The sequence below is a fragment of the Mytilus edulis genome, chromosome 1, assembly GCF_963676685.1.
Source record: "Mytilus edulis chromosome 1, xbMytEdul2.2, whole genome shotgun sequence".
NCBI lineage: Eukaryota > Metazoa > Mollusca > Bivalvia > Mytilida > Mytilidae > Mytilus > Mytilus edulis.
The window spans coordinates 86,935,610-86,988,827 of NC_092344.1; the positions used below are offsets into that span (position 1 = coordinate 86,935,610).

The window sequence follows — 53,218 nt, forward strand, 5'->3', positions numbered from 1 at the left end:
TTAAAGGCGTTAAGAAGCCTTTGGTGACCCCACAGTTTAAATGTCCATCGAGGTACGTCGTGAACAGTGGTCATTACAGACAAACGTTCACGTAAATTGTCCCAGTCAATGGAGGAATTTAATGTGTCAATCAATGGCCACAGCCACACTGTTTTGAATTTCATTCTACATTAATTGCCGAAATCTGGATATGGTGTATAAATTTTTGCACTTCATGTTTGCGGTATACCATCTTTTTCTTAAGATATTGTAAAACTCAAATAATTCAAATCAACGCTTTAATAAATAAATAAAAAAAGCTTGACCAAATAGCCATTCCACGTTGTTTGTTAGACAGCTTTATAAAAAGCAATGATTCAAGGTCAATTCATTTCTGTTTATCAAAACATCAACAAATTCCGTGAAAACGTGCATTGAGACATACTGTAAAGATAATAACGCAGAAACAATTGCGAGGTTAAAAATGTGACGTCAGATTATCTTCATTAAATATACTTATAAAGAACATATTAAGCACTGTAGACTAATATAACAATACAGGTTTGATTAAAGAACAATGTGTATTGAAATTGTATCATAATAGTATCAGACATTCAACATCTGACCCTGGCATAACGAATATCATATGTCATGCATTGAACTATATCAACGTCAATATATTTTTGTATACGTATAGGTCATCCATTTGTTTTTAAAATCAGAATAAGTATCATGAAGAAGGCATATTTGAAGAAAGTCTGTAAGGAAGAATTTCAGTTTCAGTCATTTGGATTTGACCATGATTCTCCTCGACTGTTCGTGGTTACTGAAGTAAGTGGGTTGTCTTTTCTATCAAATTCTATATTTTAAGATATAAGTTATTATTAGTGTGGGTGCGTAACAATGTATTTATATATATATATAAAAGGTCAAAGCATTTTGTACATTTCAGTATTTTAATCGTCAGTTACTTCTACTTCTTTTCAATTTTAATCGTGCAGAGTTTAATGACAAAATCTGACTAGGCTAACTTTACTCTTACGGAAACTGGGATAAATTTATAATATACTAGTCGATGGAAGCATTTTATACCATTTCAACAAACCGTTTCTTCAACATGAAAACATGACATTACTCAGACAACACCGTTTTAATTCAATTAAGCAGAGAATAAATTACACTTTATGTAGGCGAATTCAATTTTTTTTAAATGACATCTTATAAGTGATATGTTTTTCTCCCATTATCCCATTAAACGCAAAACAAATCTTTTCAGGTGACTATTTAATCGTTAAGCAGTTCCATAGTTCGCATCTTTTAGATTGCGATTGTAAATTTTTAATAATACATGTAATCGGATCTTTAAAAGTTAAATTGCATGACTATTGCACGAATAACTTGTATATTAAATTAGGTAACATTATTTGAAAGGTTTCAAGTTTATTTCTTTATACATACCTGTCAACTTTTGAAAGTGCCCATGGGGGTTTTAGTGCGCGACAACAATTTCAAAGGTTACAATTCTTTGCGACGACTATTAAAGCGTGTGCTGTTTTGTGGTCTAGAAAAAGTGTCATATTTGTAAGACGAGCTTACATGCCTTTTACTTAAGTTTATTTGCATGATTCTAGTTATTATATATCAGTAGAAAAGATGAACATGTAGCTACAAGACCAGGAATTAATTTCATGTGTAAGGATATTAAATAATTTTTGACTTTTCCAATTTAAAATTATGCACAAAGAAAGACCTTTATCAGGTTGGGAACAACACCTAGGGGTATCCCCTCAATGTAAGGACATTAAAACCCACTTTTTAAGTAAAAATGAGCACAATATATTCATATTATTTGAAGAAACTTTCCCCAAAGAATTGTACATCTTATGATCTACCTGGTATAATATGGTCAACACATGTCAAAGAATTTTGGTATGTTCTCGGCCTAAGCCTCGGTCACACCTTAACGGATAACTCGAACGGACGCCTAACGGATAACTTTTTTTTTCAATCCGTTCATGTCCGTTAGACGTCCGTTCTTATCCGTTAGACGTCCGTCCATATCCGTTGCATGTCCGTTAAGCATACGTTTATCCGTCGGCGTCCGTTCTGTCCGGTGGAAAATTTTAAGCATGTTAAAAACTTTGAACGGACGTCCAACGGATAAATTTCCCTTGAACGTCCGTTAGGCGTCCGTTTTGTACGGTACTCGTCCGTTTCGTTTCCGTTTTGTATTCGTTACGTGTCCGTTATACATCCGTTGGAGGTCTGGAAGATAAATTCACCAACGGACTTCTATCGGACGTTTAACGGATAGAACGGATGAGAAACGGACTTCTACCGGACGTATAACGGATAAAACGGATGATGAACGGATTTGAAACGGATAAATGCAAATTGAAAATTTCGCGTCAGAAATGCAAATTATTGGTATGTCAGATTTCTTAAGGTTCATGAATTCTTATTATTCATAATCGATCTTAGAGTATAGGCACGTCTTCACAATCAAACAGTTCTTATTCAGGCCAGACACTGCCATTTGGCGGAATTTTGAAGATTAAACCAAAACCAGTTACACAGAAACATTTTGAATATATATGCGATTTACATGTATTATTATTGTCGCCTTTGATTTTTCCGTCTAACTTGTTCATCCGTTTTATCCCGTACCCGTCCGTTAGGTGTCCGTTTTATGCGGTACTCGTCCGTTGGGTGCACGTTCGACATCCGTTCTGTCCGGTACGTGTCCGTTTCTCGTACGTTGCATATCCGGTGTGTGTCCGTTATCATGCATCCGTTACACGTCCGTTTTATTCGGTCAGTACATCAACGGACTCCCAACGGATAACAATTTTGTCAACGGACAACTTTTATTTTCATCCGTTAGGCGTCCGTTAGGCGTCCGTTCGTGCTATCCGGTAAGGTGTGACCGAGGCTTTATTTATCATGTATATCTTCTTTATTTTTCAAAATAATTGGATCCTACATTTAGAAAAGTAGTTCTAAATATAATGTCAGAATTTCCCATTTTTAAGTTAAAATAAAAATCTACATTTTTCATTTTTATTTTTCACAGAAGTAAAATGACCCCTTGACTAAGGTAAGTCCCTCATTTAAGGGATTCCTCGTGTGGGTTTTTTTGTTTTGTCCATGTTATTCTTCATCTGAACTTATTAAAAATTTACTAAACCTTGCTGATTTTTTTTTTTGTGGGATAGATAAATTGAAAACAAAAGAAATTGAAATGCTTGAAATACTAAATATACAAATGCATAGCAATCAATGACAGAATAGAGGGAACGCTGACATTCTGTGAAGTTTTGATGATGAAAAAAAATCCATTTCTTGTTGACTTTATAAAAGTTCCGTAAAAACATTTCGAAGTTAAATACTTATAGTAGCAACACGTGTTGTGATGTATGCTATATCAACATAAAAGGGGTTTTGTGGGTCGATTTCTAATCGGGAAGTGCAAGCTTTACAGAACAACATTTTCAATGTATTGTCTTGAACGGTATTGGAGGATTTTGAAGAGGTTATGCGATTCATTTTGCAAAATGGTTTTTACTAATTTTAGACTTTTATTATATATATTGCCACAAGTTAATTGTTTTCTGTTTAGTATTAAATTATATTAAGATCCATTTTGTTACATCTTGTGATCAATTTTATTTGGCAATCGCCAATGGCAGTCAGCAGGGTTAAAGAATATCAGTTGTTCGACCTGTTAGTCAAATGCGTTTTGTTTAAATATACTTCTTCACTTTTTTGGTCTTTTGGAAAATGTTGTTTGTGCTGTATTTAGACCCTTCTACAACGAAATTTGTTTTACATGCACACGTATAAAAATTGCGGTTTTTATCCAACGCAATCATAGGTTTGAACGTAATTTTCAATTTAGACTCGTTTATATTTTTTTTGTTTGGGCTTGTATCATATTTTCCCTCCGGTTTATATAATCCGTTCATCCTATATTGACTCTTAAAATTCAAGAGTCTATCTAAAAATGAGGGTACATTTTATATGGCCTTCAAAATACCGTTTCGATCCCTAACATCACTGAAGAGACATTTATTGTCGAAATCTGGATCTGGTGTACAAAAAATATTAACACCTTATGTTTGTGGCATAACATCGTGGCCACAAGTTAATTGGTTTCTGTTAAGTATTAAATTTAAGTTAAGATCCATTTTATTACATCTTGTGATCAATTTTATTTGTCAATCACCAATGGCAGTCAACAGGGTTAAAGAACATCAGTTGTTCGACCTGTTAGTTAAATGCGTTTTGTTTAAATATACTTTGGGCCCTTCTACAACGAAATTTGTTTTACATGCACACGTATACAAATTTCGGTTTTTATCCAACGCAATCATAGGTTTGAACTTAGTTTTCAATTTAGACTCGTATGTATATATACATATAAATATATAAGTATGTCTGAGTCAGTGACAACTCTACAACAGATGTATCCATCGGATCGCCATCAATGATGGTGATACATGGCTGTGTACATTATGTATATACAACTCGTCTAAGCATCAACCCAACAATGTTAGATCTGTAAATTTGCTTTCGCAAATTTTTTGTTCTTCCCTCGCCGGGAATCGAACCCTTGCTACTGTGATATCGTGACACCAAATCGCCTGCACTGCAGTCGTCCCGCTAGACCACACGACCGTGGCCGTGTGTTACCTTTCCTCGTCAGTTTTAATCTAGCGGCGTACTACATAAAATTGAGAATGGAAATGGGGAATGTGCCAAAGAGACAACAACCCGACCATTGGAAAAAACAACAGCAGAAGGTCACCAACAGGTCTTCAATGTAGCGAGAAATTCCCGCACCCAGAGGCGTCCTTCAGCTGGCCCCTAAACAAATATATACTAGTTCAGTGATAATGAACGCCATACTAATTTCCAAATTGTACACAAGAAACTAAAATTAAAATAATACAAGACTAACAAAGGCCAGAGGCTCCTGACTTGGGACAGGCGCAGAAATGCGGCGGGGTTAAACATGTTTGTGAGATCTCAACCCTCCCCCTATACCTCTAGCCAATGTAGAAAAGTAAACGCATAACAATACGCACATTAAAATTCAGTCCGAGAGAAGTCCGAGTCTGATGTCAGAAGATGTAACCAAAGAAAATAAACAAAATGACAATAATACATAAATAACAACAGACTATACTAGTATTTAACTGACATGCCAGCTCCAGACTTCAATTAAACTGACTGAAAGATTATGATTTCATCATATGAACATCAGGCACAATCCTTCCCGTCAGGGGTTTAGTATCATACCATCATAACATATATGAGAAGAACATAACCCGTGTCATGCCAACAACTGGTTTTTGAATAAATGTATTTAGTTTCGATGCAAAGACCCTATAAGTGAATCAATATTAACGCCAAAATATGCAATCTTTAATGACCTGATAACAGTATCGTAACTATATCCCTTCTTAATAAGTCTATTCAAAGGTTTTGTTAGTTTTTGAGGTGAATACTGACACCTTTGTGCTTTATAAAGAATATTTCCATAAAAAATTGGATGTGAAATACCTGAACGTATAAGAAATATGCATGTTGAGCTATATTTACGAATGATGTCCTTATACCGATGATAAATTTTAGTAAATGTTTTGACTACAGTACATATATAGTTTTACTGTGCGTATTGTTGTATGTTTTTTTTCTTCTACATTTGCTAGCGGTATAGGGGGAGGGTTGAGATCTCATAAACATATTTAACCCCGCCACATTTTTGCGCCTGTCCCAACTCAGGAGCATTTGACCTTTGTTAGTCTTGTATGATTTTTAGTTTCTTGTGTATATTTCGGAGTTTAGTATGACGTCCATTATCACTGAACTAGTATACATTTTTGTAAAGGGGCCAGCTGAAGCATGCGGGAGCTTCTCTCTACAATGAAGACCATTTGGTGGCCTTCGGCTGTTGGCTGCTCTTTTGTCGGGTTGTTGTCTCTTTGATACATTCCTCATTTCCATTCCTCGTTTCCTTTATAAATGTCGTGCGTCATCAGCTCTTTCCGGAATTTTCCTTATCAGAAACGCTCAAACCTAGACATTTGAAAGCCAGAGATGTATACATAATTAGACGCTCATGGAGAGATATGATCAAATCCTATACATCTAAAATTTATATTTTTTATGAATAAAATCGGTAGCAAGTGATTACGTTTTGCATGAATTTGATAACGTTGTTTTCATTTTATACAGCACTGGGTGGATACCTCTGCTGGTGAACTATAAGTTCCCGAGAGTATCATCAGCTCAGTAGCCAGTACTTAGGTATTGACATGTTTCATAACAAACTATCTAAAATTGCCCGTTCATAAATTTTGAAAATATACAGAAACTAAGGTTTAAACTCCCTTTTTAGGTCCTTTTTGGTTTATAGCTTTTTCATGTGTTCGGTACTTAAACATTCTTGCCTGTCAAATAGTCAGAATTTGAGCGTACATGTACCTGATGAAGGTAAATCCTCCAGAAAGCATGAAATTGATAACGTGTTGTTTTCATTTTTTTTTATATTGATTTTGTCATTATATATTAAGGAAAGACAAAATTTAATTTCATGTAAATGAAATATTGGAAAGAAATAGCATCAAATTTGAATGCAAATTTCAAAAGATATAAAATATAAGAGTAAAGAGATGTTGTTTGTTTGCAATAAGACAACTATCCATGCACTAAAGTTCTAATGAGGTTAATGTTTAAAAATCAATTTATAAATAATAAATTATATTTTTTCAGTAGCTTCTCGGCCTAATAAGTGCTCAGACTGTCTAAATTATTCTGTTCAGATTCTTGTAAATTTCCTCTTCGGAAGTTTCAACGTTGATCGCATGTTAATAATGTATATCTAATATTTTTTTAGAGAACATAAAACTCTTTTTATTAAATAAATGTTGATATCTTTGTATTTGAAATCTATACTGGTTATATAATAGAAGTGTGTCATTTAATTTTATTGTGTTTTAGTGTGGTCCAAGACTGCTGTATCCAATATGGACACTAATTTGGTTATTCTACCACTTGTTGTGGTTTATTCTGGAACCTTATTTTATTTATGGAGTTGATGGGTCATCAGAAACTTCTAAGTATTTGCTATACTTTACTAACTGGGGATACATAATCCTCGGGTTTTCTAATTTGATGGACGCCATATCAACTGTTTATGTTCATTATAAAAGACCAGAGCTTATAAACAAAGAATGTAGATTTAAAGGTAAGTGTAAAAAAATCACATAACAACTGAACTCAAACCAGGCTTATAGTTATGACATTAAACAAATGTTGCCTCTACAGAAACTTGTCACTGAAAACGAAAAAGTTTGAAGGACAAATTAATAAAAAAAAAAAAAAGGACTGAAAAAAGTAACTCCAAATCCTGGTGTAAAATTGGTTATGGAACTCGGAAGCCCTAATATATATTCACATTTCAATACTTTTTTTAGAATTATAGCATAAAAGAAATACAGTTCGACGTATGCCCAATGTAAGGCGAAACAAGAATGTGTCCCCAGTACACGGATTATCATTGTCTATGTTCAGTGGACCGTGCATTGGGGTCAAAACTTTAATTTGGAATTTAAATTAGAAAGATCATATCATAGGGAACATGAAAAGTCGGGAAATTGTATCATCCAATATTATGTAATGAACTATATAGAAATTTTCACATATATTTAGTGGTTTACTTATAGAAAAATGACGCCAGTGAGTAAATAAATAAATTTTAATGGACGATTATACAAGATCGTTATTTTCAAATATAATATGTCATCTTCGCATTTTGTTTTAAGATATACCTAGTACGTCAAACGATTGTTCCGCTGTGACAAATTGCGAACCGTGAGTCGATATTTGGGAGTTTCAGTTATAGGTCTCTCATTAAATACAAAACAGTTATCGCCCCCAGTTTTCGATGGGGTTCGTTTTGCTTAGTCTTTATTATATGTTGTGTTTTGTGTTCTATTGTCAGACTGTGTCTTTTTCTTGTGTAGTTGCCATGGCGTTGTCAGTATATTTTTGATTTATGAGTTTGAATGTCCCTCTACAACTGATATTTTTGCCCTTATTTTATCTCAATTATAACACGAAAACATAACCATTCCCTTTGTAGCAGATATTTCGATGGAATAATGTAATAGATAGAAAATTCCGCGTAACATCATCCAAGACTTTAGCACATCAACAGTTTGGCGTCATAGGTACGCTTCCGGCGTCAAACGTAAAACACCATAATGGAATAAGATTTGACAAGCAGAAAAGGTGAAAATGCTACTATTGCGTTTCTTACAGAAATGAGATCTTAAACCAATATTTTAATCATTCACATGGCGTTTTAACTTAGTTACAGACAGGTAAACCGTTGATTTAAACCCATAGAAATATAAGGATGGGTCCCTTTGTAAATATTTAGTGGGCCTAAGAATAGGAATGAAGTTTGTCAAATCCGAACAAAAACATGACTATGTTAACACTTCTCCGGGTTTTGTAAATATTAGAAATGTTATCACCTTACGTTATTAAGTAATAATTTATTTTGATTTCTTCTATCCAGTGTATCATCAACTCCATTTCCACCTAATGTTATTATAATTTTGGATGTAACACGTCTTCTGATTGGCTGACGTTATTTTGTTATGAGCCCATAGACATAATTTAGTCATGTGACCGTGACGTCATCAACGTTTTTTCATGGTTTTCTACGGTTTAAAATGGAACTTAGAATTAAATTATAAGAAATGACTGTAATATTTTTTCTGTCTATGAAGAAATAACATAAAAAATGTGGTGCACACTGTTAAATAACTCGCTACTCGCGTTATTCAGTGTGCACCAAATTTTTTATGTTATTTCTTCATAGACAGAAAAAAATATTACAGTCATTCCTTAAATAATAAAAAATATATAAAAAAGAAGATGTGGAACGATTACCAATGAGACAACACTCCACAAGAGACCAGATGACACAGAAATTAATAACTATAATAGGTCAACGTACGGCCTTCAAAAATGAGCAACGCCCATACCGCATAGTCAGCTATAAAAGGCTCCGAAATTACATATGTAAAACAAATCAAACGAGAAAACTAACGGCCTTATTTATGTATTAAAAAATAACGAAAAACAAATATGTAACACAAAAAAAGACAACCACAGAATGACAGGCTCCTGACTTGTGACAGGCACATACATAAATAATGTGGCGGGGTTAAACATGTTAGCGGGATCCCAACCCTCCCCCTAACCTGGACAGTTGTATAACAGTTCAAAGAACGAACTATAAACATCAGTTGAAAAATCAAGTCATTTTTAACTATGCTTCATTTAATGTTATAAGCGATTACTGGAAAGAAAAAAATAGTGTTTTGGTTATTATTAAAATTCATTACTGTAATAACTGATAAATGTTCCCCTTGACTATTTCAATATCAGAATAGACCAGGAAAACGATATTTAAAGAAATCATGGTTATGTTTAATTTGTTTATTTTAGATGATAGGCTGCCTTGGTATATACGGTTTAGCTGGTTTCTTTTCGAGACTAGTAACACAATCGCTATAACAGTTACTATAGGACTTTACAGCATTCAAATACCAAGTAAGCCTTATAATTAACTTACTTTTGTTTTGAAAAATATATAGAATCAGTTGTTTAGTTAACGCCACAAAGACAGAAAATTTACACCACAAAAAGACGTCTACCGTAGTGGTCTTTATAAGAGAAAGTTGAGGTGCTCAAGTTATCCTTGATGTTTTTCCTACCGGCAAACTTGGATGAGCATTATATTAAATTTGTATTATAGAACAAAACAAAGATATCATGGATGACACAAAATCAGTACATCAACAGCAAGAAACACACAAAAAGCAATTGGAACAAAATTTTTGTTGCTGTAATTGTGTTTTGTGTGTATGTGTGCTGTCAAGCAATATCATTTTTCAAAATATTAAAAAAAAAAAAAAAACAAACCGGTGCGATATCATTAAATACATTAAAATACATGTATATATCACTGCAATCTATAAAAGGTGCGGTATCATTTACAATACATTTCCAGTATACATAAATTGGTACTTTGTGTCTATGGTTTTTTTCAAGTTATTTTGTGGCCTTTTGTCAATCTGATTGATCAAGCTTTCCTCAACCCTATCATACTGTACTTATTTTTTGTATACTTGATAATTGGATGTTTGTAGATAGTTTGAATAGTTTTAATGGATTATTTATTAAGATTGGTTGGTTAAAAATGGTGTCAGTACATTGCGATGGTTGATTATATATACTTTCTTAAACAACATGTAATGCTGGTATATGAAGCCAAGGTATATGAAGTCAAGCTAACATTTCGTTAATGTATAGAATTATATAAAGTTGTATTGTTTTGTAGCTAACGATGCTCCAAGTATTGAGTTCCATGCAATTAATACTGTTTATGTAGTACTCAACCTATTTGTAAGTGCCAAACCAGTGCGAGTACTTCATTTAATATATCCTATGTCTTTTGCTGGAATTTACATATTATTTACAGTCGTGTATCAGCCAATGGCAAACAATGCTGCAATATATTCAGAATTAGACTGGAACGGAGAAAGTCAAACTATTGCAGCACTATTTGTTACTGCAGCAATTATAGTACCTCTGATACATATATTACTGTATGTATTTTATGTTACGAAAACTATAATTCATATGAAGATCTGCAGAAAAAGAAAAGTAAAAAACTTGTACCACCTGGACATTGGGAGTGAAATCTCAGACAAACCTACTGATTCAGATGACGATGAAAGTATCGGTAATGAAACCAACATATCAACAGTTTCTGATGGTGTCGCTGAAACAAATACCGAAGTTAATAGTGAAGGCCGCAGTAACAGTGTACTAAAATCTGAAATTGGTGGAGAGAAAGAAATCTCAGAACTAAATTCTCAGCAAGTTGATCAAGAGTTTAATAAGGGCGAAGAAAAAAACAAATTTTTCATTTGTGATATAGACTACGAGAAGGTGCATCCATGGACGATAAATTGGAAATTAGGAATAGTAGCTAAACGATAAATATCACAAATTCAAAATATCAGGGGTATTCGTTTATAGTTGCAAACATAGTAGTATCACAATGACGATCTAATATTTTAGTAATATTTACTTGTATGTTTGTCATTTTGTGTTTTTGTATTTTGTGTTTTGTGGGTTTTTTTGTGTTTTTTTGTGTTTTTTTTTTTTTTTTGCTGGTGTAGCTTTTTGTATTTGAAGTTGTCTATATTGTTTCACACTTTTTTTACCATCCAATAACCACGTACATGTAATCATTAACTATAAGTCATATAGTGAGAAAACTGACCATAGCAAGAGAATTATAGTACAATATGTGTATGTCTAGCTAATAACGTGGTACTTTTTTGCATGTAAGAAAACTCATCATAGATACCAGGATTAAATTTTTATATCTACGCCAGACGCGCGTTTCGTCTACAAAAAACTCATCAGTGACGCTCGAATCAAAAAATGTTTAAAAGATTTAACATGTATAGCAATATAATACAAAAATATTGTTATGAGCATGCATGTATAGAATGGTATATCTGTATAATTTAATATATAAAGATATATATAAATATGGATTTATGTCAAAAGACGGAAAATTGGAGAGAGAAAGAAATCAATAATACAGAGAAAATTAAAAGTAAATAAATGAATATTTAGAAAACAAAAACACAAAAAATAAAATACAAATTAAAAAAAAACGTAAAAAAGGACAAAAAAAGGGGGAAGAATTTTACTTTTACTTAGATGATGATGTGTGTGCGATCATGGTTTGTTATCTAGACAATTTGAAATCTTTCCGAATTTTGAATAAACTCGAAGACATTTTTGAAAATGGTTTGGTTTTGCTCTAGAGAAAGAAGACAACTACCCGAGGTTAGTAGTTCTATGTTAGTTTTACAATAATTTGGAAGCCAGCACAGACTTCCAAACATTTTATTTCGTATGTCTGAATACAATATACATTTAAAAAAGAAATGATAGGTATCTTCACGATTAACACCACAGCGGCAAGAAGAATCAGAAATAATATTGACCCTATATAGATCATAGTGTAAGGATGATGCAAACCAACGAAGTTGGGTCAGTTTTCGAATTCCGAATCCATATTGCTTCGGTACAAACCTGTTACTCTGATGATAACGGTTTTTATACGACCGCAAAAATTTTAATTTTTCGTCGTATATTGCTATCACGTTGGCGTCGTCGTCGTCGTCGTCCGAATACTTTTAGTTTTCGCACTCTAACTTTAGTAAAAGTGAATAGAAATCTATGAAATTTTAACACAAGGTTTGTGAACACAAAAGGAAGGTTGGGATTGATTTTGGGAGTTTTGGTCCCAATATTTTAGGAATTAGGGGCCAAAAAGGGCCTAAATCAGCATTTTCTTGGTTTTCGCACTGTAACTTTAGTTTAAGTAAATTGAAATCTATGAAATTTTGACACAAGGTTTATGAACACAAAAGAAAGGTTGGGATTGATTTTGGGAGTTTTGGTCCCAACAGTTTAGGAATAAGGGGCAAAAACGGGGCCCAAATAAGCATTTACTTCTAAAAAAACAGTTGTTGGCATGACACGGGTTATGTTCTTCTCATATATTTTATGATAGTATGATACTAAACCCCTAACGGGAGGGATTGTACCTGATATTCATATGATGAAGACATAATCTTTCAATCAGTTTAATTGAGGTCTGGAGCTGGCATGTCAGTTAACTGCTAGTAGTCTGTTGTTATTTATGTATTATTGTCATTTTATTTATTTTCTTTTGTTACATCTTTTGACATCAGACTCGGACTTCTCTTGAACTGAATTTTAATGTGCGTATTGTTATTCTTTTACTTTTCTACATTGGCTAGAGGTATAGGGGGAGGGTTGAGATCTCATAAACATGTTTAACCCCGCCGCAATTTTGCGCCTGTCCCAAGTCAGGAGCCTCTGGCCTTTGTTAGTCTTGTATGATTTTAAATTTTAGTTTCTTGTGTATAATTCGGAGTTTAGTATGACGTCCATTATCACTGTACTATTATGCATATTTTAGGGGCCAGCTGAAGGACACCTACGGGTGCGGGAATTCTCGCTACATTGAAGACCCATTGGTTGCCTTCGGCTGTTGTTTGCTCTATGGTCGGGTGGTTGTCGCTTTGACATATTCACCATTTCCTTTCTCAATTTTATTTTTTACAGAGTTTGTCTTTAGTGCCGTGTGGAGACAGTAGAGTGCCTCCCCGTGCTTAAGGTTTATGCTCTTATATTATACCAGATTATGGAGTGTGTGTCCGAGCGAGAACTTCTCTATGTTCATTACTTTAGGAATATCTATCAAAAAGTAGTATTTTAATATTCAGCCCCATTCATCTATTTAGTCAGACGTCAGTCGCTACCTTGATATACCCTTTCTTTTTTTAAATTTGTCGGGTAACTTATGACAATAAGCATTTGACGTCTTGAGCCGAACAGTTTTATCATTTTTACACAATTTAATCTACTGTGTGATGGTTCATATTCTGGACGCCAGTCTTTGCTCCTTTGTAATAAATCTACATACCAAAAAACAAATATGAAGCTTAGAAATGGAAAAATATTAAATACTAAACTCGTTCAAAGGGTATCTACACGTCTCAATCTTCAGAATCGCTTATCTAAAAATACTACTATAGCTAACGTTTTTAACAATAAAAATCGTGGTTACCCTTCTATCGATAAGTGTCATGCCAAAAAATGACTTACGTGTCCCCGTCTTTCCACCAACAATACAGTAAGGTCCACATTTAATGGTCGCACATTTTCTCTAAATTTTGAAACTGATATTACTTGAAAAACAAACAGTATTATTTATTTACTCACATGAAACAAACCGGGATGCGGTATTCAGTACGTAGGTGAAACTGGGCGATATTTATCTAAACGCACGCAAGAACACCTGTATCGTTTTAAAAGACCCAATAAATTCAAAAGTATCATTTATCAACATCTTAAGAAGCACAGTCATCCTATTAAATATTTAACAGTTCAACCTTTAGAAGAAGTAAATAAGCAGCCTGGTGAATCTCATTCCAAGTTTGTACGATCACGAAAAATAAATGAATTAAATTGGATTAAAAAATTACAGACAGTCTACCCTCTCGGTCTTAATGATAATATCATGGGAATTGGCAATATATCAAGAACCGATTCTGTTAACATTTTGGATATAGTTTCTAAAACTGTTCGTAAAAATCGTTCTCATGGACGCAGAAAAAATCTCAATCAAAGAAAATTTCGGACCAACCATACAAATATTTCGGACCTAATTTCCATTTCAAAAAACAACGGCAGACATTATCTGTTAACCAAGCTTTGTTCTTTACCTATAAATAAATTAAATAAAATTTTAGAGGATTGCAACACAATTTCATATTACAGTCCTAAGTATGAAATTGTCCAAATTATAATGGCATATTGTTATTCTAAACTGTTTCCAAAAATTGATCGACCTGAAGATCATAAAAAACATTTTATTAAAATAAAGTATGTCAATAAAGGTTTTGATTTTGTAAATATTGCCGGTATTTTTAACGACCATTCTGTTAAAGACCAAATTCCTGGATATTTTGATAATACTGAACTCCCTCTCATTTGTTATATTTACAAGAAATCTACCCGAAAATATGTGTTTAATTATAGCCAATTGTGTAAAGATGTAAATATCACTGAAAATACACCTATGTCGTGTAATTGCAGTAATTCAGAATACACCTATGGACCAATTTCCCATGTTATAACAGGAGACCTTAACATCGTTCGCGACCGAGAGTTAAAATCATTCCTCAGTAAAGGACCTAAATAACGTCCCCCGTCAACTATTAACTGGAATGAGTCTCGTAATATCATCAACGACTCACTCCGCGCCTACTGTTTGAAATGGGTAAAACGGGAAAAAGCTGACAAAAAATCTTTGGACTCTTTTATTAATTCAGTAATGAAGATAGTTGATATTCGAATACAACATTTTAAAGAACATTTTACCCTCAACAAAAACTATAAAAACCCTATTTCGCGTATCAAAAATAAACTAACAGAACTAGCCAAGGAATTTGTTTTTGTCCCGGCTGATAAAGCTGCTAATAATATCATTATTGTTTGACGTAAATTTTATATAGAGGTTCTGCAAAAGGAAATCACGAATTCACCAACATTCCAACTGACTTCATTTTCAGAAAACGACATCTGTAACAAACATAAACTTTTAGCTACTTCTTTACAAGCAGAACCAAACACAATGAAAGTCCCAACTATGTACTGGCTTCCGAAGCTGCACAAAAAACCTTACAAATATAGATTTATTTCATCTTCCAGCCATTGTTCAACTACTAAATTGTCTGTTTTACTTACTAGTACACTTGGTACAATAAAAAACCTGATAATAAATTGTTCAAATAAGGCCTTTGAAAATAGTGGAATTAATTACTTTTGGAGTGTCAAAAACTCGTTGGAAGTACTTGATAAATTGCATGCATATATTGGTGATTTTGAATCTGTTCAAAGTTTTGATTTTTCTACCCTATATACCACTTTGCCTCATATTCTTATTAAGAAAAAATTCACATCCCTAATTAACTGGGCATTTAAAAAGTCGGAATGCGAGTACATATGTTCAAACTCTTTTAGATCATTTTTTAGTAGCAATAAACAAAAGAACTATGTCAATTGGACATGCTTTGATACTATTTATGCACTTGAATTTTTACTTGATAACATTTTTGTTCGCTTTGGAGATTCCGTATATCGTCAAGTTATTGGAATTCCAATGGGGACTAACTGTGCACCACTTATTGCGGACCTGTTTTTGTATTGTTATGAGTTACAATTTATGACTAAAATTAGCAAAGACCCATCAAAACAACATTTGATACAAAAATTTAACAATACTTTTAGATATTTGGATGATATATTGGCTCTAAATAATGACGACTTCAGTATGTATACTAAAGAAATTTATCCTGTAGAACTTACTTTAAATAAAGCTAATGATAACAATGACCACTGCCCTTTCCTCGATCTTGATATCTATATCATAAACGGGAAGCTTAATACAAAAATTTATGATAAAAGAGATGATTTTTCATTTCCTATTGTTAATTATCCTTTTTTAGATGGTGACGTTCCCTTGTCACCATCTTATGGTGTTTATATATCTCAACTTGTACGATTCGCTCGTGTATGTAACAATGTATTAGATTTTAGCGAGAGAAATTTATGTATTACTGAAAAATTATTACACCAGGGTTTTCGATATCACAAACTGGTCAAAACATTTACTAAATTGTATCACCGGTATAAGGAAATAATTCGTAAATATAACTCAACATGCAGACATCTTATACGTTCAGGTATTTCACATCCAAAATTTTATGGAAATATTCTTTATAAAGCACAAAAATGTCAGTATTCTCCTCAGAAACTAACAAAACCTTTAAATAGACTTATTAAAAGGGGATATAGTTACGATACTGTTGTCAGGTCATTAAAGATTGCATATTTTGGCTTTAACATTGATTCACTGATAGGGTCTTTGCATCGGAACTAACACATTTACTTCTAAAAAAAACAGTTGTTGGCATGACACGGGTTATGTTCTTCTCATATATTTTATGATAGTATGATACTAAACCCCTAACGGGAGGGATTGTACCTGATATTCATATGATGAAGACATAATCTTTCAATCAGTTTAATTGAGGTCTGGAGCTGGCATGTCAGTTAACTGCTAGTAGTCTGTTGTTATTTATGTATTATTGTCATTTTATTTATTTTCTTTTGTTACATCTTTTGACATCAGACTCGGACTTCTCTTGAACTGAATTTTAATGTGCGTATTGTTATTCTTTTACTTTTCTACATTGGCTAGAGGTATAGGGGGAGGGTTGAGATCTCATAAACATGTTTAACCCCGCCGCAATTTTGCGCCTGTCCCAAGTCAGGAGCCTCTGGCCTTTGTTAGTCTTGTATGATTTTAAATTTTAGTTTCTTGTGTATAATTCGGAGTTTAGTATGTCGTCCATTATCACTGTACTATTATGCATATTTTAGGGGCCAGCTGAAGGACACCTACGGGTGCGGGAATTCTCGCTACATTGAAGACCCATTGGTTGCCTTCGGCTGTTGTTTGCTCTATGGTCGGGTGGTTGTCGCTTTGACATATTCACCATTTCCTTTCTCAATTTTATTATTCTTGGTTTTCGCACCATAACTTTAGTAATAGTAAATAGAAATCTATGAAATTTAAACACAAGGTTTATGACCATAAAAGGAAGGTTGGGTTTGATTTTAGAAGGTTTGGTCCAAACAGTTTAGGAATAAGGGGCCCAAAGGGTCCAAAATTGAACTTTGTTTGATTTCATCAAAATTTGAATAATTTGGGTTTTTTTATATGCCGAATCTAACTGTGTATGAAGATTCTTAATTTTTGGTCCCGTTTTCAAATTGGTCTACATTAAAGTCCAAAGGGTCCAAAATTAAACTAAGTTTGATTTAAACTAAAATTGAATTCTTGGGCTTTTTTGATCTGCTAAATCTAAACACATACTTAGATTTTTGATTATGGGCCCAGTTTTCAAGTTGCTTCAAATCAGGATCCAAAATTATTATATTAAGTATTGTGCAATAGCAAGAAATTTTCAATTGCACAGTATTCAGCAATAACAAGAAATCTTCAATTGCACAGTATTGTGCAATAGCAAGCAATTTTCAATTGCACAGTATTGCGCAATAGCAAGAAATCTTCAATTGCACAGTATTGTGATATAGCAAATATTTTCAATTGCACAGTATTGCGCAATAGCAAGAAATATCTAATTGCACAATATTGTGCAATAGCAGGAAATTTTCAATTGGAGTTATCTTTCTTTGTCCAGAATAGTAGTTGAATCAACTTAAATCATTGTTTTATACAATACACAATATATATTCACTATTACTACCAACTGATAAATTAAAACCATCTTTACCATTCAGTGATAACAAGCACTTTATTTTACATTTTAATATTTTATGATGTATTTAAATGAGTAGTTATTGTTGCAAACTCCATTAAGAATTTGAATTGAGATCAGTTTTGGAAAAAGGGAAAGGGGGATGTGAAAAAAATGGGGGGGTTAAATTTTTATCATTTCAGATTTCACAAATAAAAAGAAAATTTCTTCAAACATTTTTTTGAGAGGATTCATATTCAACAGCATAGTGAATTGCTCAAAGGCGAACAAAATATTTTTTAGTTCGTTAGACCACATTCATTCTGTGTCAGAAACCTATGCTGTGTCAACTATTTAATCACAATCCAAATTTAGAGCTGAATCCAGCTTAAATGTTGTGTCCATACTTGCCCCAACTGTTCAGGGTTCAACCTCTGCGGTTGTATATAGCTGCGCCCTGCGGAGCATCTGGTTAAGTTCAGTTTTAAATTTATTAATTGATTCAACAACACGAGTTGAATCATCAAGATTATTCCAAAGATGTATGGTTGATGGAATAAATGAATCATTAGTTATTAATGTATCCTGTTTCCATACTTAGAGGTCTTGATACGTGAAATTTGATGCCAAAATCGGCCCTTACCGGACCTACTCCTTTCGGGTTCTCTTATAGCTGACAATGCGGTATGGGCTTTGCTCACTTTTGAAGGCCGTACAATGATCTTTATAGTTTTAAATATCTGTATCATTTTTGGTCTCTTGTGAATAGTTGTCTTATTGCCAATCATACCACATCTTTTTTGTATTGTCATAGTAAAATTGTGAATTGCTAATAAAACTTAAGACAAAAATGATTTTGTTAAAATTATTTTAGAAGTATTTTTTTTTAAACATTGGCTTTAAAAATTTCTTCATTATATTTTAAATTATGTTTAAATATTGATTTCCTTCGAACAAAAAGAAATTGTAAAAAGCAGGTCATGTGATTTTATTATTTATAATCAAATAATTAAGCTAAAGTAATTAGAACATAGTGTCATGTAAGCGCATAATTATTGAATTTGGATTATCTTTACTGCAAGTTAATTAGGCCGGCATTGTTCTATCCTATGAGGTCACTAAAACATGTATGTGAACTTTTAAGAAAACTGTCATTTTCAATTTGACTATTGATCTTACCAGTAAAATCAGGCACCAAACAGGAGAAAGCAGGGTTTAATCACTCTATGGTAATAATTTTAATATTTATTTTTGATTTTGTATTGAATGAGATAAGATAAGAACATTTAATTTTGATTCAGCATTCATAAAAATTTACAACACAATCGTGGAACAACTTTTGACCGAAATTAAAATGCATAAAGACAACACAAAAAAATTATGTCAACATGACTTGCACACATACAAGTTGGCATTTCTATGTGAAAGACTGGGTTTTAAATTTCTTCGGAAATTTGGAGTAAAATAAACGTGTTTGTACTTGATTGAGCGTTGGATTCTCGTAAACAAAAGTACAATGGTACAGAGTGATATACAAATAAATTAACATAGTATAAATTTTAACTACAAATGTAGACAGACAGACAATTTTATTCTTTAAAACCACTGTATACACATTGGTACAAAGAATGAAATAATAATACATAGTATACAAAATAAATTGTGCACATGACAAGAAAGGAATGTTGCAATTACTTTGCATATAATTAAATATATATATATATATATATATATATACAAGAAGTTATCATAATAGAAAAACAAATAGACAAAGGCTAACCAGGAAGACCTGCTACTGAATTTATAACCTTAATAAATTTGCATATATTTTTTAACTTATTTCTGTGTGTTGTTTGTAATAATTTACAAAATTTAATTATATTTACTCTGCTACAATAACAGTTATCTAAAAACAGTTTTCTTGGGTCGTCTAGGGATTTACAATTCAAAAGAAAGTGAAATTCATCACCTAATTCTTGACATTGACATAAATTACAATATCTCATTTCTCTATCTAAACCTATCCATCTTCCAGTTTCAATTGGTAATCTATGATTCCCAGTCCTAAATCTACAAAATGTAACTCTATCTCTATCTGGTAATATATCTAAATATTTTTCGAATTCAAACTTATCCTTATATAATCTATATGATAAACCTTTTGACGAATTACATATATTTGAACGCCAGTTCTGTTGAAATTGATCAAATAGCTTCTGTTTTAAACTATTACTCAGCCATTTTGTGCTAAAGCCAGTTTGTGCTAACCATATATTACTGTAACCACATGTATCAAGAATATTTTTGATAAACATAACCCATTCAGACTTACAATTATTCTGTGAATATTTTAAAAACATAAAGTTATACAAAATATGTGACAACTTATTTTCTTTGCCGTGGACAATTCTACACCAATAATTTACCATACGTAGTTTAACATAGACTACCATGGGATACACACCAAGTTCACCATATACCATAAAGTTTGGAGTTGACTTTTTCAAGTTCAGTAGTAGCTTGCAAAATTTCAAATGTACTCTCTCTATAATATCTATATTACTGAACCCCCAGATTTCACACCCATAAAGTAAAATCGGCTTCACTATCTTATCGAACAAATCATACTGACATCTCACCGAAAGGTTATGAACTCTCCCCTTCTTAAGTACATCGTACATGGCACGGTATGCCTTAGTAACTAATATCTTTTTAGTATTTGCAAAGCTACCTGTCCTTGAAAAAGTCAATCCCAAGTATGGTATTTCTTTGACAACATCTAACTCAATATTATCAAAATAAAAATGAGGATTGTGAGATAAACGTCCTCCAGAAAAAATAATAATTTTCGTTTTACTAGAATTTACACTTAGTTTCCAAAGTTTACAATATTCACTAAATGTAAGTTGAGATTGAAGAGATTCAGCTGATTCAGCAAATAGAACTGTATCATCTGCATATAATAAAGCAAACAGTTTAATATAAATATTCATCTCATTCTCAATTTCTTCAGATATACTACTAAGTCCCAAAACATCATGTATTTGTAAAAAAGATTCCAAATCATTCAAATATAAGGAGAATAAAAAAGGCGAAAGATTTTCTCCTTGTCTTACACCAATATCACAAGGGAAATAGTCTGATGATTGTCCATTATATACAATTCTTGATTTAATACTACTATACATATTGAATATAACATTATAAATTTTACCGTTAATTTCGTTTCCAAGCAATTTCTGAAACAATCCATTTCTCCATACACTATCAAATGCTTTAGCAAAGTCTATAAAGGCACAATACATTTTTTTCTTTTTACTTTTCATTAAACTAAATAACATGTAAATAACAAATAAATTATCTGTAGTACTGTATCCATTCCTAAACCCTGACTGATTTTCACAAATAATCTGATAATCATCAGAAAATTTGTTTAATCTTTTGTTCAAAACAGAGGTAAATAATTTGCCAAAGCAGCTAATAATAGTGATAGGCCGAAAGTTTTTGGGATCCAATTTGTCACCCTTGTTTTTATAAACTGGTATAATATTTCCCAATAACCAAATCTCGGGAATAATGCCACTGTCAAATATAATATTAAACAGCTTTACTAATATACTAGATAAAATATGGAACGAATGCTTTAAATACTCATTTATAATGATATCGTCACCAGAGGCTTTATTATTTTTCAGATTTATTACTGCTTTTTCAATTTCATCTACACTTATGGGTACATTTAATGACATGTTTAATCTATCCATATCATTTTTGTTGTTTACATTTTCACCATCTTCATTTGCGCTACCAGCATTTAATGTTTTAAAATAATCTAACAATATGTTCATAGGTATATCAGGGCTTTTCTGTTTTTTTCCACTATTCAAAATTTTCCAATATTCTTTTGGGTTAGTGGATTTCAAATTATTTATTTTATTTCTAATTTTTTTTCTATGTTTTCTCATACTTTTATCCATAGTCCTCTTATATTTTTTCTCTAACGATTTAGTTTCGGCCTCCTGAAGTTGAGATCGATTTCTTCTCAACTTTCTTTTTGATGATTTATATGTTTTCCTGGCTTCTTTACAATCATCGTCAAACCACGGTTTGGATGCCTTCTTATATTTTTGTAAATTTGGATTAAGTTTTTGCTGGGTATATGTGCCAAAGGTACTTTTAGCTGCATCGGTTAGTAAATTACTTATACTCTCAACTGCGGTATTTATGGTTGTTTCATTTATTGTTGCATCGTCAACCATATTTACTAGTTGAGTCAGTATTTCGTTTACTTTTTCTCCGTCTATATTATCAATAAAGTCTGCAGTTTTAGTACTCTCCCAGTCTTTAATCTTTTCATGCGATGGTTCATCTACAACCACTTTATTTTCAACTACTTCGGCTTTAACAGTTAATGATAACGGATTATGTATATCCGAAAATAAAGTATTCGTTTCTAATACAGAGAAATTTTCTATAAGTTTGAGAAAACATGGGGAACATATATTATAATCAACAACACTAGCATTTTTACAAGTAAAGTGTCCACTGTTGTCACCAATTCTACCATTAACAATAAGCATATTGTTGTATTTACAAAAATCTAATAAATAGTTACCGAAATTGTTCTTTTTAACATCCATACTTTAAGAGACATTAAGTGTTTACCCAGGAGATTCTAGGCATTTAATAATTATGATTCTTTAAACTTACACAGATTGCTTAGTTCAGACGGGTTGCTACTATTCATTAAACCTTGCAATTTTAAAATATTTGGTCTGTTTATAAAATGATGCTTTAGTAGCAGTTGTCTACTATCTTCTATTGCCGAGCATTCTAATATAATGGAACTCGTCGCCAATATCACTGGAATTGCATAAAGTACAAATACGATTTTCTCTCTGAATGTTTTGCCATATACCTATTTCGATAGAAATTTTTGTGTTCAAAGTTCGAAATCTACAAAAAGAAGCAATATTTTTATCATCTAAAATATCAAAGTAGGTTTCGAAATTTATACTATTTTTGAATAATTTATAATTTAGAGCTTTTGAAGAATTCTGTACAGTGGCATACCATGTCTATAAGTTCCCCATATATCATATAATCAGGCGTGGATTTTTTAAGATTAAGCAGTAATTTACAAAATTTTAGATGAATACATTCTATAACAGAGGTGTTACCAATTCCCCAGACTTTACGGGGCGCCGAATGGGACTCTTGTGGTTTTGTACTCAAAATTCAATTTTGGACGGACAAAAGTGACTTTTGTTCAACAAAAATAAGTTCAGTTTAACAAAATTTGTATCATACTACAAATTTAAAATTTTGTCATACAAAATTATCTATCAGCGGACAAAAGTCACTTTTGTCATGACAAAATTCATTTTTGTTACACAGACTTGAATTTTGTTACCTAATTTGAAAAGTGGGCGACAAAAGTCAATTTTGTATTCAAATTAGTTTAGTTTGGTTTCTGTGAACTAATTTGCATACAAAATCGACTTTTGTTACACAAAATTGACAAAAATGAATTTTGTCTCAACAAAATTGACAAAATTGACTTTTGTGAGACAAAATTGACTTTTGTCTCAACAAAATTGACTTTTGTCTCAACAAAATTGACAAAATTGACTTTTGTGAGACAAAATTGACTTTTGTCTCAACAAAATTGACAAAATTGACTTTTGTCTCAACAAAATTGACAAAATTGACTTTTGTCTCAACAAAATTGACAAAATTGACTTTTGTCTCAACAAAATTGACAAAATTGAATTTTGTCTCAACAAAATTGATTTTTGTCTCAACAAAATTGATTTTTGTCTCAACAAAATTGATTTTTGTCTCACGAAAGTCAATTTTGTCTCACGAAAGTGAATTTTGTCTCACAAAAGTCAATTTTGTTGTTACAAAATTGAATTTTGTCGTCACAAAAATGAATTTTGTCGTCACAAAATTGACTTTTGTCTCAACAAAATTGACAAAATTGACTTTTGTCTCAACAAAATTATCAAAATTGACTTTTGTCTCAACAAAATAAACAAAATTGACTTTTGTCTCAACAAAATTAACAAAATTGACTTTTGTCTCAACAAAATTGATTTTTGTCTCAACAAAATTGATTTTTGTCTCAACAAAATTGACAGAATTGACTCTGGAATTGACTTTTGTCTCAACAAAATTAACAAAATTGACTTTCGTCTCAACAAAATTGACAAAATTGAATTTTGTCTCACAAAAGTCAATTTTGTCTCACAAAAGTCAATTTTGTCTCACAAAAGTCAATTTTGTCTCACAAAAGTTAATTTTGTCTCACAAAAGTCAATTTTGTCTCACAAAATTGAATCTTACCTCACACAATTGACTTTTGTGATTTAATTTCCATATCAGGTAACAAAAGTCAATTTTGTATGCAAATATGTTTATATAAATATGTTTATATTTGCATACCTTTTATGCAAATATGTTTATATTTGCATACCTTTTAGACAAAATTGACTTTTGTCATGACAAATATGAATTTTGTCTACAAAAATGAATTTTGTCATGACAAAAATGAATTTTGTCTACACAAATGAATTTTATCATCACAAAATTGAAGTTCTCACAAAACAAGTCTGTAGCACATAGTTTTGTAAGACAAAAATGATTTTGTTATGACAGAATTGAATTTTGTACAAAACCACAAGAGTCCCATAAAAGAGGGACGAAAGATACCAAAGGGACAGTCAAACTCATAAATCTAAAACAAACTGACAACTCCATGGCTAAAAATGAAAAAGACAAACAGAAAAACAATAGTACACACGACACAACATAGAAAACTAAAGAATAAACAACACGAACCCCACCAAAAACTAGGGGTGATCTCAGGTGCTCCGGAAGGGTAAGCAGATCCTGCTCCACATGTGGCACCCGTCGTGTTGCTTATGTGATTACAAATCCGGTAAATAGTCTAATTCGGTAGGTCATATTCATGAAAGGGAAGGGGATTGTAGTTACGACGTAAGGAACATATCCGATATCATTTGTGAAACGGTTATTCCATAACGGTCAACCAACTCGTGATGGCGTCCGTAAAATTTACGAAGGGATGATTTCAACTTCACTATTTGGAACTCTTGGTTTAATAGCTTCCTTGTGAGCAGCAAACCTCTATCAAGAAAATCATGATAGGAAATGCAAGCACGGGAATATCGTATCAATTGGGAGATATATACCCCGTATGCAGGTGCTGCTGGAATGTTGCTACTTAGAAATGGAAAGTTCACAATTGGAAAGCTGAAATCATCTCTTTTGTCGTAAAGTTTTGTTTTCAACCGACCCTCATTGTCAATTTCTAGATGTAAGATATGAAGCCGACTTAATTGTATCTGTAGTATCCTTTATCTCTAGTTCGATTGGATAGATGCGTTCCACATAGTCACCAAATTTTGAATTGTTTAGTGAAAGAACATCATCTATATATAGCGGAAAGTAGAGTTAAAGGATATTGCTAACTTCTTGTCTTTCTTCCTAAGAAGTTCCTGCATGAAGTCAGCCTCATAAGGCGCCCCGTAGACTTCACACCCCTATAATAACATAGGCTTAACTACTTTGTCAAATAATTCTAGTTGACATTTAATATTTAGGTTGGGTAATCTCCCCTTTTTTAGAATATCGTACATAGCCCTTGTTGCTTTATCAACTTGTGCGCCTTTTTTGCTTTTGTGAACTTCCTGTTCTAGAAAATAATACACCAATATGTGTAAATTCTTCAATAATATCTAACTCAATGCCAGCATATCTAACTAACATTTTGTAGTGGTCTACCTTTTGAAAAAAAATACTATTTTGCTTTTAGGAACATTGACTTTTAATTTCCATGTATCAATCATACTATTCCTTTAAAGCGGCTAATTGTTTTTGTAGATCTGCTTGTGTTTCTGACTTAAGTATACTGTCGTCTGCGTATAATACAACAAACAGTTTTAAATACATATTTAGCTCGTTCTCTATTTGATCTGATAAAGATTTCAAACCATTTATATTTTTGTTCTGAAAAAAGCTTTCTAAATCATTTAAATCAATAGAAAAAAATATGGGAGATAAATCTTCTCCCTGTCTTACACCTACATTACATGGAAAGTAGTATGATTATTCCCCATCACTAAAAATTCGTGATTTCACATTTGTATTCATGATATTAAATATAGTGTTATTTATCCTGCAATTGGGTGCAGCCCTACAGATATGCTGTATCTGTATACTGGGGGGTCTATACTATACACAGATATCGTTTTAAAGCTCCGCTTACTGCCGGACTACGTTTGAGTATTGCTGTTGACGAGTACATGAACAGCAGTATTTTCTACGACGACAATCATCGATTTCAAAACTTGAATGTGTATGAATGTGTAACAAAATCAACCATGTCAATTTCAGCATGCATGTTAATTAAGTTAATGTAAAGTTCAGTTCAAAATGCGGAAGCGTAGGACAACTCGAACACTTCTGTTTCAAATTGGACAATGGTTTACTGTTGAAATAAGTTGTGATGTTAAAATAGATAATTATTCACCTTGAGCGATGTATTATTGTTGACCATTAGAAATTCTTTTTTTTTTGCTGAATGTGTGATATTAATATTACTACGCGGGCTTCAAGCGATTTCAAATCGAAAATAAATGCAAAAAATGTGAGATTTTGTGGCATTCAAATTACACAAAAAAATACAGAAATAATTGCAGGATAAAGACAATAACTGTTTAGTGTCTTTAAATATCGGCTGTATCTGTACTCGGCTCGAAACAGGGGTAATAGATCGCTCAACAGTTGTTGTCTATACATATTCCAATTCACTGTATGTATACTGAGTTTTGACCAAAGACCAGATCTTCAAACTGTATCGAAAGCTTTAGCAAAATCAATAAAAGCACAAACAAGTTTTTTTCTTTTTTGTCTCAGTAATTCAAATTAAATATGCAGAGTAAATATTCTGTCTATAGATGAATAGCCCTTTTTGAAACCAAACTGGTTTTCATTTAACATCAAATATTTTTGATACTTGATACAGTAAACTTGTTTCTATTTTTTACACCTGAGATAAAAGTTATCAGACAGGGCAAAAGGCTTGACGACAAAGTCATCTTTGAACACTTAGTCATTCACCATTTTTTAGGCTTTATAAAATGCAGGTTTAATCGTTTATGTTTTTTATGGGACATTTTAACTACATATAAATCGATAAATTAAAAAGTTTTCCCAGGTGACAGTGGTTATCAGTAAGATTATAAACTCTATATGATTATGAAGTTATATGATTATAACGAGGATATGTATAAAAGCTGATTAAAATCTATTATCATCATTTTGAAATTTTATAAACATAGTGATATTTTGTACTTGTAATTTAGAATACTTTGAATAACCTTAGTATACGATAGCTGCAAACTACTCTAGCTAGAATAAGGAATATCCGATATTAATGAAACTCATGTAAGTACATACTACATTTTCCCTGGTATCGATGATATTTATGTTATTTAAAAACAAAAATAGGGGCTTCTGATAGGTGGACAGACGTGTCGGAAATATTATACAACAAAATAAAGAAATACGTACCTTTTAGATTTATTTTCTTTATAAAAATAAGGATAGTGATGTTCTTTACTAATATTTGTCTTTTTTATATTCATTTACATTGAAAGGGTTAATAATTGAGATACAATGAACATTGTGGTAAGATAACAATAGAATTAAACAGAAATATCTATACTGGTCTTTAGCTTTGGTTTATTTAGCCCATTGTTTGTAATATCATTAAAGCGTGGCTCGGTTTGTATACACTCCCGCTATTGTGTTTTTGTGCTATGGTCATTTTTTGTATTCTTGTCTTTCATTTTTCTTATGTGTCTTGTCTATAGAGTGTCTATATTATGCCATTTTATTTTATTTTGTTGACACAGTTATTAGTTCATATTGTGTTTAAGATAATAACACAATGTTGGCTGCATGCTATACCCCTATTTTTGACATTTTTTGCCTATCATGTCTGTTTGTTTTGCTCACACATTGTTGTCAATATGAAGGATTTATATGCGACTGTCATACAAGTGAGCGGTTTAGCAAGCTATAAAACCAGGTTTTATCTACCATTTTCTAGCTTTTGATTTTGCCATTTGAAAAGGGACATTCCATTTTAAATTTTCATTGGAGTTCGGTATTTTCGCGGTTATTTTACTTTTTGATATGCTTCTGGGTAAATATTTTGATGAATTAACTATCGACAAACACTTTGACATTGTTGTGCTGTCTGGTAAACCAAACAGAGAAACAAAGAACGATAAAAGATATCTGTCATAGACTCGTACTATTTCCAATGTTATAAATATCCCCAACTAAAAATCAGTCGTTTAGAACAGGTACATGTATCATAGCACTAAATAGAGCAATATAGATCTGTTTCTTTTTATTTTAATGTTTGGTATCTTATAGTTGTCTATGTGTCTTTGTACTTTTGAGTATTTTTATCCTCGTTTTTGTTGGTTAGAAATTATATGCGTAATTGATGTGCGACAAGGTTAGATATAAAAACTTGCGTTGAAAGGGGGGATTAATATTCATCTGAACTATCTTTACAAATTCTAGAAGTGCTCAAATGAATGGTTGCTGAAACATGCATACTAGAAACATATTTCAACCACTTTGAATATGCATTCTTTTCTATCATTACTCAATAGGTGCTATATAAAAAACGTAAAATGGAAAAGGATGCAAATTCTATAGTAAAAATACTTTGCAAGAATGAATAATTAAACTAAGTTATGATAAGAACTTGGTGCTAGTTTTGTCTCACATTGACGGATTCAAGAAACGTTGGCGTGCTGTTTCTAGTGTTGGCGGCATCAACAATTTGTGGTCGTATAATGGTATGATGTTGTCGTCGTGCTAAAACATTTGTTTTTCAGACAATAACTTCATTAAGAGGATATGGATCTCAATTAGATTGTACCATAAATTTCTATACTACTATAAAGGAGTTTGGGATTGAGGTTATTGTCTTGACCGTTTAAGAAAAGGGATCAAGAACAAGGACAATAATTTGTGTTTAAGTGTATGTACATCTGTGAATTTGTATCACATGGTTCCATGCCCAAAAAGGAAGGTCGTGATTGAGTTTTGGGTTATGGTTTGGAGTTGTATAAGTATTGGGACAAATAATTTCCATCGAGATTATGTGACCCACTTCATTATTGATTGTCTGTCTACTATAAAGCTGAAATTGCTAAGTAAAGTATTAAAATTTGTTATTAAGTCAGTTTAAGAAGAGACACCAATGAAAAGTAAACGGTATTATTTGTGCAGTTGTAAAAGCTTAAACGCATCTCATTTACATTGAGATAAGTTGGTCTTGTCCCCCACAGTCATGTTTTATTGACTTTAAAACTTTTGCGAATACATGTTAAAGTTTGTGAAAAGCTCAGTTTAAAGGAAACCATTTTATAGTTGGTATGAAGTTGTATTACAACGACATAACATGATTACCTAGAAAATTACTTGGCCCTGTACCTTCAGTCATGATTTATTTTTCCTTGATTTTGTATATTTTCCATGTTAAAGAACTGCTATTTTTCGACTTTTGCATTTCATAACATACAGGTGAGACCTTTCTGTTTGTCAATAGTTTATTTTTATTATAAAATAATAAATTCCGAAGTAATATGCATAATTTATATAACGTACAAAATACTCTGTGCACATATAGAGTAAACGATTCGCATAATTTTTAAATTTCTTATTGTTAAATACCAATTTTTACACCGTTGACACTAATAGCTGTTCTCAAATTCTCCGTTGAAATAGATTGCAGACAATTAAACTTTCATTTATAAAAAATATTATGTATAAGTATAGCATTTTTAAACGACTATATTGAACTTTAGGTATGTGAACATAATACTTAAGTTAATACTATTTTTTCCATTATGCATAACACTAATATTGAATACTTCGCATGCCACGTTTGTGCAGCTGCGTTATTTTTAGGGGCATGTTTCAATTATTGATGTTATCCATTGTTTTGGGTTGAGGTTTTTTGGAAGGGGAAGGAGGGGGGGGGGGGAGTTTCACTCTACAAGTTGATTGAAATAGACACAAACGTTATGTTTCCTTTTATTTCAACATTTTCACTTACATACACTGGCTGGGTATCACAAAGAGAAAGGGCATCGTAGAAAATGGAGCCTTGAAAGTGTATACTAAATGAAGAAAGCTGTAATAAGGAAGAAAGAGTGTGAAATTTGACGTACATTGCGTGTCTTTTGGTAAAGTTATATGAAAAGTGTGTTATACAGACACCTTCATTTTAACTGTTTTTATATATTGGTACTGTATTGTTTTTTTCCATTGTAGATGTTTTGTATAGTTGAGATTTAATTATTTAGTCATTTTGATTTTATTGTCCATTGTTAAGGCTCCTCAGGTGAATAAAACGCTCGATTGATCGATTGCTGTTTCTTGATGCTCAGTGGAGTATATCTTCTGTATGTTTAGAACAAACTAACAGTACATTCAGATATCGGATATATATGCGTCAAAGATACAGCAATCAAAATGTACGTCCTGTATTAAATAAGATTTTTTTTATTATTGCATACCAAAGCGATTTTTTTAAGATGAAACGTCATTTGCCGTTCGAGTGTTTTACCTTGTTTTTAAACAAAAACAAGTGTTTTAACGTCCTTCACAGGCCGGAACTTAAGGACGGATGGAAAAATATGTATTTGTGTCGAATAATAACGTATCGATTAATCAAATTTTGAAAGCTTATATAAATGAAGACATAAATGCAACGGAAAACTCAATACAGGCTACATCAGTTGTAAGTACGCTTTTTCGCAAAAATGAAATTTCTGTCACCGAGTTTGGATTTTTTAATCTCCATGGCAAAACTAAGTCAGAGAGAACACATTTCTTTTTAAATGAGTTTTTGTCTTAAGGAAAATCAAAATTAATTTATTGTCCATCTTGTAAACAATTATTGATCAGTATATCGGTATTAAATAGTTCATTACTTTATTTAGATTGATTAAAATTGGATAAGATCGACTTATTCATTGTGTAGAAGCCTTCTTTGACCATTTAAATTCCTGACCTATATTAAAAAGTCGTTTTATAACCCTTGCAAGTACATAAGTACATGTATTTTACAGGTTTAGTTATTCAGTAAGATGACAAGATGTGACGATCTGAAGAAGGAATTTCAATGTAGCAATTTTGTATTTTATCATGATACCCCTAAACTGTTTGTTCTAGCAGAGGTATGTAGTTACTTATCTATTTTATGTAGATATAGGAAGATTTGGTATGAGTGCCAATGAGACAACTCTCCATCCATATGTATTTATCTATCATGTTCTTCAATGCAAAAGCTAATTTTAGTTTATCATCGTGTCATTATAAAATTATAAATAGTGTATTATAGATGGTGCAAAAATAGTTTAATATCTAAACCAGAAAATTGACCTGAAAATCCTCAAATACACATTCGTTTTTCCGGTCACATAACCATTGAGGCCAAAAGTGAGCATTTTCGTTTAATTTTGTTTATGATATATAGTCTTACCAATTTTATTGTACAATACCTATTCAAAGTTTGACATTTCAATTAAGACACAATTTTGAAAGCGTTGAATTTGTTTCTATTATTCCATTTCAGGGGCCAAGTAAAAAAAAAGTATATTAAAGGTTATTAAAAAATAAATACTAGTGTTGTAAAAATTGATAATTTATGCAATGTGTGTATCTTTTTCTTTTTATTGATAGTGCGGTCCTCGAATCTTATATCCTATATGGAATGGATTTTGGTTAGTATGGCATATTGTATGGTTTTCTTTTGATCCATACATTGCATACAGAAATGGTGGAGACGGTGATCCATATTACTTCATATATTTGACAAACTGGGGCTATATGCTGGTGGGATTTTATAATCTAGTGGATTTTATTGTTACTTTATATGTCCATGTGAGGAGATCTGATATTGTACATTTATCTCCTAAGTCAGGTAGGTTTTTATTGCTGTTATAATTATTAAAACAATCATATAAAACCAAATAAAATATGTAGGTAAATAGTTTGACACCATTTTATACGAATTAAAATAGTCACAGACAGGAAAGCAGGATTCTGACAATTGTTTGAATTTTCTTGACTAAACAGGCTCGATTTATTACAGTTATATTGATGAATACATGCGAAAACGTTACAAATGTGAATGGAGAAATATTTAAAAAAAAAAATACATTCGCCTAAACCCCCCTGTGCCATATTTTGCCATTGGAAACCAAAAAAATGGCTGATTTATAAATACTAAATCATTGAATGTTCAATGACCGGACGTGGTAGATATTTCAGTGGTTTAAACAAGCACACGTTCCTCTGTTCACACTTAATACCTTGAATTCATCTTAAACAAGTTATTTGATTCCAAAAAAAACAAGTATAAACCGTATGGCGTTGTACACCTCTTATATCATTTTTTGTTCAAAATTATATTAGAGATTCCTTGATATAAAAACAAGGACTATGCTACTCTAGATAAGAGAATAGGCACCAAAAACAACTAGCAGGATTCTAAATAGTCTTCCGGTGGATATTTGTTAGATAATGACATCGTGTACCTTATAGTTTTAAATATTTCAATTTGCTGTTTCAGAACAGGTCATCAAAGCAGCCTCCTGGTCCTTCGATAGTTATTCCTAAGTATTTTATTGAAATCAATTCAATTCGTCAATTTATCTCACATTTCTTCTTCTTACATGATTCTACAGGTCGATATAAAATACAAGTCTGTAACTCCTATGTTCAAAATATTTTTTTCCAGATAATAAAGATCAAATGCCATGGTATATAAAACTACTGTGGATATTATTTGAGATTAATAACAGTATAAGTGTCTTGATAACTATAGCATTCTATGGCTTACTGACACCAAGTAAGTAAAGATATGAAATCTCATTTATATGTCATGAAATATATAGAATCATTTTTATAACAGCGTTGACAAGACTATTTCTTGGCCGGCTCAGGTTATCAATTGACTGGATCAGATTAGGTGAACGTTTGTCTGTAACGCTCACTTGTCATATCGTTCGTGTTGTGAACATTTTAACGAGTGGGACGCCATAGGTTCTAAATGCCTAAATAAAATATAACGAATTATTAATAAAGGACTAAATCTTGTGTGATGGTTAAAATGTTGAAAACTTAAACTTTCTTTTTTTTTCGTCTCGTGAACCTCCATGTACTTTACTCTTTCTTATAATATAATCAAATCCGTACTGGAACGCCTCTGACAGACTGAGTGAGTGTTAAATCACTGTTATTGATAGCCGATGACTTACCCGTGAAAGGTAAACGATTCAATATAATTACAAACATAATTATTCTGGTTGTCCATGCTGTTATGAAAATGATTCTATATACAATGTATAAAAAAAACTTTAACAATATATCAGTAAAATGGAACTACTAGCTGCTTTTGTTAAAGAAGGTACAGGTTTACTATCAATGACTCAACAACCAAACAACACAATTAAACCAATATAGGTATATAGCAGTCAACAAACCGTTTTCAACTACAATATACTATAAAGACAAGCTTTTATAGCAATTGGTAATCTCTGAATCGAGAAAAATAGTAAAACAAACAAAAAATGAATTCAATTACAAATTTACACATGTGAAGTTGAAAATATCAGAGAAACATGAAATTAAAATTAGTTACCCGACGACACTGCATAATCTTTAGATATTTATAGGACAATTCTGGCATCTGACTAGCTAAGGCTCATCTAAAATTATAACTACCATATAAACATCCAATAGAACACCCGAGAAGGAAACTGACAAAACAACAATAAATACCCAAAGATAGCCACTGTTGTAAAGGAACTGTTCTCGGACACACATTAAAGTAGTCGACTATATATAACAGAAAGAGAATAATCAGAGTACTAAAGTACTGACTATCGGATGACCGCAAGTTCTTGTGGATTGTCCGACAGGCTCTTGTCTCAGAAAAAAAATATCACACCTGAAAGTGAGGTTAATGTTCGTGCGTGGATGATAAATCAATGACAGGGAATTCATACTCACATTAATGACTTTATATTGTAGTGATACAAATCAGTACATTACATGCTTTTGTATATCATCCTATTCTACTATATTAATAATAATGCAGTGCAACTGCATGGTGGACACGTCACTCTTCTGTAATAAATCGATTTTTCTAAACGAATGGATTTGAGTAGGCATTCGTATTTTCCCGCAAAAATGTTTAATCATCCATGCTATGATATCGTTTCTTCAGATTGCAAACGTTCTTGAGATATTCTTCTGCATGCGTGTGCATCGATGTTAATGATTTTTTACTCATATGTATATACACATAACAAACCATTTTAATATCAATAAGGAATGTCAGTTTGCACTTGATGCTGTCTACGTATTCATCATGTTTATCTGTTTATAGATCGGTTAAAAAACCCAAAACGAATATTTTAAAAGTAATGGAAATCTAGGCGATAACAATACACTAGGATTCCCTCATGGTCATCCTCTGTTAAAAGGAACCAATTATAACCAATAGTTCACGACATTATAGTATAATAAAAAAAATAAGATATTAAACATCATTCAAAAGATCTTCTAATTAGATATGTAAGAAAAATCAGTCGGATCTACGGGTTACATGGACACAAAAAGATAAACAAATGCTGTTACGTAACAAACAGGATATCTATGAAGTGTAAATAATCGGGTGAGACCGAGAAACTATCTATTTTTAATTGTGAATCATTAAAAAAACATTTGATCAATAGATTCCATAAATAGATTTAAAGAAAGGCTTTAGTTTTATGACTTATTTTTAAAATTAAATATGAGTCTTGATTTGAAAAAGAAAGTATAAAAATGAGATGAATTAATATTGAATTATTTTTTTTTCAGGTGGTGACCCAACTAGTATAGAAAAACACGCTTTAAACTCAGTATATGTGCTGTTGAATTTTTTTATCTGTGCCAAACCTGTTCGATTATTACATGTTATATATCCGTTAATAATTGGTGCTATTTATGTAATATTTTCCGTGATTTATCAAGTTGGAGGAGATGGAGCAGCAATATATCCGGTTTTAGACTGGGACCAAGCTGGAACGACAATTATATATGTCGTAGTTCTCACATGCATTGGTGTTCCTGTCGTTCACATGGCTTTCTTTGCTATGTATCAGCTACGCATATTTATCCACGACAAATGTTGTGCTAAAAGTGGAGTGCAGTGTTATACTGAACAAACCGCAATCAGAACTGGAGAAAGTGGTGTAACGTCTTACATGTGATGAAAGTATCAGCATTTCAACTCATCTATGCTTGTGAATTCTTTTATTCTTTTAACATTTTTATTTCATATCTTATGAGAGCGCAGATTCATTCATATTCATGTCACATTGTATTGTATTTATTTTTTATATTCTTTTTATTCAAATTTCTGAACCAGCATATTGTGCATTCGCAAGCATTTAACCTGTGAACAATATATCATCATTATTCAATTCTGCAGACTAGCATTGACAATACTTTTTTAAATGTTCATTATATTCAGTCATACGAAATAAAATCTTCGAAAGTCTGCGCTGGCTTTCAGAGTATTGTTAAACTAGCATCATAGAATTACTAACCTCAGGTAGTTGTCTTCGTTCTCTAGAGCAAAACCAAACCGTTTTCTTAAATGTCTTCCAGACTGAGTATATTAAAAGTTCGGAAAGATTTCTAATTGTCTAGATAGCAAACCATGATCGCACACACACCATCATTCAAGTAAAAGTTTTTCCTTTTTTTTCTTTTTCTTTTTCGTTTGTTTAATTTGTATTTTCTTTTTTGTGTTTTTGTTTTCTAAATATTCATTTATTCATTTATTTATTTTTATATATTTTTTTTCTTTATTTTTTTTTCTTTCTTTCTTCACTTCTCTGTCTTTTGACATAAATCTATATAGATATATAGATATACCATTCTATACATGCATGTTCATACATATATTTTGTATTATTTTGCCATACTTCTAACTTTTAAAATAGCGTATATTGAAGAGCGTATTGTATCCTCTTTCCAAACTTAGAAGTTACTGAATCGAAAATTTAAGAATGAAGAATTGTTAACGATATAAAAGGTATAATTTAACTGTGGTTTACATATGGTTTACATATAAAATAGATCTTGGAACAGTATGTCTTACAAAACATATGTTCCTGAATAGATGCGCACAAATGTAACCAAATTCTTTATTACTTTGAACTTTACAATAGAAAAACAAAAGACGTAGGGTGTCTATTTGATGACGCATAATCAGTACATGCACAACAAATAAAAACACACAAAAAGCAAAAGAACGGCGCTTGTATTGCTGTTCTTTATCTCAAAGTCACAGTGAGACTTCAACACGGCGCAAAAAAGCTCTCACCTCACTGAAAGTTTACTACGGCCCCTAGCACCGGCTTGAGCGAAATTCTTTGAATAAAACTTTGAGGTAGCACTCCACAGTTAGGTGTGTAGTTTCGCATTTTGGCCCCTGTGGATTTTTTAAATATGAGAGCTAGTGTGCAATAAAATTCATTTTTAGATAGCTGAGTATTAAAATAGCCTTTGTATTGGGTTTATATGAACAACAAGGTTATGTTATGTATGTAATATAGGCTGTTTTCTGTATGACAGTCCGTATTTGCATGTCCATACCATACATTGGTCCGGCAATTATTGTAATGTTATTTTCCAACTTTTTATCGCACGAACTTTGTGATTGGATTTTACGAAAAAATGAGGCGACAGACACCCATTTTTTATTTGATCATTAGGAAGATTTATGAAAACAGTTTCTAAAAAGGTATCACTCAAAGGCATTGAAATTCTAGTTTGATCCAAATTTTGGGGGGATATGTGACATGTTCCCCCCCCCCTCTTTTTGCAATATTTTATGGTAAATAAATGCAGAATGTTGCCATGGATACACATAAAAGGAATTAATTTTCACCCTTTTAACTTTTGAAAATAAAATCTATGGAAGATACTGATTACATACATATGCACATGTACAACACAAATAGTTAGGTTAATGTATTAGAAATCCAGGAATAGGAGATGATAAAACATTTTGGGGCTCATTTTTAATTTTATTTTCTAACTGTGGAGTGCTACCTGAAATAGGATTCACCACCTAATCAGGCCCGGTCAATAGAGAACATACGGGAAAGTAGAACATATTCAAAACAAAATAGTTCATACGCACCGGTGTATATCTTAAATTCTAACATGACGTCCTTCAAACGCTTTGAGTACACACCCGTGGTAAAATATGAATATATTGCCAGTGCTGTTCCGATTGTGCTCCCACGTCATATGCTTTTTTATGAATGAGATACCCGACGTCATAGAACAATGACGTTAGAATGTAAGCATTTTACGGGAAAATACACGCTTGTGAATCCGAAAATCATCACAAGGAAACATACACAAATGATGCTAAAATGTGGCAAAAGCCCTTTATTGTACATCATATAAGACATATAAATAAATTATCATTCAAATTCATCCAAAACTGTCTAAATACATTATTTTAAATAGTTTAAGCATGTCACTAATGCAGTTTGCTCCGTTCTTTTACGCTAGTTTATTAGTGCGTTTATTTATGGGAACGGCAAATATTTGCCTACACCTAGAGCGCTTCGATCCAAAAGAATTGCCGTATGTGTCCTATCAGAATCGAAATAATTCATGGGGGCTTGAATATATCTAGATTTTACCACGGGTTGTCACTTTATGCCGATATTTTACCCCTCGCTATCGCTCAGGGGTAAAATATTTGTCATAAAGGGCCAACCCGTGGTAAAATCACGATATATTCAAGCCCCCATGAATTATTTCTTAAGTATATGTAGCATACATTTTGATAATTGAGGTCTCAAATAAAAGGTGAAGGACAAGTGATCCTTGTAGAACACCCAATGTACTGATTATTTTGTATAATAAAAAGAATCTATCAATGAATTCTAAAATTGAGGGCATATATAGCCTGTTTCTCGGATATGAAGTGCCTGGTTTGGTGTTACAGTTCATCGCTGTCAATATAAACCCAAAAGCTGTGCGCAAATGTAGCCAAACGCGCTAGCAAACGTAAGGATTTTTAGGCGCAAATGGGCTGCACCGATCTATGCAACCCTCATAAGAATAGGCAACAAAATCTTAACATTTATAAATTTATATTAATATTTTATTTAATGTATACAGGTTATGTATCGAATCGAAACTTAGTGTATATGGAAAGAATTTTTTTATTAGTTGTTATTGGCTTTGAACTAGCGATAAGTAACTCCGAGTACTTTCAGATATTCTCTTACGGCCTTGTTGTTGTTTTGATGTACAAGTACCCGCCCACGTCCACTCTGTGTTTTGTTTATTGTATTTCTATTTGTATTTATCTGATGAGTTCAGCCTGTTTCAACGGATTTTTATTCTTATGTTTTATTGTTAAACCATTGTCCAATTTTGTGGGGAGGGTTGGGCTCCCGCTTATATCTTTAACAGTGCCACATGCTGTACCGGTCCCAAGTTAGGAGCCTGTAATTTAGTTGTTGCCGTTTGTTGCTGTGTTTAATATTTTATGTTTTTTCTCGTTTGAATTTCGGGTTCTCTTATAGCTGACTATTATTATTATCATTATTAGGTCTTTCCACTTTTGTGTGGAAAGACCTATTGTTTTTCTTCTGATTTCATTTCTATCATGTAAACCATAAGTGATAGAGACCTGGGATGTTTTGATTTGAGCTCCTTGGTCCAAAAAAATGAAAATTAGGTCAAGGTCAAAGGTCAAGGTCATATTCTAATTTTTGAATTTGGCTTATTTTCACTTATTCCCAAAAACCGTATAAGATATCAACAAATTATTTTTACTAAATTGTAAGATGCGACATGTCGCAACACGTAAATTTTGCTTGCAAGGGTAGTTGAACGTAAAAGGGAGTTTTCTCCCCTCCTGTATTTGGAAATACGCGTATGGTGATATAACTCATTAACCAAATATAATTAAGACCTGTGGTCTTTTGATTTGAGGTCCTTGGTTCATGACCTTGAAATTGAGCGCAAGGTCATAGATTAATTTGACGTTCTCGATTTTGACCTTTGCTTTTACCTCATATGTATACATGATAAAGCCATGAGACTTTTGGCAAAATGTATCAAACCATTTAACCTTGAAAAAAACAACTGGAAGTGACCTTGTATAAACCGTAAATAGCTATCTTTTGTATTTTATTAATATAAAAGTATATAGAACCAGATATTTTTGGAATCAGTGTTAAGTAAATATTCAAATATTATCGGAAGTAACATTTTTCAAACCGGAAGTAACAAATTATCTCCCTTATTTAAAAAATATTGTAAAGAAACCATATATTTTTGGAATCAGTGTACAATCAGCTATCATTTGACGATTGAAATGACATTTTAAACTTAATTTTACAACTTTCATATTAAAATACATTGTTTTTGGTGCAAAGACCTTCAATTGTTCTCTGAACAATTGGTTTTTGATTACTATTATTATTATTTATAGTGCTTATATAGCGCTTATCTAAATAAACATTATCTCTAAGCGCTTTACAATGCATAAAAAACAATGATACAAGTGCATATAAACAAATTTAAAAATAGAATAAAAAAAAGAAACCGTAAAAAAAATACCAGTCAATATATGAAAATTAAAAATTACTAATAGAAAATAATTTAAAATATAAACAAATTTTTGAAAAAATATTAAAAGAAAATCAACAGAAGTACTTCAATTTAAAAATTGGACTAATAGCTTTATGTCTAAAAATAAAAAGAGTAAAGGAAATAAAATTCGATAAAAAAAAGTAAGTATGAGGAATGTCTACAAAAATAAAAAGTGTAAAGGAAATAAAGACTATGCGGTATGGATTTTGCTCATTGTTGAAGGCCGTACAATGATCTTAATAGTTTTAAATTTCTGTGTCAATTGGTCTCTTGTGAAGAGTTGTTTCATTGGCAATCATACCACATTTTTATATTCTTATTGTCAAATTGTGAAGTGCTAAAGACAAAAATAATTTTGTTAAAATGATTTTGGAAGTGTTTTTTTTATAAATATTGGTTTTAAAACTTTCTTCATTATAACATTTAAAATTATGTGTAAATATTGATTTCCTTGGAACAAAAAGAAATTGTAAAAATTAGGTCATGCGATTTGATTATTTGTAATTAAGCTAAAAGTAATTAGAACAGAGTGTCATGTAAGCGCCTAATTATTGAATTTGGATTCTCTTTACTGTAAGTTAATTAAGCCGGCATTGTTATATATCCTATGAGGTCACTAAAACATGTATGTGAATTTATGAGAAAACCTGTCACTTTCAATTTGACTATTGACCTTACCAGTAAAATCGAATCAAGGCACCAAACAGGAGAATCTTGAATGGTCACTCTATGGTAATAATTTTAATATTCATTTTCGATTATGTATTGAATGAGATAAGATAAGAACATTTAATTTTGATTCAGCATTCATAAAAATATACAACACAATCACGGAAGAGCCTTTGACCGAAATTGAAATGCATAAAGACAACGCAAAAAAAAAATTATTACAACATGCAGTGCATACATACAATTTGAAATTTCTATGTGAAGACTTTGTTTAAAATTTCTTAGGAAATAAAGAGTAAAGTAACTTAAAACGTTTTTCTATTTGAGTAAGCGTTAGACATAAGCACTCATAAATTTCGAATATGGATAAAAATCGTAAATAACTGTGATATTTTCTAAGCAAAGAAATTCATTAATTTGCGAGTATAAGCCACAAAATGTAAAATATAAATTTGAAGATCTGCTTGATAATTAAAGACACTTAATAAACTAAACTTTTCTCTCTGTTTTACACCTGCGATAAAAATTGTCAGACATGGCGAAAAGGCTTGACGACAAAGTCATCTATAAACACTTAGTTTTTCACCCTTTTTAGTCTTTAAAAAGTGCAGGTTTAATGATCTTTAATCGTTTATGTTTCTTATGGGACATTTTAACTGTATAAACCAATAAATTAAAAAGATTTTCCAGGTGACAGTGGTTATCAGTAAGATTATAAACTCTATATGATTATAAAGTTATATGATTATAACGAGGATATGTATAAAAGCTGATTAAAATCTATGTTATCATAATTTTGAAATTTTATAATAAACATAGTGATACTTGTGATTTAAAATACGAAATATGTTAAGCTTATGATAGCTGCAAAATACTCTAGCTAGAATAAGGAATATCCGATATTAATGAAACTCATGTAAGTACATACTACATTTTTCCTGGTACCGATGATATTTATGTTATTAAAAAAAATAGGGGTTTCTGATAGGTACATGGGTGCGACAGACTTGTCGGAAATATAATTCAACAAAATAAGGAAACACATCCTTTTTAGATTTATTTTCTTTATAAAAAATTAAGGATAGTGAGTGTTCTTTACTTATATTTTTTTCTATATTCATTTACATTGAAGGGTTAATAATTGGGATACAATGAACATTGTTGTAAGCCTATAGATAACAATAGAAATAAACAGAAATATCTGTACTGGTCTTTAGCTTAGGCTTATTTAGCCCATTGTTTGTAATATCCTTACAGCGTGGCTCGGTTTGTATACACTCCCGCTATTGTGTTATTGTGCTATGGTCATTTTTTGTATTCTTGTCTTTCATTTTTCTTATGTGTCTCGTCTATAGAGTGTCGATATTATGCCATTTTATTTTATTTTGTTGACTGAGTTATTAGTTCATATTGTGTTTAAGATAATAACACAATCGAGGCTGTATGCTATACCCCTATTTTTGACATTTTTTGCCTATCATGTCTGTTTGTTTTGCTCACACATTGTTGTCAATATGAAGGATTTATTTGCGACTGTTATACAAGTGAGAGGTTTAGTAAAACCAGGTGTATTTTCCATTTTCTAGCTTTTGATTTTGCCATTTGATAAGGGACATTCCGTTTTTAATTTTCATTGGTGTTCGGTATTTTCGCGGTTATTTTACTTTTTAATATGTTTCTGGGTAGATATTTTGATGATTTAATCATCAAAAAACACTTTGACATTATTTTGCAGTCTGGTAAACCAAACAGAGAAACAAAGAACGATAAAAGACATCTGTCATAGACTCGTTCTATTTCCTATGCTATAAATATCCCCAACTAGAAATCAGTCGTTCGAATAGGTACATGTATCATAATACTAAATAGGGCAATATAGATCTGTTTCTTTTTATTTGATTGTTTGGTATCTTATAGTTGTCTATGTGTCTTTGTACTTTTGAGTATTTTTAATGTACCAGCCTCATTTTTGTTGGTACGAAATTATAGGTGTAATTGATGTGCGACAAGGTTAGGTATAAAAACTTGCGTTGAGAGGGGGATTACTATTCATCTGAACTATCTTTACAAATTAATCTGCTCAAATGAATGGTTGCTGAAACATGAATACTAGAAACATATTTCAACCACCTTGAATATGCATTTTCTATCATTACTCAATAGGTGTTATTTAAAAGACGTAAAATGGAAAAGGATGCAAATTCTATAGTAACAATACATTGCAAGAATGAATTATAATAAAACTAAGTTATGATAAGAACTTGGTAAAACTAGTTTTGTCTCACCTTGACGAATTCAAAAACCGAAACTTTGGCGTGCTGTTTCTAGTGTTGGCGGCATCAACAATTTGTGGTCGTATCATGGTATGACGTTGTCGTCGTCCTAAGACATTTGTTTTTCAGACAACTTCATTAAGAGGATATGGATCTCAATTAGATTGTACCATCTATACTACTAAAGCAGGTTGGGAGTGAGGTTATTGTCCTGACCGTTTAGGAAAAGGGATCAAGAACAAGGACAATAATTTGTGTTTCAGTGTATGGACATCTGTGAATTTGTATCACAAGGTTCCATGCCCAAAAAGGAAGGTCGTGATTGAGTTTTGGGTTATGGTTTGGAGTTGTATAAGTATTGGGACATATAATTTCCATGGAGATTATGTGACCCCACCTCATTATTGATTGTCTGTTTACCTTAAAGCTGCAATTGCTAAGTAAAGTATTAAAATTTGTGATTAAGTCAGTTTAAGAAGAGCCACCAATGAAAAGTAAACGGTATTATTTGTGCAGTTGTAAAAGCTTAAACGCATCTCATTTACATTGCGATAAGTTGGTCTTGTCCCCCACAGTCCTGTTTTATTGACTTTAAAACTTTTGCGAATACATGTTAAAGTTTGTGAAAAGCTCAGTTTAATGGAAACCATTTTATGTTTAATATGAAGTTGTATTACAACGACATAACATGATTACCTAGAAAAATTACTTGGACCTGTACCTTCAGTCATGGTTTATTTTTCCTTGATTTTGTATATTTTCCATGTTAAAGTACTGCTATTTTTTCTACTTTTGCATTTTATAACATACAGGTGAGACCTTTCTGTTTGTCAATAGTTTATTTTTTATTATAAAATAATAAATTCCGAAGTAATATGCATATTTATATAACGCACAAAATACTCTGTAATCATATATCGCTGCACATTTGAGGAAACAATTCGAATAATTTTTAAATTTCTTATTGTTTTAAAAATACCAATTTTTACACCGTTGACACTAATAGCTGTTCTCAAATTCTCCCCGAAATAGATTGCAAACAATTTAACTTTCATTTATAAAAAAATATTATGTATAAGTATAGCATTTTTAAACGACTATATTGAACTTTAGGTATGTGAACATAATACTTAAGTTAATACTATTTTTTCCATTATGCATAACACTAATATTGAATACTCCGCATGCCACGTTTGTGCAGCTGCGTTATTTTTAGGGGCATGTTTCAATTGTTGATGTTATCCATTGTTTTGGGGTTGGCGTTTTTTGGAAGGGGAGGGGTGGGGAGTTTCACTCTACAAGTTGATTGAAATAGACACAAACGTTATGTTTCCTTTTATTTGAACATTTTCACTTACATACAATGGCTGGGTATCACAAAGAGAAAGGGCAAAATGGAGCCTTGAAAGTGTATACTAAATGAAGAAAGCTGTAATAGGAGAGAAAGAGTGTAAAATTTGACGTACATTGCGTGTCTTTTGGTAAAGTTATATGAAAAAGTGTGTTATACAAATACCTTCATTTTAACTGTTTTAGGTATTGGTACTGTATAGCTTTCTTCCATTGTAGATGTTTTGTATAGTTGAGATTTAATTATTTAGTCATTTTGATTTTATTGTCCATTGTTAAGGCTCCTCAGGTGAATAAAACGCTCGATTGATCGATTGCTGTTTCTTGATGCCTAGTGGAGTATTTCTTCTGTCTATTTAGAACTCACTAATAGTTCATTCAGATATTGGATATAGAAGCGTCAAAGATACAGCAATGATAATGTACGTTCTGTATTAGATAATTATTTTTGTCTTACGAGTTTATACACTAAAGTTAGGTATCACAATATATAATGTATACTGGAATACAAGAGTCAACATGATTGCCGTGGAAACGATGACACAGTTGAATTTCCAGTACTTTTTTTTATTATTGTATACCAAAGCACTTTTTTTAAGATGAGACGCCATTTGTCGTTCGAGTGTTTTATATAAAAAAGAAGATGTGGTTTGATTGCCAATGAGACAACTATCCACAAAAGACTAAAATGACACTGACATTAACAACTATACCTTGCTTTAAACAAAAAAAAGTATTTTAAAGTCCTTCACAGGCCGGAACTTCATCGGAAAGGACGGATGGATGGAAAAATATGTATTTGTGTCATATGATAACGTATCGATTAATCAAATTTTAAAAGCTTATATAAAGGAAGACATAATTCCAACGGACAACTAAATACAGGCTACACAAGTTGTAAGTACGCATTTTGCAAAAATGAAATTTCTGTCTTTTTATCTCCATGGCAAAACTAAGTCAGAGAGAACACCATTTTTTTTAAATAAGTTTTTGTCTTAAGGAAGATCAAAATTAATTTATTGTCTATCTTGTTAAAAAGTTATTGATTAGTATATCGGTATTAAATAGTGCATTACCTTATTTAGACTGTTGAAATTGGATTAAGTTCGACTTATTCACTGTGTAGAAGCCTTCTTTGACCATTTAAATTCCTGACCTAAATTAAAAAGTCGTTTTATAAACATTGTAAGTACATAAGTACATGTATTTTACAGGTTTGGTTATTCCGTAAGATGACAAGATATGATGATTTAAAGAAGGAATTCCAATGTAGCAGCTTTGTATTTAATCATGATTCTCCTAAACTCTCCATCCATATGTATTTATATATCATTTCTGTAATGCAAAAGCTTCTTTTATTTCATCATCGTGTCATTATAAAATTATAAAATTCAAAAATAGTTTTATATTCAAAGTTGACCTGATTTTTGTAATTTTTTTTTAATTTTCAAAAAGACATTCGTTTTTTCAGTCACATAACCATTGAGGTCAAACATCTACTGCTTCTGTGTTATCCGTCTCTATTACATCGGTCTTACACATGCTATGTGTTCAACGGGACTTCGCACTTCGTAATAAAGATTCCATACAAAATAAAAGTCATCGTTTTTCTTCTTGTCAAGGCATTCTTTATAAATTGATTGAATAGACACATACTTTATGTTTCCTTTTTTCAAAATTTTGATTTGCATACACTGGTTGTGTATCATAAGGAGAAAGGGCATCGCAAAAAAAAATGAGGAAGCGGTAATAGGAAAGAAAGCGGAGGGAATTTGAAGTACATTTCGCGTCTCTGTTAAAGTTTCACTGTAACTGTATTTAGTCATTTTGATTTTACTACTTATGGTTAAGACTGCGAAATGACCTTCTCAGCTGAATAAAAGGCTCGATTGATTGGTTGTTATTTCTTGATGCTCAGTTGCGTATATCCTTTGTATAACTAGAACCAACTATTAAGATGATGCCTTATGACATTTAACGACACTTTTTTCAAAGCTAGGTATCACAATACATAATATATCCTGGAATAGGAGAGTCAACATGATTGCCGTGGAAATGCAAGGTATTGTTTTGCAGTCTACCACGCGGGACAGACCTTTGTTCTTATAGATCATTATTTCGAGAAAATGCATCAATAAGACATCTCTTAATGTAAAAACCCAAAATCCTCATGTAAGTCTGTTTTCTACTTGCCAATTACGATCACAAAGATACAAGTTTTCCTTTTATAAATCGAACAAAGTGCCTTTAAAGACATCACAGATACTAACATAAAATCATTGTACTGTCTTCCAATATGATAAGATATAAACATTATTCTTATACTTTCAAATGTATTCTCCCACACAATGAAATATACAGATGTAAATATGTGAGCATTTTCGTTTTATTTTGTTGATGATATATAGTCTTATCAATCTTTTTTGTACAATATAAAAAAGAAGATGTGGTATGATTGCCAATGAGACAACTGTCCACAAGAGACCAAAATGACACAGACATTAACAACTATAGGTCACCGTACGGCCTTCAACAATGAGCAAAGCCCCTACCGCATAGTCAGCTATAAAAGGCCCCGATAAGACAATGTAAAACAATTCAAACGAGAAAACTAACGGCCTTATTTATATAAAAAAAAATGACCGAAAAACAAATATGCAACACATAAACAAACGACAACCACTGAACTACAGGCTCCTGACTTGGGACAGGCACATACCTAAATAATGTGGCGGGGTTAAACATGTTATACCGCTTCAAAATACCGCTTCAGAGTTTAACACTTCAATTAGGACACAATTTTGAAAGCGTTGAATTTGTTTCTATTATTCCATTTCAGGGGCTAAGTTAAAATAAAAGTATATTAAAGATTATTGAAAAATAAATACCAGTGTTGTAAAAATTAATCATTTATGCAATGTGTGTATCTTTTTCTTTTTATTGATAGTGTGGCCCTAGAATCTTATATCCTATATGGAGTGGATTTTGGTTAGTATGGCATATTGTATGGTTTTCTCTGGATCCGTACAATGCATACAAAAATGGTGGAGACGGTGATCCATATTACTTCATATATTTGACAAACTGGGGCTATATGCTGGTCGGATTTTATAATCTTGTGGATTTTATTGTTACTTTATATGTCCATGTGAGGAGATCTGATATTGTACATTTATCTCCTAAGTCAGGTAGGTTTTTATTGCTGTTATAATTATTATAAAATTAATGTTATAATCATATAAAACCCGATAAAATATGTAGGGAAATAGTGGTACACCATTTTATACGAGTTAGAAAAGTCACAGACAAGAAACCAGGATTCTGCATTTGAGATGCATTATTGCAAAATAGAATTTCAATTGTTTGAATTTTCTTGATTAAACCGGCTTGATTACAGTTATATTGATGAATACATGCGTAACAAATGTGATTGAAGCAATTTTTTAAAAGAACATTCGCCTAACTCCCCTATGCCATATTTTGCCATGGGAAAAACAAAAAATGGCCTAATGACCGGAAGTGGTAGACATTTCAGTGGTTTAAACGAACGCCCGTTCCTCTGTCCGCACTTTTTATCTTGAATTCATCTTAAACAAGTTATTTGATTCCAATGAAACTTCCAATATAACCCGTTATTCCTAAGTATATTATCGAAATAAATTCAATCGTCAATTTATTTCACTATTTATTTCTTACTTGATTCTATAGATCGATATAAAATACAATTTTTTAACTCCTATGTTAAAAATATTTTTTTCCAGACAATAAAGATCAAATGCCATGGTATTTAAAACTGCTTTGGATATTGTTTGAGATTAGTAACAGTATAAGTGTCTTGATAACTATAGCATTCTATGGCTTACTGACACCAAGTAAGTAAAGATATGAAATCTCATTTATATGTCATGAAATATAGAATCATTTTTCGTAACAGCGTTGACAAGCCCATTCCTTGACCGGCTCAGGTTCTCAATTGACTGGGTCAGATTAGGTGAACGTTCGTCTGTAACACTCACTTGTCATATCGCTCGTGTTATGAAAATTTTAACTGTTTGGTCGCCATAGGTTCTAAACGCCTAAATCAAATACAACTTATTATTAGCAAAGGACTAAACCATGTGTGATGATTTAAAGGTTGAATACTTAATTTTTGTTTTCGTGCACCTGCATGTAATTTACTCTTTTATTAGACATGTTACGAAAAGGTATATTCACGACGCTGAGGTTGACAAATACCACTTTAAATGTGGGGACTGTGTCGAAATTCAAAAGAGATTACCTGTGTATACATTGAATATTCTTTAAAAACTGCATTGATACTTTTGGAGGCAATTCCGCCGTATGGAACGAATATTCAGAAACATTTTTACCATAAGAAATAAAAGATAGATATTAATAAATTCCATGATATTTTTAAGAAACTCTAATGCAAAAGATTAGAGGGGGAGGGGGCGGTCATGCAAATGCAACGGAGACACGGGGTACATGCGTGTGTAAATATTTCGGGCGAGCCCTTGCAAAATTTATAGAAGTTGCAAATAATCTTAAGTATTATAAACTGCTTTACAAATACCTGCTCGTGAATATATGTAACTGTCATTTTTATATAGGTATGAAAAGCACACAAAGAAGTTTATGTATTTTGATCCAGTAGTTTGCCACCTAAATTTTTATCTGACGGGGTCTGTTTTAAAACACATAGACATGAGTTTTATACAATTTCAACTCGAATCATGTTGCATTCTAGTTTAGAAAATTTATACTCCCGGTCACATAGCTTCGAGGGCATGACTTGTCTTCCTTTATTTTCTTCCAACTTTGTCTTAATTTAAACAGTTTCAGCTCAATTTGTATTTTCTTTATAAGGTGTTTGTGATTGATTGATTATTGGTTGCATAACGTTCAGTGGCAAATATTTAATGCCTGTTAAGAACGATAAGAGGTTTGTGTAAAATATGACTCACTACTCATCAGTTGAACATTCCCGCAGAGTTTCAAAATCATTACATAATGACTTTGCATTTACACCTTAACACCACCTTATGCAGATATTTTGTATTTTACAAATTCCTGGAAAGTTTGGTTGAAATTCGCCAACCGTTTCATAAGAAAATGACAATAGGAAAATTAACACCGATGGCCGATGGGTCTTTCCTCTATATAAGCTAACAATGCCAGGGGTTTCCTAAAATAATTAGTATGGCGTTTTTATAGATGTGTACTAACCAGTTGTTTTTTTTAGGGAGAGGAAGGGGCTAGGATTAGATGTGAAAAAAGGCATCAACTAAGAGCTAAACGACGAGCAGAAAGATGAAAATGTAAAAAAAAAATGAATTTGCGTATATAAGAGTGGCGGGTATATGTCGAACACGATATAAGGCGCTTCAAAACTTTCAGAGTAAATGGAAGCTTATGGAGACACCCGAGAGAAGAAATCAATCAGAGCGTTGTGTGGGATTAATAAAGCCATACATTAAACCTTTTCAGGAACTGTAATACATCAATAAAATTATTATCTAACTGGCATACTATGTATATATAATCAATCTAGAATCGAATGAACTTGTATAACTCTCAGCCCCCTTTTTCTATCCCACCCACTATTACACGCGTACAACTTTCAAGTCGTTTGATAGTCAACAATATCACAAAAGCAAATGTCATAATATTAGGATGTTACGTAAATGTGATTTGAATTCACCAAGACGCACATGATTTAATTTTTATCTATAATCAATGTTTTGACACCGTCCCCAAATTTAAAGTGTAATTTGTAAACCTCAGCGACGAGAATATACCTTTTCGTAACATGTCTATTATATTTAAATCCCAACTGGATCGCCTCTGACAGACTGGGTGAGTGTTAAATCACTGTTATCGATAGCCGATGACAAACGCGTGAAAACTATAAACGATTCAGTATTATTACCAACATAAGTATTCTGGTTGTTCACGCTGTTATGAAAATGGTTCTAATTACATGTACAATGTATAAAAAAAACTTTAACAAATATATCAGTAAAATGGAACTACTAGCTGCTTTTGTAATAGGTGGGGGTTTAATATAAATGACTCAACAACTAAACAACACAACTAAACCAATACAGATACATTGCAGTCAACCAACCGTGTTCAACTACAATATAGTATAAAGACAAGCTCTTATAGTATTTGGTAATCTCTCAATCGTACGGCAAATGAGAACAATTAAAAAAAAATGGATTCATTTACACATTTACATATGTGCAGTTGGAAATATCAGAGAAACATGAAATTAAAATTAATTACCAAACGACCTGCATAATCTTTAGACATTTATAGTACAATTCTGGCATCTGACTAGCTAAGGGTCATCTAAAATTAGAAATACCATATAAACCTCCAATAGAACACCCGAGAAGGAAACTGACAAAACAACAAAAAATACACAAAAATAGCCACTGTTGTAAAGGAACTGTTCTCGGACACACATGCAAGTAGTCGACTATACATATAACAGAAAGAGAATAATCAAAGTACTAAAGTACTGAACATCGCATGACCGCAAGTTCTTGTGGATTGACCGATAAGCACTTGTCTCAGAAAAAGAATCACATCTCTATACATGAAAGAGGGATTAATGTACAGATAACACTTTGTTCTATGACAAGTTCGTGTGTGGATGATAGATTAATGACAGGGAATTCATACTCACCGTAATGACTTTAATATTGCAGTGATACAAATCAGTATATTACAGTTACATTTATATATAATTTTCATGCATTTGTATATCATTCTACTCTTCTATATTAATAAATGTGCAGTGGAAGTGCATGGTGAACACGTCACTCTTCTGTAATAATTCGATTTTTCAATAGAATGGATTTGAGAAGGCAATCGTATTTTCCCAAAAAAAAATGTTTAATCATCCATGCAGAGTTATCGTTCCTTGAGCTTGCAAACGTTCTTCAGATATTCTTCCGCATGTGTGTGCATAGATGTAAATGATTTTTTACTTGTATGTATATACATATATCAAAACATTTTAATATTATTAATTGATCTTCTTTTAAAAAAAAACGATAAGGAATGTCAGTTTGCACTTGATGCTGTCTACGTATTCATCATGTTTATAGATCGGCTAAAAACCTAAAACGAATATTACGTAATGGAAATCTAGGCGATAGCAATACACTGGGATGCCCTCACGGTAATCCGCTGTAAAAAGGAACCAATTATAACCAAGACAAATAGGGAAACGGTTCACAACATTAAGATATAATAAAAAAAAAAATAAGATATTAAACATCATTCAAAATATCTTCTCATTAGATATGTAACAATAATCAGTCGGATTTACACGGACACAATAAGATAATCAAATTCTGTTACGTAACAAACAGGTTATCTATGAAGTGAGACCGAGAAACTATCTATTTTTAATCGTGAATCATTAAAAAACCATTTGATAAATAGAGGGAATTATGTAATAAATTAACTTCCATAGATAGATTTAAAGAAAGGCTTTAGATTTATGACTTATTTTTAAAATTAAATATTAGTTGATTTGGAAAAGAAATATCAAAATGAGATGAATGAATATTGAAAATGTTTTTCTTTTTTTCAGCTGGTGACCCAACTAGTATAGAAAAACACGCTATAAACTCAGTGTATGTTCTGTTGAGTTTTTTTGTCTGTGCCAAACCTGTTCGATTATTACATGTTATATATCCGTTAGTAATCGGTGTTATTTATGTAATATTTTCCGTGATTTATCAAGTTGGAGGAGATGGAGCAGCAATATATCCGGTTTTAGACTGGGACCAAGCTGGAACGACTATCATATATGTCATTGTTCTCACATGTATTGGTGTTCCTGTCGTTCACATGGCTTTCTTTGCTATGTATCAGCTACGCATATTTATCCACGACAAATGTTGTAATAAAAGTGGAGTGCAGTGTTATACTGAACAAACTGCAATCAGAAATGGAGAAAGTGGTGTAACGTCTTACATGTGATTAATGTATCCGCCTTTCAACTCATTTATGCTTCTTTATTATTTTATTATTTTTACACTTTTCTTTCATATCTTATGAGAACGCAGATCCATTCATATTCATGTCACATTGTATTGTATTTATTTTTTTATTCATATTTCGGAACCACGGCATATTGTGCATTTGCAAGCATTTAACTGTGAACAGTATATTATCATTATTCAATTCTGCAGACTAGCATTGACAATACTTTTTTAAATGTACATTATATTCAAACATACGAAATAAAATGTTTAAAAGTCTGCGCTGGCTTTCAGAGTGTTGTAAAACTAAAATCATATAACTACGAATCTCTGGTAGATGTCTTCTTTCTCTAGAGCAAAACCAAACCGTTTTCTTAAATGTCTTCCAGACTGAGTATATTAAAAGTTCGGAAAGATTTCTAATTGTCTAGATAGCAAACCATGATCGCACACACATCATTATTCAAGTAAAAGTTTTCCTTTTTTCTTTTTCTTTTTCGTTTGTTTAATTTGTATTTTATTTTTTGTGATTTTGTTTTCTAAATATTCATTTATTTATTTATTTATTTTTATATATTTTTTTCTGTATTATTTTTTCTTTCTTTCTTCACTTCTCTGTCTTTTGACATAAATCCATATAGATATATAGATATACCATTCTATACATGCATGCTCATACATATATTTTGTATTCTCTTTCTATCAATGTTAAATGGAGAACAATTTGATAAAGATTAGATATGTAAAAAGGTTGGAACTTCCAGCTGTGCCTGCTGGGTTTTGACTGCCATTAGAAGCCCCAATCCTAACAACAATAATTTATTTACTGGATTTTTTTTTCAGTTATTGGTGACATTCAAATATATGATAATTATATAGTTACAGAATGTACTTAGATGAAATCAAATAAATCAAGTGATTAAGATTGATACTATATGCCGGAAGAGCATCAGTTAAGGATAAAAAGAAGCTTAAAATATTGAGTAGACCATGGAGCTCCTTTTCCAGATATATATTAATGAAATTCGTGGTGTACATACTACATTTTTACAGGTACCGATGATATTTATTTTATTTAAAAAAAAATAGAGACATTTGATAGGTG

The 53,218-nt window shown here is 31.8% G+C and overlaps 2 protein-coding genes across 5 annotated transcripts; both read left to right on the top strand.

Annotated features, from left to right (window-relative positions):
• The first annotated feature begins 525 nt into the window (after positions 1–525).
• On the top strand, positions 526–12,033 carry LOC139515185 (protein rolling stone-like). Of its 2 annotated transcripts, none has more exons than XM_071304751.1 (4): positions 526–810; positions 6,985–7,231; positions 9,508–9,612; positions 10,403–12,033. In XM_071304751.1, exons 1-4 carry the CDS (start codon positions 712–714, stop codon positions 11,065–11,067), a joined length of 1,116 nt encoding a protein of 371 aa, XP_071160852.1. In that variant the 5' UTR covers positions 526–711; the 3' UTR covers positions 11,068–12,033. The 2 variants fall into 2 exon arrangements, with proteins under 2 accessions (XP_071160852.1, XP_071160860.1); XM_071304759.1 differs by having other exon boundaries at positions 692–810; positions 10,544–12,033.
• Positions 12,034–27,293: 15,260 nt separating this feature from the next.
• Positions 27,294–52,804, top strand: LOC139515203 (protein rolling stone-like). 3 transcript variants are annotated; one of them, XM_071304769.1, is made up of 5 exons: positions 27,294–27,482; positions 31,199–31,306; positions 31,812–32,052; positions 32,872–32,982; positions 35,001–36,233. In XM_071304769.1, exons 2-5 carry the CDS (start codon positions 31,217–31,219, stop codon positions 35,390–35,392), a joined length of 834 nt encoding a protein of 277 aa, XP_071160870.1. In that variant the 5' UTR covers positions 27,294–27,482; positions 31,199–31,216; the 3' UTR covers positions 35,393–36,233. The 3 variants fall into 3 exon arrangements, with proteins under 3 accessions (XP_071160870.1, XP_071160882.1, XP_071160877.1); XM_071304781.1 differs by lacking the exons at positions 27,294–27,482; positions 31,812–32,052; positions 32,872–32,982; positions 35,001–36,233 and adding exons at positions 30,408–30,867; positions 47,058–47,298; positions 47,872–47,982; positions 51,720–52,804; XM_071304776.1 differs by lacking the exon at positions 27,294–27,482 and adding an exon at positions 30,721–30,867.
• Positions 52,805–53,218: the final 414 nt, after the last annotated feature.

Coding starts and splice junctions, on each gene's coding strand:
- LOC139515203 (XM_071304769.1), top strand. CDS start 31,217: ATGACAAGATGTGACGATCTGAAGAAGGAATTTCAATGTAGCAATTTT. Junction 31,307..31,811: donor AACTGTTTGTTCTAGCAGAG/GTATGTAGTTAC, acceptor TTTTATTGATAG/TGCGGTCCTCGAATCTTATA. Junction 32,983..35,000: donor CTATGGCTTACTGACACCAA/GTAAGTAAAGAT, acceptor TTTTTTTTTCAG/GTGGTGACCCAACTAGTATA.
- LOC139515185 (XM_071304751.1), top strand. CDS start 712: ATGAAGAAGGCATATTTGAAGAAAGTCTGTAAGGAAGAATTTCAGTTT. Junction 811..6,984: donor GACTGTTCGTGGTTACTGAA/GTAAGTGGGTTG, acceptor ATTGTGTTTTAG/TGTGGTCCAAGACTGCTGTA. Junction 9,613..10,402: donor TTACAGCATTCAAATACCAA/GTAAGCCTTATA, acceptor ATTGTTTTGTAG/CTAACGATGCTCCAAGTATT.